The sequence below is a fragment of the Gopherus evgoodei genome, chromosome 2, assembly GCF_007399415.2.
Source record: "Gopherus evgoodei ecotype Sinaloan lineage chromosome 2, rGopEvg1_v1.p, whole genome shotgun sequence".
In the NCBI taxonomy this organism is placed as follows: Eukaryota; Metazoa; Chordata; order Testudines; family Testudinidae; genus Gopherus; species Gopherus evgoodei.
This window is the reverse complement of record NC_044323.1, coordinates 173,381,293-173,453,381: the sequence shown is the minus strand read 5'-3', so window position 1 is coordinate 173,453,381 and position 72,089 is coordinate 173,381,293. Positions and strand designations below refer to the sequence as shown.

The 72,089-nt window shown below is 41.2% G+C and overlaps 1 long non-coding RNA gene across 1 annotated transcript; it reads left to right on the top strand.

Annotated features, from left to right (window-relative positions):
- The first annotated feature begins 36,726 nt into the window (after positions 1–36,726).
- LOC115645141 lies at positions 36,727–46,669 on the top strand. The gene is made up of 4 exons (XR_003998656.1): positions 36,727–36,827; positions 39,719–39,720; positions 39,823–39,831; positions 46,659–46,669. It is a non-coding gene; the product is annotated as an uncharacterized LOC115645141 (long non-coding RNA).
- The last annotated feature ends 25,420 nt before the right edge of the window (positions 46,670–72,089 follow it).

Sequence of the window (72,089 nt, the reverse complement as noted above, 5' to 3'; positions counted from 1 at the left end):
AACACCAGTACATGCTCACAGAACTAATTTGGTACTGGGACTAGTTTGTTGTCCCAGATGCAGTTTCTCCTGGTTGAACTGGGCCACTAATATTCAAATTGCTGAACTTTTCCTTGTTCTTACAGTATTTTAAAACATCTCTGCTTAGTGTGGTCTTGAAATATCAGTTAATTCATATACTGTTGCTTGAACAGTGTACATGCCACCAAATGCGTTATGTACCTCCACTATGTTCAGTCATGAGCCAAATCTGGGATGCTACAGAGTGGGATGCTTGTGAAGCACAGATGTCTGTTGATGCCCTCCAGTCATCATGTTTTAGGTCTTTTGGAGGGTCTTTTCATCTTGTATTCACTGGGTCAAAGTCAAAGGTGATTTTCAGAGGAAAGTTGGTAGGCATTTGGAGCAGATGACCATATCTCCTAGAGAGCACTGGGCAACCATTTGAGAGAACATGACCCATTGAGTTAGAAAAAGGTTCATATCATTTAAGTGTTCGATTTGTGAAATATATTTTTGAGGTGCCTCATTACTGACAATACTTATACAGTGCAGGCTTTAAATTCTCTCAATGTCACCCATGTTGCTGACAGAGCTGAGGGAGGTGAAATTACTGACAGACATACTCAATTGGGTAGCTGATGATAGATGCTAGAGCCCACAGTGTTCAAAATCACCAAAGTTGAAAAAAAAATTCTTTACCCCAATTAATGTTCAAGGCAGTCTTTGCCACTGAGCTGTCCAGGGCTTTAAGTGCTGTATTGACTCAACACCTAGTACAATGTCATCAGCAAAATCGACATCAGTGAGGTTCCTAGGTTGTATGCCTAATATGCATTTGCTTAGTATCTGGCCAAGCATATAGTCAATGATGGCATTGAAGAGTCCTGGGGTGGCAACACATCTTTATGAAACACTTGACCTAACTCGGAAGAAGTTGATTCTTTTCCCACTTACAAGAACATAGTGTGAGGAGGAGTCATCTGCAGAGCTTGTGCAGGAAGCCTGTGAATTTCAAGGTCAGGCAGAGCAATTCTGTGTCAGAGTCAAACACAGTCTTGATATCCAATTGTCATGGTATATTTCCCCAATCTGAACCTTAGAGTCCAAAAGTTGGGGTACCAGCATGAATTCCCCTAAGCTTAATTACCAGTTTAGATCCGATAGCTGCCACCAATCAGGATTTGGAGTGCCTGATACACTCTGGTCCCCTCAAAACCTTCCCTGGGGACCCCCAAGACCCAGACCCCCTGGATCTTAACACAAGGAAAGTAAACCCCTTCCCTCACCGTTGCCTCTCCCAGACATCCCCTCCCTGGGTTACCCTGGAAGATTACCGTGATTCAAACTCCTTGAATCACCACACAGAGAAATCAGGTTTGTTCCCTCCCCCCTTCTCTTCCCTCCCTGGGCTCCTGGAGAGATAGACAGATTCAAGCTCTGTGAATCTAAAACAAGGGGATTCCACCCTTCTCCTTCCCTGTTAAGTACAGACTCAATTCCCTTGGGAAAGGGGAAAAATCAGACAGGTCTTAAAAACAAAACTTTTAATAAAAAAGAAAGAAAAAATAAAAGGTGTCTCTGTAATCTAGATGGTAAAAGTTACAGGGTCTTACAGCTTATAGACACTAGAAAGAAGCCTCCCCCCAGCAATATGCAATTTAAAATACTTCCAGCAAAATACACATTTGCAAATACAGAAAACAATCAAAAGACTATAACCGCCTGTTCTACTTAATACTCACTATTCTGAATATATAAGAGACTGTAGCAGGGAGATTGGCAAGAAACCTGGTTGCACATATAGTCCCTTCCAGGACCCAGAGAGAACAAAGCCAAACCCAAAAAACACAAACAAAGGCTTCCCTTCACCGAGATTTGAAAGTATCTTGTCTCCTGATTGGTCAGGTGTTTTTGGTTCCCTGTTAACCCTTTACAGATAAAAGAGACATTAACCCTTAACTATCTGTTTATGACAAAGAGTCCTGGGGTGGCAACACATCTTTATGAAACACTTGACCTAACTCGGAAGAAGTTGATTCTTTTCCCACTTACAAGAACATAGTGTGAGGAGGAGTCATCTGCAGAGCTTGTGCAGGAAGCCTGTGAATTTCAAGGTCAGGCAGAGCAATTCTGTGTCAGAGTCAAACACAGTCTTGATATCCAATAAAATGAGAACAGGGCACTTCAATTCTCGCACCTTCTCGATAAGCTCACACTGTGAAGATTTGCTCCATCATGAAATGGCCATTTTTTTGTGTGGTCTTATCTTGCTCCTTAAGATTTCAATGGTTCTAGCCAAGAAGATAGAAGACAAAACTTTCCCTGGGATGGATAGAAAGTAATTCCATGATAGTTACAACAGTCTTATTTGTTGCCTTTGTGTGTCCAAATAATGCTTTTTTGCCATTTGGATGGGACTGACTCTGTTCTCCAGATGTTATTGAACAGAATCTGTGGCCACAAAAGAATAGCTGGCCCAGCACTTTAACATGCTGCTTTATTTCTCTTAAGCTTCTTTAAATAGCATCTTGAAATATCCCCATTGAACATTGTCTTGCAACTCACCTCTCTTACATTAAAAGAATCTCATTAAAAGTTTCAGTTGACTCCGAGATTTACTCTGTGCTATTAGTTCTTTGACCATGCTGTACAGCTGGTAAAGAACTGGGATCCTACTGCTTAGCTTTCAAATAGCTACATCCAATCTGCTTTTCTCCATTTCCTCCAAATACTGTGAGATGCTTGGTTTCACCTTTGAAGGGATGTACTGTTATTATACACACATGCTCATGCTCAGTTTTGTGTATTGGCTTAGAGTCCTTGAGTTCTTTCCTGAAATGTGTTACAAAAAATCAAAATAAAAAAAATAGGGGCCATGATCGCCATGATTTCCTGTTTAAAAATCATAATTCTGGGCATTGTCAACAGCTCTGGAGGGTGTTTTAAGCCATTTTCAACAGAACAGGTTTCCAACTGGAGCTCAAGAAGAGAGTCTTCTGCTGCTCTGGCATATCTGCACATAGAAATAGATACTTTACTGTGAGAGTCACACCTTTCACTGGGCAAAGCAACCTGAAATAATGAATTAGTGTTTGGGGTACAGACGGCCAAAAAAGTTGTCCTTAGGCAGCTTTCAAAGCACAGAGTAATAATATCCATATTACTGAATATTCCATGTCACTGAAGTATCATCAGTTTGGGTTACTAAACGGTATAGGAAGCTGCTGGACAAGAAGGTCATTTTCTGGGCTGCTAAGCAAGCTATCATTAATTTATAATATGAATTATCAAATGTTCAAAAACTAAAAGAGCTATGAATCTGATTAGAGCCTTTTTTCCTTACTCTTTGGAAGGCAACATTTGCTTCAGGAAGTGAGACATTCTAGGCTTTGATAACACCACTGTGGACACTCTTTCCTGTTTTACTGGCAGAAGTTCAGGTAGTTGGTTTGAGAGGTGGGATCCAGAGCCCACAGTGATGCTAAATGGCTATAGACTATAGTTTCTTGAGAACTTTGGCTCTTCTCAAGGCCCAGTTCAAATTCTGGGTTTCTAGTTTGTAATGAAATAGAAACTCATGGGAACTGTGCCATTTTGAGTTTTGTAGGAACATTTCACTTCATAGGTCAGATGCAGCCTTGCTGCAGATAGGCACAATTCCACTAAAGTTAAAAGAGTTAATGAGAAGTGATTTAGCCCTCTGTGTAACTTACACAGTAAGATACTCAAGTCATCTTCTACTAATTTCTCACTCAAAAGCTTTCAGTTTTACAAGACAAATACAGTGTTTGTTCTATGTTTGACAAGAAAATGTTCAGTTGAAGAATCATAGCCTTGTAATTACAAATATTTCAAGCCCAATAATCTTTTGTTTACATCAGTCAGTGATCAATTACTACTCACTTTCATCATACTCCTAGATTTCTTTAGACCACTCAGTAGTAATTCTAGCTTGCTTTCATCATTCCTGTGGTGAACATATATCAATAATTAAATCTCTCAGCAGAAGAAATCAACATAATTCGGAGATTTAAGATTGTAAAGCAGCAAGAAATGGGCCTGTATATAATTGTGAGAGCAACAGCAGTGACTAATTGTGAGAATGTCCTTCAGCTTTGGGTGTTTTGTGTCAATGATGAAATACTAGTTGGGTGACCTCAGCCATTTTAACTCTCTGGGTGCCTACTCTTTTTGTTAGAAAAAGGCTCCCTTTCATTTAGTTACTGAGCCAGATAACACAATTAATTATGGAAAGATGGGTCTAGAGTTGCTGAGAACTTCACTGACAATATGGAGAAAAATCTATATAGGTACCTATTATGCAGTATCAGTGAATTTATTCTCAGCTACTTCACAGGTGTATTCTAAGTATCATTATCCTGCAACAGAGATTATATGACTTTCCAGTCACACAGGAAGTCTGTGGCAGAAGTGGGATTTGAATGCTGCTCTCCTGAATCCTAGCCCAGGACTTTAATTGAAAGACCATCCTTCCTCCATATAAGTCACTATGATAAAAGTCTGGCAACTGAATGGTCTGCATCTTGTCATTTATTGTAGACAACATTGCATCAGATGGATGGGGATAGTCAGAGAGAGAGGACAAGTAGTGAGCCTAATGGTGGAAGGGCGAGGGGAGGAACGAACATAGCAAAGGCTGACATCAGGATGATGTTATTCTTACCAAGTCTTTAGTAACTTCCATCATGATGATTTATGAGTACAGCCAAGTGCTGAAAGAAAGAAATGAGGCTTAACATTAGCTTTCTAAAGACAACAATTATGTCTCTATAGAGGAAGGGCATAAATGATGGATAGATGTCTACAGAAAGACGACATTAGCAGAGAGATATTGGAAGTGGTGCTAGCTTTGTATATACACAGTACCTAGAGAGCTGTATTAAGAGAAAGGATGAGAAGAGAAGCTGCAGAAACAGCTCCTTGGAGTCCCAAAGCTTAAAAAGCACTTTGTAAGAGGAAATGTGTATCCAGGGATAATGAAATGAGATTTGACAAGGGTAGTTCAAGCCATGATTGTGTAGGCTGTTCCATCCCTTGTCCCTTTACTGAGCTGTATGTTTCTTATACAGATAACTTTAGTAATGCAAAAAGCACTACAGTATATAAGCCAGTTAACATTAGCCTGAATTAAGTCACCCCTCCCCTCAAAAAGACACAGTTATATCAAAAGTCTATCCTTAGTTTAATCTTCTGTGCCTATTATTGCACAGGTGGCTGGTCCAAAGCCCACTGCCATGGAGTCCTTCCTCTTACTTCATTTGATTTAGCCCATTCAAACCATCCAAACAGTGGATTATTTCAAGGTGAGTTGTGAAAGGAAGATTACTCTTGGCTTTAAATTCACAAAGGCAAGTCAATTTAAAGGTTGGCGGACACATCTGTGCAAACTCTGCGGTTTGGTTCACAAGAGGTTGGCAGCGAATCAACACCTTCATGTTCGCTTGGATTCTGGAGTTCTCTGAACTCCATCCTCCATGGGAATGTTCCCCATCTATCCCCCAGCATTTCCAGAACTGACTAGAAACATTGCACTTCTTCTTCCTTAAAACAAACTCCTCTATGTTGAGATAAGCAATTCTCTTCCTGAGTCTGAGGGGTGGAAAGCCATTTCCCCTTCAGCTGGCTCTGTGGCAGGCCAGCTAGCAGAAAAAAATGGTTTCTAAATAAGTTTCTCAAAAATCCATATCATGTCAGATCCACAAAGTATGTTCCAAAAACATTTAATGTTGAGGGTTTCAGGTATATTATTGTCACAGCCCTACTCATCTCTGTCACAATGCCTACAAAACATTTGAAAACAGCTGTGCAGCTGGGTCTGATCTAAACTCCACTGAAGTCAATGGGAGTCTCTGCTGACTTTAATCATCTTTGGAACTGGCTTCTAGTGTGCTTCCCCCTTTATTGCAATAACCATAAACATCTCATTGTTAACTTGTGCTCCCCCATTTTGTTTCCTGTAGCCACCTGGTGTCTCTAGTTATACATTTGTATTGTAAGCTCTTTGTATGAGCAGCACCTAGCCCCAAGAAGCCCCAAGTAGGCACTATGACAATACACATCATTAATGAATGACTAATAGAACCAGCAATTAAAAAAAAAAGTCAATACAGTTTTTAATTTTTAAAAAGAGAAAAATTAGTGCCATTTTTACAGAAGCTCTCTCCATTTTAGTATTTTTAATTAACCATGGAGCTGGTTGAAATGTTGTTAATTTTAAATTGAAAAGTGGGGGAATACCTATTTTTTTTCTGTTTTGTTCGGGCCAGCTCTGCTAGTTAGATTTCTGCTGCCCTGATGTGTATTTTCAAAATAGCACCTATTAACTTCCCTTTGGGTTATTTTTAACATCAACACTGGTGTACTAACAGCTTATACTACAGATTGGCTTGTAAGGGCATATTTGATTACTTCACGCCACCAATACTTGTTTCACTGATGACTTTGTTCTCATCAAAATACACAGACCTGACAGCTGAGAGTGTTAATTAGGAAAGAGTAGTTGGCTTTGATTTTTCACTTTGCATGTGAGTGTGTAAAAAAAACATTATTCCAAAAATGGGCTGATAGTTAAAAAAAAAAAAAAAAGGCTCTGAAGACATGAAGACAAATAAGGACCATCCCAAGGGACCAAACAAACTCAGAGCTATCAATAATGTAATGCGAAAACACCGAGTTAAAAAAAAAGTCACTACGGCTTCTTAAAAGAAACACACTCTCTTTATTGCCCTCTAAACCTATGAAAGAGCAGACCACTGGCATTTCAACCTCCTTGATTTGGTCAGGGACTGTAAAAATGTTGACATTTCCCCTCAACCTTATAAGAAAATTACTGCGGTGTTAATGGATGTATTTTTTTAAAAAAATGCATTGAACATATTTTATATTTTTAACTGCATCAAACTAAAGAGTTGAAAGAAGCTGAGCTACACAAGGAGGTTTCATCCACAAGACAACCACTCTAGATACTTAGATATAAACCCAGCCTGCTGCTGGCCATAAGTGAATCTGGACCATATTGGGAGTGGTTCTTGTGCTGCAGTGCAGGGAGAAAGGGGCCAGAGCCTCCTTCCTTGCCTCTTCCACAGAAGGGCCACTCTCCTGTGAAGTTCCTGCACTCACACTCATCTTGGGTAGGTGCAGCTCCCTGCTAACCTTAGCAGGGACCCATGGCTAAATGCCACATTTTGGGCCATTGAGTTTCAGTGATCTCATCCTAGTTTCCAATGCTATATTTTTTTCTTATCACAAACCACATTGCAATTCAGCATGAGTGGCAGTCCTCAAAATTTTGTTTTTAAAGAACAGATAAGATTAATTTAGAGTATTTTGTTTGCCTTTGCAGTAGATTGGAGGATGCCACACAGAGTGATGTGTTACTGGCAGTTGCATATTTGTGTAGCACATTATACTATCCTAATGCATACAGTTGTGATGGATGGCAGACTAAAGGATTTTTTTTTTTCCATTTTAGGTCCCAAACCTTTGCTCTCACACACAGCTCTGTTAGAGTCAATGGACTCCACGCAGGTGCAAGCATCCTCCTGCATAGATCTCATTGCAAGATCAGCGCCTGTAGCCCAGAGCCTCAAACGGTATTTAGGTGCCTAACTCCTGTTGTTGAGGATTTGGACCTACATGCTTAATTTGTATTGAAATGTAGCTAGAAGATTTGTTGGGAACTCTGATTTTCAGGTAACTGTTTCCATTTTACTCCCTAAGGCTCTGATCTGGCAAAAAATTACGCATAGGCTTACCTTTACATACTGTGAGCCAATGGGGTTACTTACAGTGTGTAAGATTAAGCACATGGGTAAGTCTTTGCAGGATCAGGGGTCAGAATAGTAAGAACAATGCCCTTGGAAATCCTGCAGATGTCATTCTCCAGGCTAGGTAATTTGCATTCTATGTTAAAAGCAAAATCTTTTTAACACTAATAAGAATCAAACAGAAAGGCTTGTAACATTTTTGGCTCCCTCCACTTTCTAGTATAATTTTCTTGGATTCAACTGCCTTTATGAATTTTACATAAAATAAAGCTTCAGGGCACTGATGCCTGATTCTTGCTCTGTAAGAGTAAATAAATAAATAAAAGCACTAATGAAAGGCTGTTAGTAGGATTAAATGCTACTAGAGTGCATTTATTTCAATTTACAATGGCCCACAGTCTGGAGACCAATTAAGAAACAACGAAGATTTACAGATGAGTTACTTTGTTTCATACACACTTGAAAGTGAGGGGTATAATTTATGAAGAATTCAAGATGCAAATGTTAACTAGATGACTTGCCTTTAAGTGAGCAGAGCTCTGAGCATGATAGAAATGCTGACTGGAAAAAAAGCACATTTTTCAGGCAGGTAGAACTGAACACACAGTTAACATCGCAAACTTCTGAAGACCCGTTTAATATAAATCTTCCTTAATATTCAACCAATCTTTTGCTGTTCTTGCCAAACAGGTACTTTCAGACTTATTTTCTCAAAAAGAAGTTTTAAAGTATAAAAAGAACCCTCCCCCACTCCCAATTAGATCAAAAATATGACCAAGGATTATATGGAATTGGATGGATAAACTCAGAGAATCTCAAGGGAAATCAGGAAGCTGGTTCTAAGGTTAAGCATCTTTTAGAACTGAGGAAGTAGTGTACTGAAAAATCATAAGGCACCTATTTGGAAAAACACAATGCTTAAGCCAAAATTTTGCACAGCTCAGATTCCATGCTTGAATATAAATCAGAGGTTCTCAAACTGGGGGTTGGGACCCCTCAGGGAGTTGCACGGTTATTACATAGGGGGGTCATGAACTGTCAGCCTCCACCCCAAACCCCGCTTTGCCTCCAGCATTTATAATGGTGTTAAATATATAAATAAGTGTTTTTAATTGATAAGGGGGGGTTGCACTCAGAGGCTTGCTATGTGAAAGAGGGTCACCAGTACCAAAGTTTGAGAACCACTGATATAAATGGAGTGTAGGAAGTTGTGGCAGCAATGTATCATCTTTAATCTGTTCCCACACACTTCTAACTGGATTGGTTCACAATAGTTACTCAGGATTGATGGTACTAACAGGTCATTTTCAGAAGCAGAGTCCACACTTTCATCCATAACTGGATAAATATATTGATCAGTGTATCATTAGAGTTGCTAACATGGAGAAGTTTAAAAGAGACCTCCTGAAATATGATCCCTTCTCAGTAGATAGGTTAAGAAACCCTCTGTGTTTGTTCAGTGCCTAGCACAATGGAGTCCTGGTCCATGGCTGGGGCTCCTAGGTGCTACAGCAATATAAATAATTATACTTTTCCAGGAGGCAGAGAGAGTCTTTTTCTAGCTTCATAATGCATGCATTACTACTGATACCCGGATCAATGGATATATATTGTGTGCCACTGTTTACATCAAAAAGAAAAGTTGAAGATCATGTTAATTTCTCACTCAGTGACTGATGGGAAAACATCATCTTGTGCTTTTTGAAGAGATTCCTTAATTTAATTTAAGAGCAGAAGTCAACATTACTGCACTGCAGCAACTGTAACTGCAATGGTTAAGACCTTGTAATCATGCTGAAAAAAAAGGGCAGGAACTTTTTAAGTGGCAGACCACTAGGTAAGACCATTCTCAGAGATGTTAGTCTTTAAAAAGGGAGTAGGGTAGGACCTCTCAGATAAACGTGTTCAAGGAATATGGTCAAGGTGAGAGGCTCTGCCTTAAATAAATGTCATTAATTTGGAGAGCAGAAAGGTGTCCTTGTTTCTGAATTTGCTTTGGAAGTAGACAAACAGTATAATAAGATATAATGTGAAAATATCAGCGGCTGCATCCTTTTGCACTGAAATGGTTCCAGGAGCAGATAGCTAGCTCAAGACACTTGGAAATTACAGTCCTGACAAAAGAAAACATTGATTAGACTTGACAGCAATTATTGTTATTATTATCATATTTAAGTACTGTTGGTGCTCTTGGTCAGCTCCTGGATCAGTTGAGTTCCTCTGGAGGGACTCTTGTCTTTGCATTTTGTTGACATGTGAGTGTTCCAGGAGAAAGTTCACAGAGTCCAAATTTCAAAGTTGCATGTGAAAATATTACAGAAAAACAAATTTTAAATTTGCACTCACAGATATTTCAGCAGAAGCACTCATACACAGAAACATGATTAGCAGTTAATCATAGACTATCAGGGTTAAAAGGGACCTCAGGAGATCATCTAGTTCAACCTCTGGCTCAAAGTAGAACCAATCCCTAGAGAAGATTTTTGCCCCAGATCCCTAAGTGCCCTCCTCAATAATTGAACTTACAACCCTGGGTTTAGCAGGCAAATCTTCAAACCACTGAGCTGTCCCTTCACAATACCATATGACTTACCTGACTAATCAAAACTAACCCATGCAATTTGAATAGTGAATATTCAGAATAGTTAACTAACAATTCAAAGTTAAAAAGCTTTGCAAAAACATTCAAATAATTCCAAATGACAAATATGAGGAAATCACAATCTGCTTGTGGATATTCACTGTGCATAGCAGTGATTGAAATGATCAAAATGAATTATTCCTATAGAATAGTATACTGTTATAAACAGTGGGCCATCCTCCATGACGAGGGTTCCTCTGCACTGCCCTGCTCTCTATTTATTTTCCCTCTTCCTGGCCCTTTTATACAGGCTCCACGCATTTGCTCATCCAATCACCACCCTTATTAGGATCTGGGTTTATTCAGACAAAATAAACTCAAAAGTAAAACTCAAAATCCTGAATCTGTCTGGGGCCTGGTTCTTACCTCAGAACATGGATGAGCAAAATAGTTCCTTCCAAGTCTTTATTTTTTAAATTGGTTCTTAGGAGGTGACCCACTGTGGGGTTCGGTTCAGCTTGGTAATGCCATGCTCCAAGCTGGCATCCTTGTAGACTTCCCAGTCAACCCTTTAAGAGAATTGCTTCAGCTGTCTTACAAGGAACCAGCTGCTTGAGGTTCCCTCTGCATGCCAGCTGTCTCTGGTTGGCTCATTTTGCAACCCTGCTCCAGGCTTCACCTCTCCTGCAGACAGCTCCCTCGCTCCCTCTGCTCTCCCACAACTGTTGATTTGCTGATATATTTAATTTCAGGAAGGATGATATTTTACACATAAGGAAAGCAGTAATTCTGTTACACTTAATAAATTTCTACTCTTTTTAATGTAGCTTCTTTTCTTAGACCACAAGCCGGCAACAGGATACAACCCCAGGGATCCTTTGGAGGATGGGAGTTTTGTCTTCTTTCTTAGTCTAATTTATCGAATGACCTCTAAGGAAATATTCAGCTGGCTGAGAGGTTCTTGATGACTCCTTATTCACATCCTGTATCATCTCCACAAATTTAATTTGTCTCTCTGCCTGCTGATAGGCACTAGACCCACTCTAGACTGGTGCAGGAGATTCACAAAGAACAATTTTACTTAATAACTAGGTGTTATTACTAGAAAAACAATTCCTATTTTTATTATTTAGGTTAGATTCAATCCTGGATTGGCAAGAGTTTTCTATTATGAGACTATAAATAAAACCGTTTGGAAGTAATATTTTTGAACTCTAATAGCTCAAATACCACTTTAATAATAAAAATATTAAATTTTATATAGCTGAGAGCCTGTGTGATAGTTTTCAGTCTGAAGCCCATTTTTGCAATTAAATAAATAAAAAAACTGCAAGAAAAGTAGTTTATAGTGTAAATGCTCATACACCTTTATCTATAGAGCAAAGAATAATACTATTATAATGCCACTTAATGTCTCTTGTTCCTTTAGGAACAAACCCACATGTACATGTTTGAATTAACTCCCAGTGCTTAAATCTGTTGTTAACGGAGGACAGATTGGGAAACAGCAAAGCCTTCTCATTCCATTGCTACTGAAGATATCCTGATGCCACCTTTGCAATTGGGACCACTTGGCCTTCTTATTAGTAACCACAGTAGAAACAGAGGAATTGTAAGGGCCAGATTATGGCCCACATCCTGTAATGAGCTCTCTACAGGCAAATCCCTGTCCCTGTGAAGAGCTTATTGCAGGACTATGTGGTGTAGCTGTTCTGTGGATAAATAGAGGCTCTTAAATATTCTGTACTGAATGTGCGACACTTTTCAGCAGCACTAAAGGCCTGATTTAACTCCCCTATTGAAGTCAATGGACAGCTGCAGCAGCACAGGAGCCAGCAAACAGAGCTGTAAACAGGGGAGTTTCAGTGGGAGTTCTGTTGGAGGAGCAGGTTTGTGTAGTGTGTGTGTGTGTGTGTGTGTGTGTGTGTGTGTGTGTGTGTGTGTGTGTGTGTGTGTGTGTGTGGAGGCTGCTAGGGGCAGTGTGCCGTGAGAGCAGCGGAGCCCTGATTAAGGGGCGGGGTTTACCTGATTATGGGTCCTATATAAGTAGCTAGCCAGTCAGGCAGCAGCACAGATAGCTGCAGCAGCACAGGAGCCAGCAAACAGAGCTGTAAACAGGGGAGTTTCAGTGGGAGTTCTGTTGGAGGAGCAGGGGAAACTAAGACAGAGGAACCGACAAGCAAGTCAAGGGATAGGGGTGTGGTCTGGTGCCGGGTTGACTAGCAGGCGTCAGGTGTGAAGGCCATGACTGATACAGAGGCAGCAGTGAAAGACACAATGAGGATGACTGGATGTGGAAGCTGCGGCATGTACATGATCCTGGAGGGGGTTCCTGAAAAGAGCTTTGTCTGCATGAAGTGCCGCCTGATAGAGCTGATGGAAGAGAAGATCCAAGGACTGGAGATGCAGGTGGAAACTCTGGTTGAGTTCAGAAGGGGGTTTGAGCAGACGATGGAGCACAGACATGAGGAGGCTAAAGGGATAAGCTCAGATGTGCAGATGGAAGCAGGACTAAAGAATTCAGAGGAGAGACTGCTGGGGGAGGAAAGTGGACGGTGGAAGCATGTGACTAAGAACCAGGCACAGGAAAAGACGGGCCAGTGAAGGAGAAATAGAACTCAGGAACAGGTTTGCAGAGTTGGAAAATGAAGAAGGAGCACAGCAGGTGGTCGCTGAAGGAGAGAGGGCAAGGAAAAAGAGAAGAGCTGATAGTCCTGCAAGAGGAGGGGAGGAGTCAATGGAGTCAATGGAGGTAACACCAAGTAAGAGCCCCAGGAGGATTGCAAGGGGGAATAGGAATAGGGTGTGCTGTATGCCGGGTGCTAAGATACAGGATGTGGACCTGAGGCTGAAAAGGATACTAGCAGGAGCGGGGAAGAATCCGTTGATTGTCCTTCATGTGGGAACGAATGATACGGCTAGATACTCTCTGGAATGTATCAAGGGAGACGATGCCAGACTGGGGAAGATGCTTAAGGAAATCGAGGCTCAGGTGATCTTCAGTGGGATTCTGCCAGTTCCTAGAGAAGGGCGACAAAGGTGTGACAAGATTATGGCGATCAACAGATGGCTCAGGCAGTGGTGCTATAAGGAGGGCTTTGGGATGTACGGCCATTGGGAAGCATTTATGGACAGAAGACTGCTCTCTCGGGATGGACTTCACCTGAGCAAGGAGGGAAATAGACTTCTAGGATGGAGGCTCGCCGACCTGATTAAGAGAGCTTTAAACTAGAAATTTGGGGGAGATGTTCAGGAGATGTTCGGGAGATCTCTACGCCGGAATTTAACCTTGAGAGGGAAGTAAAAAAAGTAAGAGGGGATACAGCCATGGACAGAAGAATTGGCATAAGGAGGAAGGGTAGTGTAGATAACAAACTAACAGGTGATGTTGGTGGTAGAATGTCTGTGCCTAACAGGGTACAGAATGTGAGTGAAGCCAAACGGCAAAAATTAAGATGCCTGTACACTAATGCGAGGAGCCTAGGGAACAAAATGGAGGAACTAGGGCTACTGGTGCAGGAAGTGAAACCGGATATTATAGGGATAATGGAAACATGGTGGAATAGTAGTCATGACTGGAGTACAGGTATTGAAGGCTATGTGCTGTTTAGGAAAGATAGAAATAAAGGCAAAGGTGGTGGAGTAGCATTGTACGTCAATGAGGAGGTTAACTGTAAAGAAATAAGAAGTGATGGAATGGACAAGACAGAGTCTGTCTGGGCAAAAATCACACTGGGATAGAAAGCTACCAGAGCCTCCCCTGAGATACTGCTTGGGATGTGCTACAGACCGCCGGGATCTGATTTGGGTATGGATAGAGACCTCTTTAATGTTTTCAAGGAAGTAAACACTAATGGGAAATGTGTGATCATGGGAGACTTTAAATTCCCAGATATAGACTGGAGGACAAGTGCTAGCAAGAATAGTAGGGCTCAGATTTTTCTGGATGCAAGAGCTGATGGATTCCTTCACCAAGTAGTTGAAGAACCGACAAAAGGGGATGCCATTTTAGATTTGGTTTTGGCGAGCAGTGAGGACCTCATAGAAGAAATGGTTGTAGGGGACAACCTTGGTTCGAGTGATCATGAGCTAATTCAGTTCAAACTAGATGGAAGGATAAACAAAAATAGATCTGGGACTAGGGTTTTTGATTTCAAAAGGGCTAACTTTAAAGAATTAAGGAAATTAGTTAGGGAAGTGGATTGGACTGAAGAACTTGTGGATCTAAATGTGGAAGAGGCCTGGAATTACTTTAAGTCGCAGCTGCAGAAACTATCGGAAACCTGCATCCCAAGAAAGGGGAAAAAAACCATAGGCAGGAGTTGTAGACCAAGCTGGATGAGCAAGCATCTCAGGGAGGTGATTAAGAAAAAGCAGAAAGCCTACAAGGAGTGGAAGAAGGGTGGGATTAGCAAGGAAAGCTATCTTAGGCCTGGTCCACACTACGCAGTTAAATTGATTTTAACAGCATTAAATCGATTTAACGCTGTACCCGTCCACACTACAATGCACTTTAAATCGATTTAAAGGGCTCTTTAAATCGATTTCTGTACTCCTAGAAAACGAGAGGAGTAACGCTAAAATCGGTATTAACATATCGATTTAGGATTCGTGTGACCGCAAATCGAAGTTATTGGCCTCCGGGCGGTATCCCACAGTGCACCACTGGCCGCTCTGGACAGGTAACTGAACTCTAATGCACTGGCTAGGTATACAGGAAAAGCCCCGCAAACTTTTGAATTGCATTTCCCGTTTGGCCAGCGTGGAGCTCTCATCAGCACAGGTAACAATGCAGTCTCCTGAGAATAGAAAAAGAGCACTAGCATGGACTGCACGAGAGGTACTGGATCTTATTGCTATAGGGGGAGAGGATTCAGTGCTAACAGAACTGCGATCCAAAAGATGAAATGAAAAAACTTTTGAAAAAATTTCCAGTACCATGAGGGAGAGAGGCCACACCCTGGACTCAGTGCAGTGCAGAGTGAAAGTGAGGGAGCTCAGACAAGCCTACCAGAAAACCAAAGCAGCAAACGGCAGATCCGGATCAGGGCCAAAAACATGCCGCTTCTACGTTGAGCTGCAGCCCTCCCCCCTTGTCCGTGGATTCCAAGGTGGGGGTTATAATCTCACCCATGGATGAGGATTCAGCGGAGGGGGAAGATGAGGAGGAGGAAGAGGAAGAAGAGGTTGCTGAAAGCACACAGCACTCCATTCTCCCCAACAGCCAGGAGCTTTTTGTGACCCAGACGGAATTACCCTCCCAGCCCTCCCAAGCCACTAGCCCAGAGAGTGAAGCCATGGAAGCGACCTCTGGTGAGTGTATCTTTGTAAATATAAAACATAGTTTAAAAGCAAGCGTTTTTTAATGATTGATTTGCCATGAGGGCTTGCATGCATTAGCTGGCATTAAAGTTACTGGAAAAGTCTGTTAACATGTCTGGGGATGGAGCGGAAATCCTCCAGGGACATCTCCATGAAGTGCTCCTGGAGGTACTCCAAAAGCCTTTGCAGAAGGTTTCTGGGCAAGGCAGCCTTGTTCCGTCCACCATGGTAGGACACTTTACCACATCATGTATGTAGCAAGTAATCGGGTATCATTGCATGACAAAACCTAGCTGCGTATGGTCCCGGTGATTGCAGGCATTCAAGAAGCATCCGTTCTTTATCTCGCTGTGTTATCCTCAGGAGAGTGATATCGTTCATGGTAACCTGGTTGAAATTAAGGAATTTTATTAAGGGGACAGAGAGATGGCCATTCCTACTGGGCTGTTTGCCTATTGCTTAAAAGAAATCCTTCCTTGGAGGTAGCCAAGCCGGGGGAGGGGAGGGGAGGGGAGGGGGGTTAATGGCGCTGAGCTTTTTAGCGTTTGGCCAGCAGGAATCTTCCCAGCTACCAGCCACGCGGTGGGGGTGGGGAGGGTGGGAGGAGAAAGGCGGGGGGTGATTAGCAGTGATCTGCCATTATACCAGCCATGCGGTGGGGGGGAAGGGTAAAGTAATTCCAGTGTTAGGGTTAGGGTTTTGCGTCTGCTGCTCCCCGTAAAAGTAGCAGCAGAGGGGGAGAAGCTGTATGCCTTACCATGACTGCATGGAAGCAGAATTGTGATGCCCGGACCTGCGTCTGTGTTGATCTGTTACACCACAGCCACAGGCACTCAATGCTGAAAGAATCCAAATGCGACCTGGTAGTGAAATCACATGTGCTATGTAAGGTGAATAGTGTTGTTCACTGTGAAAGAGTATAGCCATTGTTCTGTGAAATGTATCTTTTATAATCATTCTATCACTATTTTCCCCCACTCATGCAGCTGCAAATTTTTCAAGCCTCCCTACTGCATCCCGAAGTCTAGCTCAGATAAGGCGGAGGAAGAAGAGGACACGAGATGAAATGTTCACAGAAATCATGGCAGTAACCCGCAATGAAAGAGATCATCTGGGGGAGTGGAAGGACGAGTTAGCAAAGTACAGGAAAGATGCCAGTGAACGTGAGGATAGGAGGGACGCTCGAGATGAGAGGTGTAGGCAGGAAGATCTGCGATGGCGGGATGCAACGCTGGAGTTGCTGCGTGATCAAACTGACATCCTCCGACGTCAGGAGGAGCAGCGGGGTCACAGAGTGCCGCTCCAGCCCATGTTTAACCACCCTCAGTATTCACCATGTTCCATATCTTCCACACCCAGACGTGTAAGAACGCGTGGGGGAAGGCTTTCTGCACCCGCCCACTCCACCCCCGTGGACAGTCCAACCAAAAGGCTGTCATTACATTGAAATGTGCTTAATGGCCTTTTCCTTCCCTCCTATCCTCCTCCCAAACCACTCCCGGGATACCTTGTTATTTCTCTTACTCTTTTTATAATTACATGCTTTTTAAACGAAGGGGGAGGGTGGGTTGCTTACAGGGAATGACTTTTAATAAAGAATACATGCTTTTTAAACGATAGTAACTTTATTTCAATAAGCAAGCTGTAATGGAAGGGGGAGGGTGGGTTGCTTGCAGGAGGAGTCAATAAAGGGAGGAGGTTCATGAAGGGGAAACAAACACAGCAGTCACACCGTACCCTGGCCCATGATGAAACTCATTTTCAAGGCTTCTCTGATGCGCACCGCTTCCTGGTGTGCTCTTCTAATGCCCTGGTGTCTGGCTGCGCGTAATCAGTGGCCAGGTGATTTGCCTCAGCCTCCCACCCCACCATAAAGGTCTCCCTCTTACTTTCACAGAGATTGTGGAGCACACAGCAAGCAGCAATAACAAAGGGGACATTGGTTTGGCTGAGGTCTGAGCGAGTGAGTAACGTTCTCCAGCAAGCCTTTAAACGGCCAAATGCACATTCTACCACCATTCTGCACTTGCTCAGCCTGTAATTGAACAGCTCCTGACCACTGTCCAGGCTGCTTGTGTATGGCTTCATAAGCCATGGCATCAAGGGGTAGGCTGGGTCCCCCAGGATAACGACAGGCATTTCAACATCCCCAACTGTTATTTCCTGGTCTGGGAAGTAAGTCCCTTGCTGCAGCCGTTTAAACAGAACAGTGCTTCTGAAGACGTGAGCGTCATGAATCCTTCCTGGCCATCCCACGGGGAGGTTGGTGAAACGTCCCTTGTGATCCACCAGTGCTTGCAGCACCATTGAAAAGTACCCCTTGCGGTTTATGTACTGGGTGCCCTGGTGCTCCGGTGCCAAGATAGGAATATGAGTTCCATCTATGGCCCCCCCACAGTTAGGGAATCCCATTGCAGCAAAGCCATCCACTATGACCTGCACGTTTCCCAGAGTCACAACCTTTCGTAGCAGCAGCTTAATGATTGCTTTGGCTACTTGCAATACAGCAGCCCCCACAGTAGATTTTCCCACTCCAAATTGATTCCCGACTGACCGGTAGCTGTCTGGCGTTGCAAGCTTCCAGAGGGCTATTGCCACTCGCTTCTCCACTGTGAGGGCTGCTCTCATCCTGGTATTATGGTGTTTCAGGGCAGGGGAAAGCAAGTCACAAAGTTCAAAGAAAGTGCTCTTACACATGCGAAAGTTTCTCAGCCACTGCGAATCGTCCCACACCTGCAAAACTATGCAGTCCCACCAGTCTGTGCTTGTTTCCCGGGCCCAAAATTGGCGTTCAATGGGTAGAACCTCCCCCATTACCAGCAGGAGCTCCAAAGCGCGGGGGCCCAGGGTTAGGGAGAAATCAGTGTCCATGTCCTCATCACTCTCGTCGCCGCGCTGCCGTAGCTGCCTCCTCTTCTCCTGCGTTTGCAGTTCATGGTTCACCATAGACAGCACGAGAATGCGTGAGGTGTTTACAACGTGCACGATAGCGCTATTGAGCTGAGCAGGGTCCATGCTTGCTGTGCTATGGCGTTTGCTTAGTTCACCCAGGAAAAAAGGCACGAATTGGCTGTCTGCTGCTTTCAGGAAGGGAGGGGTGAGGCTGTACCTAGAACCACCCGCGACAATGATTTCTTGCCCCATCAGGCACTGGGGTCTTAACCCAGAATTCCAAGGGTCAAGGAAGACTGCGGGAACTATGGGATAGCTACGGGATAGCTACCCACAGTGCAACGCTCTGGAAATCGATGCTAGCCTCGGACCATGGACGCACACCGCCAAATTAATGTGCCTAGTGTGGACGCGTAAAATTGACTTTATAATACCGGTTTAATAAAACTGGTTTATGTTAATTAGAAATTATGCTGTAGTGTATACGTACCCTTAGTGAGATCAGAACATGTAGGGATAAAGTGAGAAAGGCTAAAAGCCAAGTAGAGTTGAACCTTGCAAAGGGAATTAAAACCAATAGTAAAAGGTTCTATAGCCATATAAATAAGAAGAAAACGAAGAAAGAAGAAGTGGGACTGCTACACATTGAGGATGGAAAGGAGGCTAAGGATAACCTAGGCATGGCCCAATATCTAAATAAGTACTTTGCCTCAGTCTTTAATAAGACTAATGGGGAGCTTAGGGGTCATGGAAGGATGACAAACGGGAATGAGGATATGGAGGTGGATATTACCACATCTGAGGTAGAAGCCATACTTGAACAGCTTAATGGGACAAAATCGGAAGGCCTGGACAATCTTCATCCGAGAATATTAAAGGAACTGGCGCATGAAATTGCAAGCCCATTAGCGAGAATTTTTAATGAATCAGTAAACTCAGGGGTTGTACTGTACGACTGGAGAATTGCTAACAGAGTTCCTCTCTTTAAGAAAGGGAGAAAGAGTAATCCGAGTAACTATAGGCCTGTTAGTTTGACATCTGTAGTATGTAAGGTCTTGGAAAAAATTTTGAAGGAGAAAATAGTTAAGGACATTGAGGTCAATGGTAATTGGGACAAAGTACAACATGGTTTTACTAAAGGTAGATTGTGCCAAACCAATCTGATCTCCTTCTTTGAGAAGGTGACAGACTATTTAGACAAAGTAAGGCATTTGACATGCGGAATTATTAGTCAAATGGGAAAAGATGGGGATCAATATGAGAACTGAAAGGTGGATAAGGAACTGGTTAAAGAGGAGACTACAATGGGTCGTACTGAAGGGTGAACTGTCAGGCTGGAAGGAGCTTACTAGTGGAGTTCCTCAAGGATCAGTTCTGGGACCAATCTTATTTAACCTTTTTATTACTGACCTTGGCACAAAAAGTGGAAATGTGCTAATAAAGTTTGCAGATGACACAAAGCTGGGGGGTATTGCTAACACGGAGAAGGACTGGGATATCATACAGGAAGATCTGGACGACCTTGTAAACTGGAGTAATAGTAATAAGATGAAATTTAATAGTGAAAAGTGCAAGGTCATGGACTTAGGGATTAATAATAAAAACTTTAGATATAGATTGGGGACGCATCAGTTGGAAGCAACGGAGGAGGAGAAGGACCTTGGGGTATTGGTAGATCGCAGGATGACTATGAGCCACCAATGTGATATGGCTGTTAAAAAAGCTAAAGCGGTTTTAGGATGCATCAGGCGAGGTATTTCCAGCAAAGATAAGGAGGTGTTAGTACCATTATATAAGGCACTGGTGAGACCCCACCTGGAATACTGTGTGCAGTTCTGGTCTCCCATGTTTAAGAAGGATGAATTCAAACTGGAACAGGTTCAGAGACGGGCTACTAGGATGATCCAAGGAATGGAAAACCTGTCATATGAAAGGAGACTCAAAGAGCTTGGCTTGTTTAGTCTAGCCAAAAGAAGGCTGAGGGGGGATATGCTTACTCTTTATAAATATATCAGAGGGATTAATATTAGGGAGGGAGAGGAATTATTTAAGCCTAGTACCAATGTAGATACAAGAACAAATGGGTATAAACTGGACACTAGGAAGTTTAGACTTGAAATTAGATGAAGGTTTCTAACCATTAGAGGAGTGAAGTTCTGGAACAGCCTTCCAAGGGGAGTAGTGAGGGCAAAAGACATATCTGGCTTTAAAATTAAGCTTGATAAGTTTATGGAAGGGATGGTATGATGGGAGAGCCTAATTTTGGCAATTGATCTTTGATTATCGCCAGATAGGTATGCTCAGTGGTTGGTGATGGGATGTTGGATGGGATGGGATCTGAGTTACTGCAGATAATTCTTTTATGAGTGCTGGCTGGTGAGTCTTGCCCACATACTCAGGGTTTAGCTGATCGCTATATTTGGGGTCGGGAAGGAATTTTCCTCCAGGGCAGATTGGCAGAGGCCCTGGAGGTTTTTCGCCTTCCTCTGCAGCGTGGGGCATGGGTCACTTGCTGGTGGATTCTCTGCAGCTTGAGGTCTTCAAACCACAATTTGAAGACTTCAATAACTCAGGCATAGGTTAGGGGTTTGTTATAGAAGTGGATGGGTAGGGTTCTGTGGCCTGCTTTGTGCAGGAGGTCGGACTAGATGATCACATTGGTCCCTTCTGACCCTAGAATCTATGAATCTATGAATCTATGAAATCTTTCCATTGTCTTAAAGGAGACAGAGTTAGATGAGATTTTATATTTATCACTTTAAAATAAAAACTAAAGTAGTCTGAACTGGCAATACAACTGACAAGTGAGCCTGACTGTCATTCTCATGGAATACTATGAAAATTATAAAAAATTATTGAAAATTATGAATGATTCATTCATTTTTGAAATGGTGATCTATGTTGATGGTATTCTTGTAGATGTTTGGTATCATGGGCAGTGTCCATGTGTGTGAACACAGACATGGGTGCAGTGTTCAGCATCCCCGATAGATTATGTGATTTTAGACTGATTTTACACAGGGGTAAATCCATTGGTTTCAGTGGAGTTACTGATGATTTACACCAGGGTAAATGAGAATCAGGCTGAACAACTACATATATTTTTCAATGCCTAATTTTACTCTGTTGTAGGAGCTAGAGCTAATTCATTTTTTTAACCAAAATAGATTCCTGTTGGAAAATATAGTTTTGTCTAAAGTGACATTTTTCATGGGGGAAATGTAGCTTTCAACTACATTTTATTAAAATTTTCTAATTGGGAGAATCTAAATGAAAAAGATTCATTTGTAAAAGCAGCAAAGAATCCTGTGGCACCTTATAGACTAACAGACGTTTTGGAGCATGAGCTTTTGTGGGTGAATACCCACTTCCTCAGATGCATGTCTGAGGAAGTGGGTATTCACCCACGAAAGCTCATGCTCCAAAACGTCTGTTAGTCTATAAGGTGCCACAGGATTCTTTGCTGCTTTTACAGATCCAGACTAACACGGCTACCCTCTGATACTTGACAAGATTCATTTGATAGGTCAAAGCATTGCATTGTGATTGAATTTTTAAAAAATCGATTTCAACATTTTTTTATTTTCATATTTTTTCATGTCATGAAAAATTTCAGTATTTTATTTTGTCCTGATTTGGATTAGAATATTATTTTTGAAGTGTCAAAATGTCTCATGAAAGGAAAATTCAATTTTACAGATACCTGCATCAGGAGTCATGAATAAAGCATTCCCCGGAATTACAAAGTGTGGGGTAAACACACATATGACCATTTATTAGGCTAATATATAATTTTATTAATAATAATAATTTGAAAGGCTGTTACTAGGACTCTTTTCTTAGCAATGTTCTGCCTCAGCTAGTATTTTCCTCATTCTGGTAGATGTATTATATCATAATAGAGTCTTTGGACATTCTATTTGGATTCCAAAGAAATAAATTTTAAAAGAAAAATAGATCAGATTTAAAATAATTTTAAAGAAGCTGTTTTTATTCTATTTTTATTTTTTTTAAAAGCAAACTAGCCAGAAGAAGGGGGCTTTTCCAAATTTTTAATAGTTAATGTTGGCAAAACTCTATTCGCCTGACTCATATGGACCCTGATTCAATAGGGTACTTCAGCATATGCTTAATTTTAGTCAATGAGATTACTTGTATGCTTCAAGTTAGGCATGTGCTTAAGTACTTCGTTGAATTGAGGGCCATCTGGAGTTGCAATGGCGTCAACGGGACTGCTTGTATGGCGATAAAGCAACCAGGATTCAGCCCCACATATAGGGAAAGAAGCTTTTGGTTTTTGACAACATTCCCAGGCAGAAATTACTTTCTGAACAGTGAGTTACAATTTAAAAAGAGTCAAGTTATAAGTAAAAGATCTTTTAAATGTCACGTATTATAATTGACTGATTCTCTTGATTAAATCTATTTCATGACAGAGAAATCCTATAGAAGAAAGATTGTTTTAAAATCCCAACTAAATGGTACAGTATGATATGCATTCCCTGCTCCAGTCTCCAACACAAATCAAAATCTCTGGGTTATGGATAATGCCCAAGGCTGGAAAGAGAGCCAAATACCTGCCATCCTGTCCTCTTTCATTACCCAATGGGAAAAGGAGAAAAAAAAAAGTGACTTACCGGGGCAGTCAGCCAACAGGCCACACAAATCCACTGTGCCTCTTTACAGCAAATCAACAAAAGGTCTAGGCTAGGGGAGGAAGAGGATATGAAAAACTCTGTACCACAAACAATTGCAAAATGCTTTACAAGCATTGAATGGCAAAAGGAAACTCAATCAATTGCTGGCAGTGATATTAGTTTTGCACTGTTCAGCCACTTCTGTGCTATTAACTAATGCACTTGTGTTGCTAAAAGTGAAATTCCTTTGTGTTATTGTTGCACTCTTTGTAAAAATGGAATTACCGATTTCTTTTAAAACCTGTTTCGTGCTCTCCAAAGATGTTTATTTTTTCTATTTTTAATATAATGATTAATCAACTCTAACAAGCATCCTCCAAGCCAAACAGCTGGGTTATTGCTCAAAAAACAGCTGTTTCATAGTTAAATATATCCTTGCTTCACCAGCTCGCTGAGGATTTGCTGGTGGCTTGTCTTTAAACATTTCACTGATAGTGAGAAGGTCTAGTGCTTAATCATACTTTCTATTACAAAGGCTACATGGTTTAAAAAAAGCACACCTCAAAAAAAAGAAAAAAAATGGGAAGAAAGCTCTTCTCCCACCGAATACCACACATAAGGTTACTACCAGATGTTCACTTTACATCTTGCCTGGCTTAAAAAAAAACCAAAAAACCCTCAACCTTTTTTTTATTCATAAACGTCAATATTGTTTAACAGCAAATGTAATATAATTATAGTATTCAATAAACATTTAACAGGACACAGGCATTTTCAGCAAGAAAATATTACTAGAGAGAACCTTTTAGCAGTTTAGCAGTTAAATTAGTAATTTCTTTTATAACATCTGGTGCACAGTCTCTAATTTCTAAAGTTTTGGAAAGAAAAGCCATTGGGCAGATTTTGAGTTGTGAATAATTTGCCAGTTGTTTACCTTTATGCCAATCTTATTCTTCCCTGCATAGATGCAATTGAATACATTACAAATGTGTTTTCCATAAAAATTCTAAGATTTTGGGAGGGGGTGGTGGAAAATGAATTAAAGCCATTCTGGCCATCTAAACTCATTCTCGTTTCTATCATCATTCTCCCCTAACACCATCATTAGCCTCCCACATGGAGACGAGGGTCTGATCCTCTAGTCCTTAGAGTTACTGTTTTATATGCACAATGATTCTGACCCAAAGCCACTGATCTCAATGAAAGCCTTTCTATAAACTCCTATAGGCTTTGGATCAGACCTAATGCAAGGAAAGTACCTCTGAAAATGGAATTGTAATGGGTGCACATTAGAGCAGTGACGGGCAACTTCAGCCATTGGATAACATAGGTCAAAGAAAAGCTATTCAGTGCTAAGGTGGAAAGTTCCTTCCAGCTGTCGCCCCTCTGCGGGGATAGCCAAAACACAACCTAATACTTTGGCTGGGCATTGTTTCCTTGGAATTGGCCCTCCGAATAGGAGAGGGTCCTATGTGTGTTTCTTAAATAATATCCCAAATATTTCCACCTCTATCATTTTCCTGGTAAAGCTGGGGTTCTCAGACTTTTTCATAGCGTGCACCTTCTTCACAGGATGATGATTTTGCAACTACCTCCACTCCCATACGCAATGGAATCACCCTCCTCCACAGCCAACAGAAGTTGCATTAACACCACTGTGCTAGGTACAGAAATTGCCTACGTGAGAAGTAAGGTTAGGAATGTATCTGTAACTGAAATGAAATTTAGCAGCTGGAAATAAGGCACCAGTGCCCATGGTTTCTTCCTGGCTCTCTGCAGACCAACTGCAAGCCCTCCACAGACAACCAGTTCTCCACAGACCACATTTTGGAAACCTCTGTGGTAACTCATTCTACAATTTGTTGATTTCCTGAATGTAGTTTACTTCTTAACATTTGTCCTGAATATGTGATAATCTGAATGTTAATAATAATATTTAATTGTTAACTGTCAGATCATCCATCTGTGGGCAGTTTTTGGCCACTGCATAGCCCAGGATCAGTTCATTACCCTAGTCTATCTACTACATTGTTTATTATTAAATCCTAAAAATGGCACTTGTATGATTTAACTATATACTTCTACAGGATACGTTCACATAGGGTCAGATTCCTATTTGCTGAGTAAAATGTTACCTGATGTGACTACGGTTGGCAGAATCTGGCCTTTGCTCATTTAAAATACTTGAACAGTATCCTCCCTGTGGGCCTGTCCCTAGGGCTGTGCAAGGCCTGGGATAAATCAGCCTGTATGGGCCTCCCTTAACATTTTTATAGAGGTGAAATCTGGTGTGGAGAGGGGACACCAGTGCTGGGGGGTGGGGAGGGATGATGAAGAGTCACAGGGTGGCACCTGTGCCAGGGGTGAGGGGGCCCCTGGTGCTTGGGGGTCCCAGAAGAGGGTAGGGGTCTGGGGTGGGAGGGCAATGGATAGGGTTAGCCTGGCTCTGGCGTGTTCCAGCAGCACTAGGATGCTGGACGCTGTGTGGTGGCAGGCAATGCTGGGAGCCGGGCAGGGAGGGGCAGAGCAGGGTTGGCTAGGGTCACTGCTGCCACTGTCAGAGACTGAGCACAAGCCCTGCAATGCCGAGCAAGAAAAGGAAATACAATGCTAACCCTCCAGGCTAGCCTGCCCCCGCCCCCGAAACCCTAATCCCGCTCCCTCGGCCCCCAGGCACTCCTAACCCCACCCCCACTGGACTGGCCTAGCGCTTCCTGCATGACACATGCACTCTGAAGTGCGGGGCCCGGAGCTGTTGTCCCAATTTGCCATACTCAAAGGACAGCTCTGCCTCCCTGACGGCCTGATCCAACACCTATAAAAGTCACTCAGAATCTTTCCACTGACTTAACTGAGATTTAGATTAAAATCTAAACTGCGTGTTATATCTGAAGGCAGGACATAATGCTGGATGGAGGGCTATGCAAGGGCGGCTCTAGGTTTTTTGCCACCCCAAGCACGGCAGGCAGGCTGCCTTTGGCGACTTGCCTGTGGAGGGTCCGCTGGTCCTGCGGCTTCAGCGGACCTCCCGCAGATGTGCCTGTGGGAGGTCCAAAGCCCGAAGCCGCAGGACCAGTGGACCCTCCACAGGCATGCCGCCAAAGGCAACCTGCCTGCCACCCTCGCAGCGACTGGCAGAGCGCCACCCGCGGCTTGCCACCTCAAGCATGCACTTGGCGTGCTGGGGCCTGGAGCCGCCCTTGTAGCTATATGACCTGAGACGGCACTTCATGGGATAAAAGAATTGTCTGACAGGAGCATAAAGTTTGGTGGATTAATAAATGATTTCAGAGTTCAGAGTTGTTATGGGCAATAGTCACATGATTTCTCTTTTAAAGAAGTCAGGTTTGTCCACTTTATACTAGCCCTGGCAGTCTGCCTCTTTAGAAAAGTATGGTAGGGAACTATTGTATTTTAGTATTTTACATTTGGAGGATGAGTGCTGAGTTCATTTTGATTATTTCTATGTTTATCTGAAAATTGGTCTCGTATGCTAGAGAATTTTTTTTATTAGCTACTGTGTTTGCCTCTTGGTTTTGTCCCTTGCATGATAGCTGGTTTATACAGGCCCCAGGAACCTTGGGCCAAGCCATATAACATACTGTGCACTAATAAGAAGTGACGAACACCTCAGCTCCCACTAAAACCAAATGAAGTTCAAGGTGCTGTGTGTCTTGCAAATCAGGCCCTCTGCGCTCACATGGCAGCTAGATATATCCCACTCATCTGACTAATCTTTTAAAAAAATAGTAGAAAAGAATTACTGCTGACTGAAGTTTAAGTGGATGATAAATCAGTTTGGTTCAGTTTGTTATAATACTTTGATTTACTGTGGTAAGATGAATCAATCATATAAGACTAGATTCTACCACTCTTATTCAGGCTGAGTACCACATTGATGTCAATGGGACAACTTGTTGACAATGTGAGTAAGGGTAAGTCTACACTACAGCAGTTACAGCAGCACATTGATGGTAGGGGGGTTTCTGCTAATTTAGGTAATCCACCTCTCCAAGAGCTGGCAGCTAGGTTGACAGAAGAATTCTTCTGTCTACCTCACTGCATCTACAGTGGGATAGGTCAACCTATTTGCATCATACAAGTTGTGAAAATTTTCCACAGCCCTAAGAATGTAACTAGGTCGGTTTATGTTTTAGGTGTAGACCAGCCCTCAGAGTGGCAAGATCTGACCCATTTTTTTTTGTTATAAAGAGGCCTTTTCTGATGAATTTGTCACTTAAAATCAACTACAGTGTAATCAGTGTAATCTGAACTGAGAAGCACCTCCAAAGAGCACCATCTCTAATGGAAAGTGTCCTTCAAGGCCTCTAGAAAGTAGAGCCGGCCTACTTCTTGATAAGCTCAATAAAGTTTTGCTGTTTTAATTATTTTAAATTGCCCCATTTTTCAACCAGCTCAGTGAAAAATTTCTTCAACTTTTAGTGAAAGGCCCACCTTCACTAGAAAACTTGCTGTGTTGTATTAGGTACATCACTTACTATCTCTGTGACTCAGTTTCACTATTTGTAAAGTTAGTATAATACTTCCCCAACTCACAGTGATGCTGTAAGTTAAATTAGAGTCTGTAAAATGTTTGAGAACTTTAGAAGGAAGGTGCTGCTTCTCAGAAGGAAGAAGCAAAGTATTAACAAGATACATTTAATTGTTTAGAAGTCATGTATGCACAATATGCATATGATGGGCCAAATTCCAATCCCACTTACTTTATTGTAGCTGCTCTGGATTTACAATAGATTCTGTTCCCCTGTGGATTTTCCATTTGCTAAAATTACTTGGGATCTGGCCCATGGGATCTTTCTTTTTCTATCAACTTATGTTAAAAAGCAAATTAAGAGCAGACGCAGATAAACCATACACCTATTTTTATTTTCTTGGGCTAACAGACAGATAGCAATAAAAGAGGAACAAAAAGAAATGGAGACAGAAGCTTAAGCTACACTTCGCTCTGCTTACACTACAGAGTCCCCCCCATCCTGTGAAGACTCTATAAGCTGGATTATATCTTCTATAGTCTGATACTCTAGTGCCAATTGAATACGAAGATGAAATATCCTAGTGCAGGTCTGCACAACATGTGGCCCGGGGGCCGCATGCCGCCCGCATGGGCTCACTGTGCAGCCCATGGGGGGTGAGTAGGGAAGCAGTGTGTGAGGCAGAGGGGCTGAAGAGGTGGGTGGGCAGTGGCAGGGGGTGAGGAGACGACTGTGGAGGGGGCTGAGGAGGCGAGTGGGCGGGCGGGCAGTGGCAGAAGCAGAGGCTGAGTAGGTGAGGCAGTTCGGTGAGGGGCTGAGCAGGCGAGCGAGGAGTCAGTGGAGGACCTGTTCTACTGATCTGATCTGGCTCCCATCCCCTCTCCAAGGGTTGCAGCTGTCTGGAGGTGCCTGTCTTCCACGCCTTCCTCAGTCACACCTCATTCATTCAACAGGGCAATTGATTACAAAGTTGGGGGAAGATCTTATACTACTTCTAGCAAAAAGACATTTTTCTTTTACCTTAATTATGCTACCTTAGAGGCTCACTGTAACATATTATCAAGGTTCAATACCACTGTTTCGGTGGGGCAGTGCTGGGGAAGGAGAGTTTGTTTCCGCGGGGCGGGCGGTGCTGGGGGGAGGGAGTATTTCAGGGGGTCTGGGAGGCGCTGGGGGGGTTGTGTTTCGGGGTGGCTTGGCAGCGCTGGGGTGGGGGTCCACGGGGCTGTGGGGGTTCGGCCCTCAGCTGTTTTCTTTGGAGTAATATGGCCCTCGCTGCTTTACGAGTTGTGCAGGCCTGTCCTAGTGGGAAACTCCAGATAGGATCAGAGGTTACATGCAGCACAAATCATCTTCTGTCTCATGAGGCTAAATTGTCACAGCCAGGTCATGGGCAGCCAGACCGAGTAGTCAGAACCAGAGTCTGCAGTAATGAGACAGGAGTCATAAATTGGTTGGGTCAGAACATCAGGAGGTCAAAAGCAGATCAGAACGAGTCAGGAAGCAGAGTCAGGCCAGGTCAAGATACCAGTGAGTCAGAGGCAGGAAACAAACTGGAGATCAGACCCATGAATCAGATGTCAGGAGTCACTCCGGGTTGGAATGCCAGCAAATCAAGCCAGGGGTGTGGTAGTGGGAGCAGGATGGAGCCCAGTTATTCAGACAGTTTTCTTCTTCCTGTTGCTGGTTTAATCAATCAGCCACTCTGAGACTTCACCAATCATACCTCAAAGCCTCATACTGGGGCTGGGCTTCCTGGGTAACTGTCAGTGTGGCTGCTCCTGTGGACCTGGGATCGAGACCTCACGGTCATAGCATCATCCCCTTCCCACCCTAGGGGTGTGCTCTGGAAGGCAGAAATCAGGACAGGAGCATGAATGTTTCAGCTGGCTCCCAAGTGCATTCCTCCAGGCTGTAATCTTCCTAGTCACTCAGGTACCACAATTTGCCCTGCTTGAATTTAGAGTCAAGGACTTTGTGAACAAAATATTCCTCCTGACTCTGTATTTTGCCGCTAAGGGGAAATGTGTTCTTGGTGTATGGTATTATAAGTGTGATGTGGAATATGGGGTGGACTCCAAGGGATTGAGGGAGATGGAGCTCAAAAGGTGACCAGGTAGATTTGTCACCAAATCCGACATGGGCCAAGGAACTGGTAATCTAGTTTCCAAGAGGGTCTGTCCTTGCAGAAGTGTGTGTTGAAAGCCATACCTTTCGTTCTATGGAGTACGAGGTCATGCAGTCATTGTTCGTCCATGTGCGTTTTGTAGTCCTTCTTTGTTTTTGTTTTTTTTCTGAAGTGTCCCTTTACATTCTCTTAAATGTGATAGATGTGTTGTACTAGGTCCAAGGCAGATGGGTTAGAGGGAGTACATGGGTAGATGCAGGTGAAATTGGGTGTGGTACCCATAATTGATAAAGAAGGGGCTGTGGATGCAAAGTCTACATTATTGTGTGAGAACTCTGCACAGGGTAATAATGAAGATCAGTCATCCTGGTGATAGCTGATATAGCATTGAGAGTATTGTTCGAGGAGCTGGATGATTTTTTCCATTTGGCTGTTTGACTGAGGATGGTGGACAGATGACAGGTATGTGTGGACTCCTAAGAAAAGTAAGGCCTTATGCCAGAAGCAGGCTGTAATCTGAGGCCCCCAGATCGAAGTCACATGATCAGGGAGGCCATGAAGATAGCCTATGTTGTTTATCCAGAGCCAGGCGGATTCCTCCATGGAGGATAAAGTGAGTCATCTTAGAAAAGCGATCTACCACTGTCAACATGGTCAAACTACTGAATTCTGGTAGTTCCATGAAAATGGCCTCCCAGGGCCAAGATGGGGTGTCCAGGTTCACCTTAATAGAAGCACATGTCAACTTGGTGTGGCTCATCAAAGATGGCTGACCTTGATTGGAGAAAGGCATCCCAGTTCGACAGCACCAGGCTATGGCCCTCCAGCAGTGGGAGACACATTCTAACATGTCTCTCAGCAGCCTGATTACCAAGACCACCTTGGTCCAGTCAGAGGCATAGGTCCAGGGATGCATCAGAAGCAGAAGGCAGCATTGGGTCATGAAATCCCAGAACCGCTTGCAGTTCTCATTGAACCATTTGGGCAAAGGGTAATGCAGGCCCCTGTTTGGGGCAAGTCTTTGTGCACTGTGTTCAGAGTGGTATTCTTGGCATTGAGCTGTCTTGCTTGCTCCTGCAGCTGCTGGTTGTCCAAGGTCAGCTGCTCAACTTGACCTCCACCTGAGGTGGGAAGCCCATTTGGGCAAGTCCCATGCTTCTGTCCGATGGCTGTGGTGGTGCTGCTGCTGAGTCCATCCTTCTCACTCTGGGCTTGGCCCTTCAGGGTTACTGTGGTCCAAACAAGCCGTCATGCCTGGGTCATAGGAAGCCAGACCTAGTAGGAGGAGCCAGGGTCCACAGTCATGCAATAAGATTCAAGAGCTGGGTGGGCCAGGATACCAGGGATCAGAAGCATGACAAATTGGAGAGCAGAATCACAAGTTAGATCCCAGGAGTCATGCCCGGTTGGGATGCCAGGAAATGAAGTTGAGGGAGCAGGAATAGAAGGAACAAGGCACCCAGTCGAGACAAGATGGAATCTACGTGTTCTGACAGCTTCCTGTTCTGCTGCTGGCTTAAGTAGGGCCAGTGGGCCAATCAGCTGCTCTGGGACTCCACCAATCGGATCTCAGGGGCAGATCCTCACACTGGGCCCTGGTTTCATGGGTCTTAGGTAAACAATTGTCAGCAGGCTGCCAGTTGGTGTGTGGGTCCTCCTATGAACCCTGAAGATAGATTTGTGGGTCATGATAAAGTAATTTGGAGAAACAGGGGATTAAACCCTGAATTTGAAAGCTGCCTTGGCCTTATGGAATCATGTCATCTCCTACAATGTCATTGCGAGGGATCAGTTATTTGCCAATGATAACATTGTTTGGTCTGTCCAAAAATCTAGTTTCCTTACCAGATTTTTCCTGTTCTAACTACTCTGAACAGGCTTTCTGCACCCAGAAGTTAGTGGACCTTGTTCTTCTCTCACTTACACCTGTGTAACTCCATTGTCTTCAGTAGAGTTACTCCTATTCTACTTTGGTTTAACTCAGATGAGGATAAGGATCAGTATGTAGGTAGATCAATTAATCTTACCTCCAGTCCTCAGGTCTGCCTGAGCTGTGTTTTGTGCAGGACCAGATGAGGGTATGGGAAGAGCAAAAAGTGTCTAAACACCACCCAGGGGCTGGCTTGACTCCCAGTGTAGGGGTACGTATTTCTACAAGTTCTACAGTGGCACAGCTGCAGTGTAGACACTACAGCATTGGAAGGGAGTTTTTCATCACTGTAGTAAATCCATTCCCTCAGGAAGAGGTAGCTAGGTCAATGGAAGAATTCTTCCAATGATCTAGCGGTGTCTACAATGAGTCCTAGGTTGCTTTACTATGTCTTTCAGGGGAAAGAATTTTTCACTCCCCTGATTAATGTAGCTAGGTTGACTTAAATTTTAGGTGCAGACCAGGCCTAAGTTAGAGGAGCCTCAAAAAGGCTGCTCTAAACTCTGTGACTGGTAATGATCCCTAAGGAGCAACTACGCCAGCTGAAGGGTTGCCAGAGTACAGCAGCTTTGTGACCATGCCTCCAGAAACACCCTGATACAGCCTCTATGCTGGATGAATCCCAAATTGCCTGGTTAGATCAGCTTTATGGCCCATTTGCATTGAGCAACAAGAGGACCTGTACTGGTGGCCAGGAACTAGCCTTGAAGTATAAAATATATAGTGACCTACCTACCTCCAAAAAAGGACTCTTATCTATGTATATCATTTACTCTAGGCTGCTACGTGCTGAATTTTAAGGAAAGAAACCTAACCAACCTAGCTCTGAATAATGAATCCTCATAAGTTCTACAGATTTTACAACAGGAAACACTTATCTTTTTACTAAGATTGGCTTTTGTAGCCAATGCATGAGGAAAGAGAGAGTTTAGGGAAATAATTCTTCAGTTTCACCTTTCTGTGAGAAGGGAGAAATTTTAAATGGAAAGGTCTTTTAATTTTGGCATTCCATGCTGTTTCTCAAAATGGAGCGAATCTGGGATGTGACACACAGTGGTCTAAGTGCTCCATCCAACTGCTATATAAACAGAGCAGTTAGTGCACATTCTAAAGCTGTAACATTAAGTAGAATAATGGACGACGGCTTTTGATATCTATGTAAACCATGAATTTTATTACAGAGAATTACCATGTTAATTTTTGAAAAGTAAACAAAACCTAGTGCAAAACTGATTCAGTGTATAACCTAACTTGCCTGGTGCCTAATGAGGTGACAGTGATGGAATCAAAACAAATATCTTTACATTTCATAAATGTAGGAAAAAATACTTCTGTGTTTAATCACTGTCTGAGTCATTGACAAAGCTGGCACCCCCAACACTGCAGATTCTGAAGTTAATGCGACTACCTTTCCAAAGCCGTTTGGGATATAGGCTAAACTCTAATGGACCACCATGGTTTGCATTGAAACAGTGCAGGCAAACAGCAGATTAATATAAGAGGTGAATAAGAGTTTTTGCATACAATAACAAATCTATCCTGTACATTAGCGGCTTCACGTTGTCCTGAGTTATGATTCTTCTGTTCTTATGCAAACTACTAAGGACAAAAGGCCTTATATTGAATTGCTTCCATGGGCAAAATTTCCATTGATTTCACTGAGAAGTACACCTGAGGAAGGACTTCAGGATTGGACTGTGAAATAATGTTCTGTTACTGCCATCCATTATATATATAATTTCCATTCAGTCAGCTAAATTCTGCTTATACTGGCATAAATTTACACGCAGGTCCCCTGAGGTGGAAAATCCTTCAGGAGGTGACTTAGTCACAATGCACCCTCTGATCAGTAGGGAATGACTGCAGTGCTAAAAGTGGACAGCACTGGCCAGTAAGAGGTGTAGTCAGGGCAAGTGACAATGAGATGATTCAGTACATCTCTGCAGGAGTTTTAACCAGTAGGCTGTGTAGTCATAACCTAAAAGCTCCTATATAGCAGAAGACCGCAAAAGAAGTGAATCTTCCATGGAGAGGCCAGTCTGTAAATCACTCTTCCCTGTGCAAACTTGGATGAACCTGTCCCTCTATGTTAGTAGCAGGAGGTATACATATACTATTCTCTACAGAATGTTGGCTGGAGGTGTATAACAGAGTAATCCATTGTTCACTGTGTAGAGTGTCTCCTTGTCTAGTGATTGGTCAACAGAGGGGATTAGTCCACTACAGCTACCAGCTAGGGGAGGCACTTCTCCTGCTTTCCTTAAGTGGTATAGGCTCATGACGTTAGCTCTGCAGAATCAGATTCAGTCCAAGTGATGATGTTTGAATGTTGTTATTACAATAGGAAAAGCAATACTGTACAATATATAAATTACCAGCATATAAATACAGTTAATCATAGTTTGTGGTGGATGTAATTTGAAACTGTTCTGCCTTTGTTTTCCATGTACTACTTTTTTACATGCTTAAGAGCAGTTTAGCAAAAACCTTTTTCTTCTCAGAGTTGTCTTGTCAAAAGAGCCCCACTGCTGTAGGTGTTTTCCACATGCAAATATGTGGATTTGTCTACACTATAACTAGTCTTGGAAATGGGTCAGTTTAATGAATTTCTCAACTCAAAAATGTTGAAAAAAGTTTTAAAATTGTTGAAACATTTATTAGGACTTTTTAAAATGAAAAAAAAAATGCTTTCCTTGTTCAAAATGACTTCATTGAGAAATTTAGGCTGAGTTAAAGTTTTAACCAAACATTAAAAATGATCCAAAAAACAATGAAACATTTTGCAATGACCAAAACCAAAACATTTCAACATAGTGTTTCAGTTGATCCAAATTGAAATTCTCTTTGATTTCTAGGTTCATGAACATTTTTGAGATTTTTACTTTGTCCTGATTTGGGATGGAAAACTTTTCAAAAAATTGAATATAATCCTGGGATGAGAAAACAATTTCTCACCCAGCTCTGGCTGCTAACTGTTGCAGAGGAGACACATGATGTGATCTGTCTCCTCGAGACTTGGATTTTCTTCCAATTTCCTTCAGATAAAATAGAAGTAATTTAAAGTGAAAGTCTCTCATATGCTTGTTAGGTGTAGAAAGAGGGCAGTAGAGTTTGAGGGACCATTTGTGCAGTCTGCTATAGGAATATTGGAATAGCTATGAGAGGATAAAGGTAAATAGCCTATGGCAAACTAGAGAGACAATGTAGATGAGGTAATATCTTTTATTGGATCAACTTCTATTGGTGAGAGAGACAAGCTTTTATGGGAAACTGACAGAGTTATGACTGTAGAAGGCCAAAATTTATTAGAAATCTGGGGTGTTGGCTTCTTATCATCAAACATCTGAGTATTTGGACTGTATCCCTTTTATGGTTTTGCCAAGACCTAATCATTCTATTTAGAGCTTTTTACAGATGAAGGAAAATTATTAATCTCACTTTTTATTACTGAAGAAGCAAAACACAAAGTAAATTAAGTCCAATTTGCATGAGGTTTTGCACACACCTAGATTTGAGTACAAACTTGGGAACAGACTTTGAACTCTGTAGCCTTTATAGTCAACATTTTATTACATTTTTCCACATAAGTCTTCTCATGTCTTTATTGCATTCATGCAATAAGAGAAGATCTTTCCTGGGGCTAATTTTACTCCTTGAAATTCCCATTCTTGTTAACCCAATTCTTTGTCGTCTAGTGGTTAAAGTATCTGCCATATAGTACAGAAGAGGCAGGTTGAAGTTCCAAGATGAATGCATTTTTTATTAAAATATCTTTTATTTGCTCAGCAATAATTGGTCATTGCATTTACAACATTTAATTACCATTACTATCCCAAAACATTTTACATTGAATGAAAATATTGAAACAAGCCTTTTCGTTGAAGCAGCAAATTGTATTGCACACTATTAAGTTTCATTTTATGAAATGTCAAAGGCACATAGATCTTGGTTGCACTTACCATGCTTTTCAACTTTATAGTCTTGATATTGAATTTTTTAAGTTTTTTCATTGTAGTTTTCAAAATGTTTCTGTTGCATCAGGGAACCGGGAAGCCCCTTTGTGACTAATTTAACACCTGTAAATTGCTATGGCTACTAACCAAACACTTTGTAGACTGTAAAAATGAAATAGATATTTAATTCATCAAAGTAGTGAATTCCATTCCAGTGGTTGTGTCTTAATAAAAATTCTATTAACTTTATTCAATGCCATTCTAGATCAATGTGAATTTACTACTTTTCATAGATTTTTAAGGCTGGATTATGTTAATCTAGTTTGACCTCCAGCATAGCAGAGGCTAAATCTCACCCAACAACAACAAGGCTCTTAAGCAAAATAAGCAGTCATGGGATAAGAGGGAAGTCCTCTCATGGATCAGTTACTGGTTAAAAGATAGGAAACACAGGGTAGGAATAAATTGTCAATTTTCACAGTGGAGAGAGGTAAATAGTGGGGTTCCCAGGGGTCTGTACTGTAACTAGTGCTGTTCAACATATTCATAAATGATCTGGAAAAAAGGGGTAAACAGTGAGGTAGCAAAATTGGCAGACGATACAAAATTACTCAAGATAGCTAAGTCGAAAGCAGACTGCGAAGAGTTAAAGCAGGAGTAGGCAACCTATGGCACGCGTGCCGAAGGTGGCACGCAGGCTGATTTTCAGTGGCACTCACACTGCCCAGGTCCTGGCCACCGGTCCAGGAGGCTCTGCATTTTAATTTAATTTTAAATGAAGCTTCTTAAACATTTTAAAAACCTTATTTACCTTACATACAACAATAGTTTAGTTATATATTATAGACTTATAGAAAGAGACCTGCTAAAAACATTAAAATACATTATTGGCACGCTAAACTTTAAATTAGAGTGAATAAATGAAGACTCGGCACACCACTTCTGAAAGGTTGCCGACCCCTGAGTTAAAGGGATCTCACTAAACAGGGTGAAGGGGAAACAAAATGGCAGATGAAATTCAGTGTTGAGAAATGCAAAGTAATGTACATTGGAAAACATAATCCCAGCTAGACATACAAAATGATTGGGTCTAAAGTAGCTGTATCACTCAAAAAAAGAGATCTTGGAATCATTGTAGATAGTTCTCTGAAAATATCTGCTCAATGTGCAGTGGCAGTCTAAAAAGATAGCAGAATGTTAGAAATCATTAGGAAAGCGATAGATAATAAGACAGAAAATATCATGTTGCCTCTATATAAATCCATGGTGTGCCCATATCTTGAATACTGCGTGCAGATTTGATTTCCTCATATCAAAAGAGATATTAGAATTGGGAAAGGTACGGAAAAGGGCAACAGAAATGATTAAGGGTATGGAACAGTTTCAGTATGAGGAGAGATTAAAAAGACCGGGACTTTTCAGCTTGAGGGGATATGACAGAGGTCTATAAAATCTTGACTGATGTGGAGAAAGTGAATAAGGAAGTTTTACTTACCCCTTCACAAGAAACAGGGGTCACTCAATGAAATTAATAGGCAGCAGGTTTTAGACAAACAAAAGGAAGTACTTCTTCACACATTGCACAGTTAACCTGTGGAACTCATTGCCAGGGGATGTTGTGAAGGTCAAAACTATAATAGAATTCAAAAAAGAACTTGATAAATTCACAGAGGATAGGTCCATCATGAAGGATAGGCTCTTAGTCAAGATGGTCAAAGATGGAATCCCCATGCTCTGAGTGTCCCTAGCCTCTGTTTTGCTAGAAGCTGAGACTGGAAGTCAGGGAATGGATCACTTTATGATTACCTGTTCTGTTCATTCCCTCTGGGGCACCTGACATTAGCCACTGTCAGAAGACAGGATACTAAGCTAGATGAACTACTGGTCTGATCCAGTATGGCCATTCTTATAATTTCAGCATTGGTTTTCAGATTTTTTTAAATTATCCAAAAAACGTGTATTATTTATAAGTAGAGTTGGTCAAGAATTTTTTGTCAAAACCATTTTTTATCAGAAAATACTGATTTGTCAAACCCCAAAAATTTTATGGGACCATATCAGTTTAGAAGAAGCTTTCACTGGACAAAGCATCACAGATGGACTCTCTGGTCACAACTGGAGAGAGAGAAAAACCCACCCATGCACCTTAGAATAATCAAAGCCCATTGATTAAGGCATTCACCTTGGATGTGGGAGACTTAGACAGGTTTTCTGAAATCTCAGAATTTTTCACAGGCTAGGAAATATGTTTCCTGCCCAGCTCTACATACAAGGTCAAGTTAGAACAGCAGTTTCACCATATAAAGATCAGCTCAAATAAGGCACAGTAAGGGCTGATTAATGTCTGATCCAGTGGGTATTCACCCACGAACGCTCATGCTCCAAAACGTCTGTTAGTCTATAAGGTGCCACAGGATTCTTTGCTGCTTTTACAGATCCAGACTAACACGGCTACCCCTCTGATACTTTCCACTGAGTTTAACTGTCTTTGAATCAAGCCTTTAGTCCCTCCCTTCCCCAAAGTAGAGCTTCAACATGTGAGTTTATGAACACCAGTAAGGGTCTGAAGTTTCCCCTAATTGAATGAGGCCAGATTCTCAGGTGCTCAGATACTATGGTAAAGGGGTCCCTAAAAGTACTTAAGCTAAATAAACAGAAGCTCAGCACCTGTACATTTGCATAGCTGCAACACCAATTAAGGGTCCGACTTACGGATTTTTATTTTGTTTAACTTTAAAAAGTCAAATGAAATTATAATAAAAATCAGTGAATATAGTCAGACTTAAAAATCAATAAACAAGCATATGCAAAAAGCAGATTCTTCATCGCCTTGCACCGTCATTTGCACCTGTGCAAAGTGAATGTAAACCACCACCATTACTGAAAGTGAGGCGAGAATGTTGATTTCATAGCAGCTTGCATCCACTTTGCACAGGGATAAGAAAAGGCATAAGACAGGAGAGAATCAGATCGATGGGCCTTATCATCAGCTGGTGGAAATCAGAGATGCTCCACTGATGTCAGAGGTACATGATTTACATCAGTGCGGATCTGGCCCAATATCTCAAACTTAAAATAAATAAAATAAATACATTTATCAGTGAACAGCTATCTCCTTTCTAACATAGCTATTCATAGTCCAGGTCTTGGGACAAATGCTGTTGTGTTTCACCTGGACATCACTGGTTTGGCCCATTTTACTTTAGGAAAGCTTTCAAAAATATTGTTGCAAAAATACTTACAAGTAACTGATGGGAAGGTCAGAGGAGTGATTGAAAGAGAAAGTTCGGAGTGGAAGAACTGTATCTAACAAATTAAGTACTGTTTCACACTACAGTTTCTTCCCCTGAACTGAACCTGAATGCTTTAAAAGAGGGGTGGGCAAACTTTTTGGCCTAAGGACCACATTGGGATTCCAAAACTGTATGGAGGGCTGGATAAGGAAGGCTGTGCTTCCCCAAACAGCCTGGCCCCCACTCTCTATCCTCCTCCTCCCACTTCCCACCCCCTGACTGCCCCCCTCAGACCTCCCGACCCATCCAACCCCTCTGCTCCCTGTCCCCTGACTGCCCTGACCGCTATCCACACTCCTGCCCTCTGACAGGCCCCCTGGGACTCCCACGCCTAACCCCCCCATTCCTCGTCCCCTGATTGCCCCCCCGAATCTCCACCCCATCCAACTGCCTCCTGTTCCCTGTCCTCTGCCCGCCCCCCCGGGACTCCCTGCCCCCTTACCATGCCACTAAGAGCACCAGGACTGGCAGCCACGTCGTCCGGCTGGAGCCAGCCATGCCACCGTACAGTCTAGATCACCGGAGCAGGCTGATGGCTCTTGCAGCCATGCTGCTTGGCTGGAGCTCGCAGCCCCACTGCCCAGAGCGCGGGGGCACAGTGAACTGAGGCTGCAGGGGAGGGGGGACAGCAGGGATGGGGCTGGGGCTAGTCTCCTGCTTGGTAGCTCAAGGGCTGGGAAGGAGGGTCTCGTGGGCCAGATGTGGCCCGCAGGCTGCAGTTTGCCCACCTCTGCTTTAAAATATCCTTCTTACCCACTATTCCCCAGCACACACACACCCAAACCATTTTCAAGACCTGACAGTCCCACTCTGTCTTGGGCCCATCATATTGTTCTATCAAAATATTGTACATATTGGGGCTTTTACCTTAGGAACACACAAAACATTCTAGGGCAACTCTGATTGGAGAATACCCTGAACATGTGAGCTATGAATTGCATCCCATGCAAGGAGAACATGTGCTTGGACTCCTCAAACCTTGTAATGGAATCAGCAAAAGTAGAAGACTTATTAGAGGGTTCTAAAGATAAATGGCAGTGAGGAGGAGGAATTCTGTAGGTGGGGGCAAGGAAAAGGAGCTTGGTTCAGGGAAATAGCACATACTTGGGAGGGAGAAATTGTAATCAAGCATTTTTGGACCCTATGGATTGCCACCAGTTAATGTCAGTTGAAGATTTGGCCCCTGGACTTTTGGATACGTATCTGAACAAACTCTTGTAACCTTTCATATTTTGCCTATGACAGCTAGAGGAGACCAAATATACTGAAAGTGTCATTGCTATTCCTGCAACTACAAACAGGTCTCATGCCCAGCTGGTGTAAATCAGTGTAGCTCCCTTGGCTTCAACAGAGCTAACCTGGTGTACACTAGTTGAGGATCTGTTGATATATCATCAGCTGCCCTGCTATCTTACTAAGAACAGCCTTCTGTGTGTTATCTTATTTGAGGGACATGCCCTACCTCAGTTCCAGAAGCAGATCTCCTATTCAAGTTCAATGGAAATTTTGTGCCAAAACTGAGGGTAAAAATATGACCCTTTGTAAGTACAGCCTTAACCCATTCATCTGCAGAATGGACCATTTTTTTAAAGTAGAAGTAATTATGATGCGTTTCATCTAAAAGCCAAATATCCATAGTGGATGGATATCTGGAAAAAAAGCCAAGAGGATCCAACATGGCTCCTCTTTCATCCTGACGGGATCTTCTTTTTATGCTGCTCTCAGTAATCCACTGCCTGATTTAGAAAGGGCCTAGTAACAACATCTAGAAATATTTGAGTCAGAGATAGGCTTGAACAAAAACATGGGGGCTCAAATCCTGACTCCAGTAAAGTCAATGGCAAAACTCCCTTTGACTGCAGTGGGGTCAGATTTCACCCTGTATCAAATGCTCCCAGACTTTGAGAAAGCTTGGGTTTGAATCAGAATTTGCAGGTTGAGCCCTTCTCTGATTTTACTATATTATACCCAAATATGTACAGTTCCATAGTCACCATGTCAACCAGGTCTTATGACTAAATGTAAAACCAGCAAGGAAAATGGAAATCACTGTCTTTCCCTGGCAAAAACATAATCATATGCGTCACACAAAGGACACAGCCATTTTCCAAATGGCTAGCCAGGAGAGGATTGTAGAATGGCCAGAGATATTCACTTCATTCTTCTAATTTATTGGAAATGGCTCAGGAAAGTCCCTCGAAAAAAAATACACAACACTTTGAGTTAAAAAAAGAGCTTGGAATACATTGAAAGGAGAAATAAGAATGTGGGAATGCAACTGGATTCAGTTCTTTGATCATGAGTCCAGAAGGAATATTAATTATCTTTACATTTGAGACCAGACTGTGGGATCTCCTTTATCGCAATCCTCCTCAAAAGTAGTAGAGAACCTTGGAAATGACGGTGATGTCACAAATGCGGCGATCTCACAGAATGAAACAACTTATGTACACAAACAGGACATATCTTGGCAATCAGCAATTGCCAATGACGGAAATAGACTAATTATGAGAGAGAAAGGGGAGGCTCTGTTCACAATATGGACCATCTGCTGCTGTTGCTTGCAGCCACATAGATTTAGTTATTCCATTGGCTTCAGCTGAGTTACTCTAGACTTACACCTGTGTAAGAAAACAGAATTTGGCCCTATGGGGCCTAATTCTCTTTTTATTTACATCCACTTTATACCACTGTAATTCTGTTGAATTAATTGGAGTTACTTCTGATTTATACCAGCATAAGCAGTGTAGTGAGAATATGCCTAAAGCTGCATATTAATCACAGGTGCTTCATGAGCAATGATTTTGAAGATACCTGCAAGCACAGGTACTATAAAACTTAATAGATCCAAAAATACTAAGTCCTGGAAGAGGGGCAGAGAATTTTAGATGTGATTCTGCTTTTCCTCATTTACCCGTGGCTTGATCCTGGAGTTTACATCAGTCATTCCTGATCTACAGTGGTGTAAGTGAAAGCAGAATCAGTCCTAGCATTCTCTTTAGAATGGTTAAAGAATTCAAATACACAGCATCACATTTTAGCTGGGATTTTCCATTTCTAAACCCTCTTCTTTTATTTCCTTCTCTACACCCAATATTTGTAAACTCCTTTCTTTCTGTAGTTCTTGCTCTCTCTCCTTCCAGGGCACATGGTGTCTCCCTTACTCTAGGAACTTATAATAATTAGAGAGCTGCCTGGAAAAGGATTTTCTTTCCCACAAAAAATTTCAATTATAACAATTATTTTTTAAAAAACTATCCTTTGAAAAACTGACAATTATTTGTCTTTGGCTGTCAAAAATTGTTGACTTTCTGAAACACCAAGACATTCAGGTTTTTTAAAAATATATATTTAAAAGCCTCAAAAAAGTCAGTGAAAATAGGATTTTTCCCACTCCCACAAAAATTTCCATTTCACAGAAAGGCAATTTTCCATACACAAACCAGACTCCCACCCCCCCCTGCGCCACAAGACCTAATAACAATGTTGGGGTGAGGATAGGCTTTACCTACATAGCTTATGCTACAGCTCCAACTGCACAAAGAGAGAGTATGAACAGAGTGATTTCTCTCTCATTGAGAACATCAGTTCTTTTTATGCATTAATATTTTTAAATAGAAAATATTTTATTTTAAACACTTATTCTTTCATCAGAGTAACAACTAGTTGAACACAAACTTGAAATCATGAACACAAAAAAGTTCAAATAAATAGACTACATATTTTATATTGTCATTTCTGCTGGGAACTGTGACATCTTGTATTTTGTATTAAAGAAGAGAGGTCACTTGAACTGAAGTATAAAATACAGATATAGACAATGTAGTAAATCATATAAACAAATACGTGTTTGTACCTTCTCTGATTTTGCTGGGATGAGAGTGAAACTATAACCAACACTCACTTTCAGATACATTTTTTGAAGGCACAGTATTAAATCCAAACAGCAGGGGTCACAAAAGAACACTCAATAATATTAGAGCTTTCCAGATTCTTCACAGGCTCTGTTTCAATGTTTTCCAAATCTGTGTGCGTGACTGTATGTATGTATAAGAATAAACCTATTTTGACTAAGGACTTGATCCTGCAATCATGTGCATATGAGTAATATAGAGGTTGTTTTTTTAATAAGTATTTTAAAGACTCAGATTCCAAAGCCAGAAGGGACCATTATAATGATCTAGTTTGACTTCCTGTGTAACACAGGCCATAGAACTTCCCCAAAATAATTCCTAGATCATAGCTTTAAGAAAAACACCCAATTAAAAAATGTCTAGAGATGTAGAATCCATCATGACCACTGGCAAATTGCTCCAATGGTTAATTAATCTCACTGTAAAAAAAAAAAGTTATGCATTGTATTCAGTCTAAATTTATCTAGCTTTAACTTCCAGCCATTGGATCATGTTGTACCTTCTCTGCTAGACTGAAGGGCCCATTACGAAATATTTGTTCCTCATGTAGGTACTTTGCACTGGACCTTGTGCAATCAGGGGCGGCTCTAGTTTTTTTGCCACTCCAAGCACAGCAGTCGGGCAGCCTTCGGCGGCACACCTGCGGGAGGACCCCGGTCCCGCAGATTCAGTGGCTTGCCTGTGGAAGGTCTGCCGGTCCCATGGCTTCGGCGTACCCATTGCCGAATTGCCACAGAATCCACGGGACTGGCAGACCTCTGGCAGGCATGCCGCTGAAGGCTGCCTGACTGCTGCCCTCGCAGGGACCGGCAGGCCGACCCCTGTGGCTTGCCACCCCAGGAACGCGCTTGGAGCGCTGGTGCCCGGAGCCGCCGCTGTGTGCAATGAAGACCCTAAGTATTACTACAAATAATGTGTTTGTTGGATCAGACTCAAACTGTTCAGAATGAAGTGGTTTCAGTAAATGATCTTAAAAACTTTGCAAATTTGGTAAGCATTTCCATGCAGGTAGTTTTTGAGGCATTCATGTCTGTAGACACACAGACACACTGTAAAATGGGATAAAAAAAAATCTTATGGACATATTGTTGATTACTCAGTTGGAACTTACTCCTTTGTGAGTAAGTATTTCATCTTATGCACAACCTGATCCAGGAGTCCACAGGAAATTTTATCTTCTATTTCAGTGAAGTTTCAAAACAGAGCCAGTCAATTTCACATAATTTCTTCTCTCTAAAGGCCTGGTTCAGTGTCCACTGAAGTGAGAGCAGAAGCAGCACCAAAAACTGGTAACTTCATTGTTTTTGGTTTGTTTTTCTATAGTTCAAAATGTTTGCTCCCAGGCTATATGTTTTATCCTTTTCTATATTGTTTTGTTTTAGATCAAATGGTTCAGTGAACTTCAAAATAAAAAGAAACACAGCCAGCCCAGCTGCTCAGTGCTCAGGAGCACAACTCTACAACAACAACCCTGTATAGTCACACAATGGGAAAGAAACGCATCTATAGAAGTGAGGAAACAGATTTCAGCTTCAAGCTTTGAGGGGGGTTAAAACAACAGTGAGTTAAACATGTAGTCTTACAAATTATGAAAATATCTTGATCTTTATATCCTTTAAATCTGGGTCAGGAATTACAGAATTAGAATACAAAAGTGATGCCTCTTTTGTGGATTTAACAGGGTTTGGCATAGTTAATACTACACTAATAGTGTGTGCACTTACATTAAAAACCAAGTTTTTGTGTTTATTGAGACAGCAGCATTCTGGCACTGATTCAGGAAAGCATCCTTAGTTAGGAAGGGCACTTAAGTGGATGCACTTAACCCTGTTGATACTTGAGCCCATGCTTAAAATATTAAGCATGTGCTTAAGCATTTTCTTGCTTCAGGGCGAGTGTTTGGCTGATAGCAACAACCAGGTAAATTTAACACACATTTAGCTGTTTTCTTTGTCTTAATATTGATTTTTAAAAAGCATTTCTTAATTATTCTTTTATCCAAATTATAATTGTAACATTAAAGTGGTGAAAATTCATTTTTAATCAAAATTTTAAGACTAAAATAGATATTTGAAATTTTCTGACTCAGCTCTAGAATTAGGTGGAAAAATGAGACAAACTGTTACATATTTTTGCCAAAATTCTGAATTTTTCCAACCAGCTCTAACAGTTCTATTCAGGTGATATCATATTGTAAATTTCTGTAATGAGAAATCTTTCTATCTTCAACATATACCCACGTTGTAATACCTACGCAGCTGTGAATATAGTATTGCTCATCATATAGTTTGTATTTGAAGGATCAACCAAACATAATGCTTCAAGTAGATATAATCTATATCTATTAGGAAAGTAGTATATATGCAGATTGGCATAGCTTCATTGACTGCACTGAAGGGGATAAATTGGAAGTTATATTTTCCTTTTGGAAGTCTAGGAGAAGCCAATCTTCAGTTCTGTTGCCTTGTAAAAATGATAGTAATTCAAATATCCAGTCTCTCTCCCTCTGCCTTATTCCTCCCCACACTCAGACACAAATAAATGAATGATTGTGATACAAGCATGACTCAGTAAATCTACTTAGGGCCTGTGTACTTTAGAAAAATTTGAGAAAATTCCCATGGGTGTAATTAGTTGACTATTGTTATACCAGTGCAATTATCTTTTAGATAGACAGGGCCGAAATGGGCCAGACCCTCAGCTGGTGAAAATAAGCACAGCTCCAAAGCTAGTAATATGGTAAGTGTATAAACAATGCAGCTGTGCCAATTTACATCATCTAAGGTTAGATCCCCTTAAATATTTACTGATTCAAACTTATGTCACAACCATTCCTTTTTTTGTGTGTATCTGTGTACTTGTTTGGTTAATTCTAAATTACATAGCAACAGATATAGAGACAAGGACTTCCTCCAGTCTCCCAAAACAAGAAGATGACCTCCAGTGTTCTTGTCCCTTACAAAAAGTGTGCACATCTCATGTCCTGCAAGACTAAACAGTGGAATGTATTTTCAGTTTGTTTCTCCAAGATCTTTTAGAGCATGACTATAGATACCATCTCTTTCTTAGGCCTCCACTCCAATACCACCTCTCTCCCTGTTGTACCTCCCTTCTTGTCCACAGCCTATGTTCAAAATCATTTCTTTCTTCCAGAAATCTTGCTCTCCTCTTATTCCTTCCATTAGAGCTATTCAAAAATGGAAGTGAGGAAGAAGACAAAATTTCATTGGAAACTTGTTTGTCAAAATTTCAGCAAAACTTTTCAGTAAACTTTTCAAAAAAATCAGAAAATGTCAAGGAATTCTACTCTCCAATCTCTCTCTCTTTTTTTTTTTTTTTTGCTAAAGGCTGTGGTATTGTGAAGCATGGGCAAACCCAGACCCTATTCAGGTTAAGCGTGCAGATATCGGACAGAAAATTTAAAAAAAAAGAAAAGTTGCTGACATATTGATTCACTCCCCACCCCACTCCCTGTTGCTGTCAATGCTCCTAGCTGTGATTCCCAGAACAAATGGATTTCCAGACACGACAGGCTGTACACTGACTTCTCCTGGTCTTCAAGTGAGAAAGAAGCCCTTCTCACAACAATTTCCTTCCATGGGCTTGAGGAAAGAAATACACTGCTGCCCAAGCAACCCAGATCCTAGGCAAGGGATGTCTGTCTGAAGAGCCCACCTGTAGGGCTGGGATGGAAAAATGAGAGCCCAATCAGAGAAGGGGCCAAGAGAGATAGATATGGAAATATAAATGTGTGTTGATACACGTGCCTTTGCAGGTATAAACACTATGTAGGGATCTCACCAAGATCTGTCCTAGATCTTCTCAGTCAAGACACGAATAGGATCATGAATTAAAATAGGATGATCAGAGGCTAGAGAGATGAGAATGATGTCCACGTGACCTGGCTGCTCAGGAAAACCAAAAATAGCAAAGCTACATTACTGGAGCATGAAGCAACTCCAAGGAATTGAACAGCTATCAGCACAACTGGCTGGGAGGCTCTGCCAGAGATCCAGATGTTGGTGTTAGGGGAACATACCTACTAAAGTCTGCCATCTGGTTCCCAGGGCTGAAGTGAAAGAAAAACACAAAGTATGGTGAGCAAATGGTTTTCTGGATGCCACGTCCCACCCTTCTTTTTAAATAGTTTAGAAACATTCTTGCAGAGTTAGAGTGCTAAAAAAGCAAGTCTTAAAATGGGACCGAAAAATGCTTTAGAATATTATTTATACATTTACAGAAGACGTGTCTCTTATTACAACTTTTTATCCTTAGTTCTGTTGAGAACGTTGTATGAGAGCTGGGACGCATATACTGAAATTAAACCACTACTATGTGATATTGCTATTATATTTATAGTAAGTATGCATGTGGGAGTTTCTAATATGTAATTTTCATACAGGTGGTTTTATTGTGCTTGAACCTGCTCATCATTAAGTCAGTGGCCAAAATCCCATTGACTTCAATGGAAGCAGGATCTAGCTCATTAAAGCTCTGGCTCAAAGAGCATTGAAGACATTGAAAAGATGCCCTTTGAGTTGAGCAGGCTTTGGATCAGGCTCTAAGAGTATGTGAGTTGAACAAGGCTCATTCAAACCACTTTTTCTACTACCATTAACAAGTGGAGACAAATCACTTAACAAAATGTTCATTGTTTTTAGAATTATTTTTGCATTGCTGAAATCAAAGGGGTTGCATGGATTTAACCGAGGATGTAATTTGATTCTCTGCCTCTTAAGACTTCTTCCTATTTCGGTTTTATGCTTCAAGGTCAACATTTGCAAAAGTGTCCACTAATTTTGGGTACCCAATTTGGTACACAAAGGTCTGTTTTTTAGAAGTGTTGAGCACCTGAAGCTCCTGCTGAATTTAAAGAGCTAAGCAGCTCTGAAAAACAGTCTTTAGCAGTCTCAAAGTGGAAGTCCAAATTAGCAGCCTCTTAAAAATTAGTCTTTAATTTGTAAAAAAGAAAAACTGTGGCCTTGTTCAAACAAAGCTCTCAAACATATCTAAAACCTTAAATAATCCATCTCCATTGATCAAAGTGCTTCAGCATGTGCTTAATGTTAAGCACATGCTGAAGGGCTTTTCTGGAGATTGGATTACTCACATGATTGAAGCTAAGCATGTGCTTTTAATGCTTTGCCTATATTAATACCTCCAAAGAGCTCCTAGGGCTGAAAAAAGAATTCAAAAAGTTTCATTGACAAATTCTAGCCTCAGTTATACCTGCGAAAGCCTTACGAAGCCAAATGAGTTGAAAGGACAAAACTGAAGGCCTGATTCTCCCCCACTTTGCATCATAAGCAGTTATCTATATCTGTAGAAAGTGGATATAAAATGTCACCACCAGCATGAGGGGCAACTCAGATGTGGTAGCATGTCGTACATATTTTGCACAGGTGAGAAATCAGCCACTGAATTCAACAGTTGGTATCAATACCCCACAATAAAATAAACCTCTGCTAGTGCCAGTTTGGGCAGAAAGAGCAGCATTTGGTAATGTCACTGCATGGAGTTCTACAGCTGTCACACAAATACTGGAGAAAATTTTCAGTCCTAACAATTTAATCTCTTTTATTTACTTAGATCAAGTAGACTACTATATAACAAAAGGATACTGTGAAACAAACCAAAATCAGGCTTTTTATTTTTTTAACTTCACCCTGTACAGTGGCTTTTACTGTAGTGGCAGGGAAGTATCTAATCAAAATCAGACTCGGTATAAATCTTAAACATTGTATCAGAGGGTTACAAGTGCACTTTAATGGTGATGTTTAATTACAGCGATCTTAATTATGATAAAGGAAAGCAGTACCCAAAATATTGACATTTAGGTCTTTACCATTAATAGGAAGACATCCAGCAGCGCTTAGCCCTCATAGAGAGAGGAGCCCTTGCTAAATGCTGAAGTGATAGTATTTCATGGAAATTTGTACACTGGAGATTAGAGAAAAGTATGCAATTTTTATTTTTGCAGTGCTTGAAAATTCTTATTGTTGTAGTCCTCAATAGCTAGGTTTTTAATGAAGTGTCCAGTCTTTGTGGGGGTCTAAGCTTCTGAATATCACTAAGAACAAACCATTGGTTTTTCAAGCGTTTAGGATAGAGTTTCACAATAATATTTCTGATAAGAATCCCTGGTTAAAAAGCTATAGTTATGTGACAACACCTGACATGATCTAGGATATAGATTTTATGTAGCACAGCGGTTATCTTTATTGGACCCTCTGTACACTTTGTTAATATTAAACAATGAATATGGTAAAATTATAATAATGGAGCACGATGAAAAGGTTATATTAATTATTTTAGTTCTTGCCTCACACTTGCCCATTGAAATTTGTCTCTCTCTCATATCTTACTTAAACAAGCTGAGGACTTCACTATATATAGCTACGCTTTTAGCTTTGTGATTACATTCCTAGATTTGCCAAACTTTTAGTCTTCTGATGCAAAGTTTTGAGAAAAACGTGAAAGGTAGAAAGAGGGAATTTACAACAATGTCCTTCAGACACACCAAAATAGTACAGAGTTTAAATAGAAAGATGGTGTGAGGCAGTTCAAGATGTGTATCCCCGCCCTGATACATTCCAGTCCCTCAGCTTCTACTCAGTTCAACTATGTTTCAAATGATTAGACTCTGAATTGAAAGCAAATTCAAAGAGTGGGATTAAATAGCCTCTCTAAAGTATTGCAGCCATTTTTAGTCTGCAAGTATCTTGGCCTCCTTAGTTGGTGCCTTGAAAATACCTTAGAAAAAGTTACATTTGTCTTCTTACTGTAGTAATTCAAGGCCACGTACCATACAAGTAGACAGCACAGTCATGAACCAGCCACATACACCAGGAATAGAACTCATAATAACCTTCAACTTTCAAACACCAACTTCTATCCTGTGAGCTAAAAGAGCAGCTCTATTTTTTCAGTCAAATAGAGAGAACCTTACATAAACACTCATGAATAGCTCTGGTACATTCATTTTTGTAGAGGGCAAGGTGCAGACGTAAGAATGCATACTACTCCTATTCAGAATGGAGTCCTGGGTCTGCCTTTTCAGTGCACACAGTGGTTAAAGTGGTCAGAAGCTTTTCTTATCTTAGTTATTGCTAAATGTTCTGGGAAGGTTTGTGCATTTTCAGTTGAGGTCAAAGACACTTTTGATTACATATTTTGTTGTACTTGAAAGGTTCTTGTTTCAATGAAGTAAGGAAGAAAAGGATTAACTGGAATAACACCTGAATACAAGGACCCCAATTCCAAATGTTACATTAATCCAAATATGGTCTTATTTTTCCATGCAGACTCATTCAGAGAGGTGCCTGAGAAGGTTATTTACTCCCATAGGAGGTGGCCTGGGTGTAACTGCTCCTGTTATCACTGCTGCCGAACTTATACTTTTCCTAGAGCTAGCTGAAAATTTTTCTTTAGAACTGTACTGGTATGGAAACTATACTGAAGGAAAATTGGTTTTCTGACAAAACAACTTTTTTCATGAAAAATGTCTGTTTTCCACAGAAAATTTTGATTTTTCATCAAAAAGGGTTCCTGAAAAGTGAAATATTTCAGTTTGGCTAAGCTGCCACAGTGCCTCATGGGAGCTGTAGTTTGGGTGCCTCAGGTCTATATCCTTTTCTAGGGGCTTGGCTCAACAGTTTGACATCTCTCATGAGACATCCTGGTCAAGGACTATCATGATGCATTGTCACCTCTCTCCAACAGGTGAGATAATGATGCATAATGGGAGATGTAGTCTGATCAGGAAGCCTTGCCTATAGAGCAGAATGGGATCAGGAGGCAAGCAGACTACAATTCCCATGAGACATTACAGCAGTATTTCTATATTCAGCCAAAATATTTTGGTGTTCAAATTTTGAAAATTGAGAGGGAATTTTTATTTTATTTTACTCACATATAGAGAACATCTCCCTGCCATAAGAATTTGAATCTTAAAAATGAGGGGGGAGGAGGGAAAAGAGGAAGGAAAGAAGCAAACACAAAAACTCCACCCCTTGGGAGTGTATATTATTTTGTTTTAAGAATGTGTGTCCTGAGAGAACTCTCTGCCATCCCCATCCTTAAATAAAAAGCCCATTGAGGTATGGGCTACAGGGAGACATTTTCCTGCCACACAGGCAACTCTTTTGGAAGTGTCATGACAGCACAAGACCAACAACAGTGTCTAAACCTGGAGTGACACACCGCATCTAATCAAATTATTTCTACTGCAGAAGAAAGTGTTATTGTTCTTGTTTTCAAATATTTGTGAGGAGGTCAGACATTACAGTGAGAGGGCCATGTAATGTCACAATGGATAGATGGTGATAACGTAACACACAGATGGGCAGTACTTCTAGCAACAGCTTTGTTCAAATTGTCAATACTCTTTGGTTCAGAGCTGTTTAAAAACCTGAGTTGACGCTGTGTTTTTTATGTCAAAGTATCTCAAATGCACTCCACAAACTATGTACCTCAGCACCACTGAGAATCAACCACCTCTGAGTGGAGAGGTAGTAACCAGTTTTGTCCAAGGACAAAAAAGGCACGTCCCTGTTTTCACAAAAAGCACTAATGGAATTTTAGGGTAGGATTTTCAAGAATGTTCAGTATTGACTTTACTCTCATTGAAGTCAACGGTAAAACCTTCTTTGATTTCAGTGTAAGCAGAGCTGAGTTAAGCCAATGCTGAGTGCTTTTGAAAATGCCATCTTCAACATCCACATATCACAGAGTTGTTAAACTTTTATTCAAAAGATCCCAACACAGTAATATGCATAGAACTCCATTTATTATCCCTAGGTCAATCCTGCTGAAATGTATTTATAATGGGCCTATCACATAATAGCTCAACATAAACTTAAAAAACAATTATAAATGTCAAGCGCTATGGCTTCAGACAGAGCCCCACTTCAGCCTAATTACTTTCCTGAGCTAAAGAAAAATTCTCTGCTGACAAAAGACCAGATGACATGCTGCACTTTAAACCATACCACAAAGACTGCCCATTTAGGTGTAGCAGACTGCAGGTCAAAGCAAGGTCCGAAGATGAGAGCCTTTCTCAGAGAATGTTCTTGCACTGTCTCTTCAGAGTTCAAGAGCATTCCAGTCAACTGTAACTCTGCGTTGAGACAGAAGCAATCTAAGGCAGGTAGGCTTTTGAGATTTCATATATTTCAAAGACAGATTATGATCCAGTCTGACCTCTTGCATAACAGAGATCATGTCATTTCATCCTGCATGTAGCCCAATAACTTGCAGTTAAACTAGACCATATATTTTAGAAAGGTATCCAGTCTTGATTTATTTCAGAGTAGTAGCTGTGTTAGTCTGCATCCGATGAAGTGGGCTGTAGCCCACGAAAGCTTATGCTTAGATAAATTTGTTAGTCTCTAAGGTGCCAAAAGTACTCCTGTTAGTCTTGATTTAAAGACTCCAAATGGTGGAGAATTTAAGATGCTGCAAAGTTGAAAAATTATGTAAAAAAAAATTGACAACTTCAAATATGGGGCTGCAAACAAATAGAAATTTGCATCTCTGGTTCCAAGGAGTCAAGATATTCCAGACCCTTTCCACTTCCCCTGCTCATTTCCACCAGCGTTGCCATCTACCAGATCTTAACACACACACTTTATTGTACAGAGTTGTGATTTCTTTTGGAATATTTACTTCTTCTTCATCCAGTGTCTCCATTTAAGAGAAAACAAAAAACTTTTGCCATTTCAAAATTGGAATGTTATCAGAAATATTTTGCATCTTCTGAAAATTAGTATAGGGGGCATGGACAGAACAATCTTCCTGACTCATATGCCATGCAAATTCTTTTCTGAGCTTTTGTAAATTTGGGACTCTAATGTGGCGTGTGGTAAAACTATAAACTGGTTTAATCCTTGCATGCCTTAGCCATTCTTGCCCAGTGTATATCTGTTTATATGAAAGACATTAAAGGTAATCTGATTCATAGTATGAATGTACTGCTGTGCTTTGCTGAATTAAAGTTAGTAAATCTCTATAAAAAAAATTAAAGTTTGCAAATTGATTTGGATTAACCAGGTCTGACTGGATGGTAATTGGATTCATATGATTCCAAGCAGCAAAGGCTGATTTCTATGGAATTAGAACTTTTGATGTTAATATCTAAACTTTAATCAATTTAAACAATTTAAAAGAGGGATAAAAAGTTAGAGTATTTTTTTCAGGGCTTCCTAAACTTTTTCATTAGGGGTCCCTTGTTTCCATTAAACATGCTTTATGGTTATGGAAATTCCAAACCTCAAACTTTACTCTAAATCAGCTGTATCAAGCAGCTTTTTAGCATTTCTTTGGACTCCTGTCTACGGCCTCTGAAGCATTTGTCTGTCGCTCCCTCAGGATTCATTAACCACATGTTGGGGGGTATTAAAGTATTGAACATACAGCTAAAACTTAATGCATTATTATTCTTGTTACATCTCTGATGCAGGAAGCAGGTTTTAACAAAATGATTATGGTATGGTAGATGCATGTTTCAGGCAGCTCTAAGGGTATTTCTGAAGTAAGGATGAAGATGAACTCTACAGTACCTGTATACTTTACAAAATCTAGTTTGCCCTTTAGTTATGAAGTTTTTTGGCTTCCAAGAACTGGCCCACCAAGGAGATTATTGACTCTCTCTTCAGATGTACGTGAATGACTCATTGGTTTCACTGGGTACAATGAATGTGCTTCTGAGAGCAAAATTTGTTCCTTCCTGTATATCCATCTCCAATGATTAAGTTCTGCCGGATATAGATTGAGAGGAAGGGAAGAGTCCCGGTCAGAAGCCTGGCTGGTGGACACTATGAGAAGGAGTTCAAATGCTGCTCAACCAGGGTTTAAAAAAAAATAAAATAAAGCAAACTTGCTGTGAAGGAAGAGGAATACACCAGATTTTCAGTAGGTTTCTGCATAGAGTCATCAGAGATCCTTTGGAAATGCCAGAGAAGCTAGAAAAGGCTTTGAATATTTAACCATTCCAGTTCAAATGATATGAAATCCACCTCTTCTTGTTTACTTAAGTTTTAGCAAACTATTAATAAGCATATTTAAAACTGAGTAAAATAGTATAGGCACGTAATGAAAATCTGGTACACATCATACTGACTCAGTGGAAAGAAAATTAAGTAATTATTTTCTTACATTAACTATGTTACATCTCCACCCAGATTATTACAAAAGCCATACCAATGTGGTATAGAGACATTTTAAATTTTTTTTCACCCGGTCCACTCCGGGTCTTCAGCGGCATTTCAGTGGTGGGGGGTCCTTCGGTGCCGCAGAAGACCCAGAGTGGACCCGCTCTGCTGCCGAAGCGCTGCTGAAGCCCCGGACCGCCACCGGGTATTCAGCCCTGCTAGTGACTAGAACAACCCAAGTAAACCTAGAAGACCTGCCAGTATCTTATGTACAATAGTAACTTGTTTTTTTGCTGCAAATGATTTTATTTCTGAATGCATCTAAGAAAAATACATTACTGGAGTACTGTAAGCAGTTCAATATGAACAAGACATTCTGACCAGTGGGTAGGGCCTAGGTTCTATTCCCAGCTCTGCAACCATGGGCAAGTCACTTCACCACCTGATACCTCAGTTTCTCCACCTGTAAAATGGTGATGCGTGTTCTGAAATCTAAGCACAGTATAAGAGTTGGTTATTATTACTGGTCTCAAGTAAAAATATTTGAAACAAAATATTTCTCCATTTTCCACCCAAGTTTTTCTAATCATTTGCTTTTTGGAGGAGACATGGCTGAGGGGGTACACTTGTGCTTCAGCAATCACCAGCCAGAAGAATGGCCCCTTTCAGATGATTAATGCTCTAGATTATGCTGGGGTTGAACCAGCCATAGGACTAGGGGACCAGAAAGGTGACCTCTGCCTGCTTCATGGAGTAGAGCTCAGCTGGACCTGAGGAGCTGGCCCTTAAAGGATATGTAACTAAAAAGGAAAAGGTGATTAAAATGTTATGCTGCTTTATTCACCAGTGCTGACTAACAATGTAATTCCTAAAGAAGCATTAGATACAGTCAAGGGGAGCTGTACTCTCCACTGGATGGTGCCTACTTCTGGCAATTCTGGGGATTAGATCCACCCTGTTCAGCACCCCCTTTCCAGTCTTCCAATGTGTAGCTCTCCGTCCACTCTCAGAGCCTAAGTATCAGCACATTGTGACTCTGTCCTCCAGCCAGGTCACACTGTGTTTTCTCCTTCAGGGAGAGTCTTTAAAAGTCTCTTTGTATCAGCAGTGTCAGGTAGTTCTCACACCTGCTGCCCTATGTCACTCCTGCAGTGACACAAGCAGTCTTCCTCTTCACTGTCCTTAGCAATACCATTCTGCAGTGGATCGTAGGGGAACCCAGGCCCACCCTCTGCACTAGGTTCCAGTCCAGAGCACTACAGCAATCAGTTAAGGTCTGGGTCTTCACCAACTTTCCTGAGCTACTTTCCACCATGCTTCTCCAAGCTTTCCATTCTCCACCCTTCCTAGTTACCCCTCTCTTACTAGTCTACTAGCTAAACATTTTCTCAGGGGGTTCCTGTCCCGCACCCTCCCTTCAGACAAAGAGACTGCAGGCTTCCTCTCTGCAGCCTCCCACCCTGCTGGCTTTATAGAAGCCCTTGCTGTTCCCTCAGGGTACATCCAGACTACCCGCCGTATCGGAGGGTAGCGATTGATTTATCGGGGATCGATATATCTTGTCTCCCCGAACACGCCTCCCTTCGACTCCGGAACTCCACCAGAGCGAGCGGTGGTAGTGGTCGATGGGGAAGCCGCAGCCGTCGATCCCATGCCATGAGGATGGGAGGTAAGTCGAAATAAGATACTTCAGCTACGGTATTCCCGTAGCTGAAGTTGTGTATCTTACATCGACCCCCACCACAGTGTAGACCAGGCCTCAGAGGTGAGATTCCTCCTAATTAGCATCTTCTACTCAGCCTAAATCTCCCCTATTTGCAGCTTATTTGGCTGATTGGACCAAACTGGACCATTTCAACTATTTCAGGCCCAGTGTTGGGAGTACATCCCATCACTATCTATCAGGCTGATGACATACAGACAATCTCAACCATGATGAGAAGAATTGTATAAATGACTAAACAGATCAATGTCTCTTAGGTATTTCTAAGACATCAATCACTGCCATATGTGAACACCAACCACACCAAATACTAAGCGAATACAATCAACTTGAAGCTCTCATGGACCTGCAATACCCTGGAGGCTCTTGGTACTGCTTGATGGCAGAATGATGGGCAAAACCCATGAGAAAAAACACTGACTGCATGCAAGGATACTTGACTCAGAATCTAATTTTTCTTCCAGATACAGTCTTTTAACTATATTGACTATGCATTGAATATGACAATGTTGTTGTAATGAATAGGGGTGAAGGCAGAGATGAAGTTAACTCTTTGATCTTTGGGTCCCTTTTTACTCACATCATTACCTTCAAGGTTTGGGAAGCAGGAAAATTATCACATCCATCTCTGGAGTAAACCCTTTAAAGTCATCGGGTGAATTTTTGCCTGGACAACAAAGAGCCATTTCTCAAATGCAAGAGCCTTTTAAATCCTCACATCAATGTGAAACAAGTCAGTCAAATTCCATTCACCGCAGATTCTGCCGTGAGGAAGCCAGAATCAAAAGATAGTGTTGGGAAAGCTCACAGGTCTGTCCATACACCTCAGAGTTAGGGAGTCTCTGTTGCCAGCCCTGCCTCTCAGTATCTCATTTTCATCCACATAAGCCTGAGAATAGTCATTTAGGAGAAGGAGGAGAGGGCTGAAGGGAGGAGGCTCACATGTTCAGCTCTCTTAAAGGGCCATATCTACAACAGCAGGATCATTCAATACATTTTGACACAACCTGAGCCCTAAAGGAGATGAGGCAACTGTAAATCAAATATAAATATGAAAAATGGAAAAAGCAGTTTACATGACTTCAGTTAACTTGAAGAGGCGTAAAATGGGCTAAGAACTCAGTGCATTAGGAGCACTTTACGGCTCCTGAGCCATGCCGCAGAGAGGGAGCAGCAGTGCCCGCAGGCATTGGGCCTGATTCTTCACTCTCTTCTGTAATCAATTACACCTGTGAAAAGTGATGTGCTCATTCTGATCAAGCAGCAGTTTACACTCACTCTGCAAAGGTGTAAATGACTACACCAGATACTACGCATCTGACCCATAGTGTCCTTCAAAGGCCTACGGTTGACTTAGGTCTAATGATGGTGCAGGGAATGAAACTGAAAATTAGCTGCAGTTAAGGCATACATTGGGTTGGGGTTTAACGTACTGAGTGGCCTTTCATCTCTTAAGTGGAAAGAGAAAGAAGATGTACTTCCTTATCATTATTTCTTTTAAATACCTCTTTTGTTCAGCTTTTGACTCATGGTGAGTGTGCCTCACAGCCATTACTGTGTCACCTAGAAAGCCCTAGTTCACTTTTCACTATATGCCTTCAATATGAAAATGTTTCTTTAATTAGCTATTAAAAGAGGTGGCCAAAATTCAAGCGCTAATGCCTAAATGCAGTTCAGAGTTGTCTAGCAGCTAGCACAGGGGACTGAGTCAAGACTGAGTTCTACAGCCAAGTTGGCCACTGTCTCACTGTCTGACTTTAGTTGGCACTTAGGCCAACATTTTAAAACTTGGCCACTTAAACTTAGGTATCTAAATCCAGATTTAGATACAAAATAAGTGTCTTGACTTTTACCCACATCTCCTATTGAGGACGGTATGAATTATGCTATTTTAAATGAGAACACAATTTGACCCTAAGAGAGGTAGGTTCAATTGGTAATTATTACTTGGCATTATGAGTGATTGCCTAAAATGAAAATATTCACAGGGAAATAGGAAGACAGCAGTTCCTTAAAGGAAGCTAGTTACTTACAGCACAAAAGAAAAATTATGATTTCCTTATTCAGTTGGTAATAGCTTGTCAAACTTAAAAATATGAATAATGAAAAAGAACGGTTGCCGCATTGAAACGTCCCTAAAGCTAAACAGTAGAAAATTTGTAGCTGAGTTTTAAAGGTGACCTGTGAAGAAAATTGTGGTAAAGTCCATTTTTGACCTTTTCTGTGTCTTTATGTTTTATAAAGAAAGTATGAAAGAATTTTTATTTCAACTTAATTTTCACCTGAAAAATATTAGGAATGTCTGGTTTTCCTGGAGGTCTTGTTGAATGTCTCAGAAGGGGATCAAGAATAGAACTGGCTGGAAATTTTTCATCTACAATAAATGGTTTTCCAAAATGTCATTTTTGTCAAAATCAAAACATTCTGACCAATGTGTTGATTTTTTATTTTAATAAAAGAAACAAATAATGTAGATATAGTTGAAATGTCCTGTTATGACATTTTGGGAATAGAGTGTTTTGTTTCAAAACAAAACTTTTGAATTTTTTTTTAATATAAAAACATGTGTACAAGTTTTAAAAAGGACAAAAACAGAACAAGAGGTTTTGACTTTATCAGAATGAATTCTTTTAATTGATCCCAAATGAAAAATATTTTGGAAGTTAGTTTCATGGAAAATTTCAGGTGTTTTCTTTTCTTTCCAGTTTAGATCAGAATTTCCCACCAAATGGAAAATCCAATTCCAGCCCAGCTTTAATTAGGAATTATTTCGCTTGTCGATTGAAGGGATCTGGAAGAGTGAATTTAACAAAACATTCTCTCTCATCAGCATTTATTAGGCAACAGCTCTATACGTCCCTCAATGTGGGTCCATGTTTATGGGTATGCCAACACAGCAGCTGGGACTGTGCTTAGTGTAGACAGACATATGTTAGCTCTGCTTGAGCTAGCATTCTAAAAATAGCAGTGTAGGTGGGGGCAGCAAAAGAGGCAGCTTGGGCTAGCCACTTGGGTGCATACCCAGGGGGTCAGTACTCTGGCAGCTAACCCAAGTTGCTGCCTTTTGCTAGTCCTGGCTATGCTGCTATTTTTAGCACTCTATCTCAAGCAGAGCTAACACGTCTATCTACCCCAGCTGGGAAGCAGCCTCCCAAGTGCAGCATTGAGGTACCTATGATGGTACCATTAGACTCACAGTGTTCAAGGACTCCAAATGCCAGATTACCTCTGCTGTGGTAAAATCTCAGGAAAGCTCCAGGGAGGCACGTAAATGGTGTAAAGTTCATCTCATATTCCCTGCTTGAGAAGATGGAGTTGGGGGCCTCCTAAACCTCTGGAATCTGAGGATAGAGGGGAATGGCACCCTAAGATCTGCAGAGTCAAAACCATCTGCATGGACAGCTGGCACTACCATGCGGAGTAACAGTTCCTAAGGGCAAGTTACTGTGGCTGCTCAGAAGCAGCCACATAGGAGCTCCACAGGGAATTAGTAAAAGAGACGCTATTTGTATTAACTCCGTCTCAGATTTCTGCATGGAAATCTAGGGGAAGAGTGGGCATGTGATGTGGAAAGTAGCTGGTCTCCTTGTCCTCTGCCAACCTCACAGAGTCATGGACTGTGAATCAGGAAACCTAGGCTCCAATCCACAATTTTAGTGCTGTTGGACTGTGGCACCCACAAAGAACCCCACTGAATCCATTTGGCTCTGAACAGGTGCAACAGTCCACTTGTATGCAACAAGTTGCAGAAGTGGGGCGCTAGGTTGTATTCCTGACATTGCAACTGATCTGCTGTGTGACTTTGGGGAAGTTACTGAACTTTTGCAAGCCAAATTCAGATCTGGTGCAAGTCCACTGAAGCTAATGGAGTTACACCAAGAATAGATTTGACCTTCTGTGCTAAGGTTATTCATAAAATAAGAATAATAACTACAGCCACTTGCATTATACATTGCTAATAATTTATCCAGTGAAGCTAGGGTTTTTCTTCAAATAAATTATTTATTAATATATTTTTTCATCATTTAGACAGCTCAATAGATAATATTTGGTGAATAATTTAGTCAACAAATTATTCCACCAATCACTAAATAAAGAGTTTAATTAGTTTGTAAATGATCTCACCAGTTTTACTACTTACTGACATTACTTATTTAACAGTAATACTACTTACCTATCTCACAGTGGTCCTGTGAAACTTAATTCATTAAAGCAATGAGTTTGACACATTAATTTTGCATTTTGTAAAAAAGAAACAGCAAAACTTTTTTTTTCAGTTTTGAATTTGCTGCCTTTCAATTTAGTGAAATAGTTCATTGTTCTTATGTTACAAGAGGTTACACAGGACACTTGACTGCCTTTCTTTGTACCAGTCATTATTTTAAAGACCTCTTGCATTTCTCATCTTTTTGTCTTCTATTGAAAACACTGTGCCTCTTTATTTTAAAGTTTTTTATTTTATTTTTTCATAAGGAAGACAAAACCTACCTGAGCGTTCTCTAAACCTACCTGAGCGTTCTCTAAGGGGCAATTAACTGCTATATTCTGCAAAAGATGTTCAGGAATAGCTCCCCATGCAGGTTTTTATTCCAGCATAAGAGTTGCCCTTTCCTTAATTAGCTTAATCTGCAAGTGAAATAAGAGTGTGCACTATTATTCCAGAATAACTTCCCTGTTTAGATAAGCTCTATTTCTGCTACATCCTTTACGTGCTAGGATGACTAGCATTGGAAAGGGTATTCCAGCGGATGGCATACCACTGATTTATATGATGGAATTTTATAGTTGACAATATCCCTTTTATGTGTAGTAAAGCCCTTCTGAATTCTCCAATGACAAATGGTATTTAAAGATACAGCAAGCTGTTATTAAATTATCCATGCATTGGTGGGACAATATTGCCATTAGGATTTACACAGAATTCAGGACCATCATTCTTGTCTATTATTCTGCCTCTTTGTGCACCCGAGCTGTAAAACACTGAAGTCATTACAGAAAACTGTTTACCAATTGTGTGTCTGGAGGTGTGAATAAAACATCTATCAAAAGAGCAAAACTTTTATTGCTGATAGTTACTAACATGTATTGGTAGCCCAGGAATTATTTTAGGGACAGTTTCTTTTTGAAAGACTTGGAGGAAGGAGGAAGAATTATGCACGTGAAGAATGTGCTGCTGCCGAATCTTGGTTAATTCCAAGGTTTTGCCATTGCTTCTGGTTGTGCATGTTACTGAATTTACAAAAAAAAATCAGGGCCAGCCTGCATTTTGGCACCTGAAGCGGGGAACTCATATGACGCCCCATGCTCCCTTGCTTGGGCCAAAGCTTTGAAAGGTCTCAATTCTGCCTTTTTCCTGTTCTACTCCTCTCATAATACTGCTCTGCTACCTACCCCAATAAAGGAGAACTAACAATTTAAAATGCCTTGTTCAAAAATTTTAAGAAACACTTAACTTTCAAACGCCTGAACAGCAAATGTAACTTTTCTTGTCTGCATGGTAAACACTGGCATTTTTATCTGTTTGAATAATCAAAATGGTGCTTTCCGTGCCTTCTTGGTTGCAAAGATTTGAACTGCTTCCTGAAGGTCCATAGTCTGGGCCAGCTCATGCTCTGTTGAGATGATTGCAAGACCAACCAGCCTCTCCTGTGTCATTGTGGAGCTTAGATTTTTTTTTATTAACTTTAGCTTGGAGAAGCTGCGTTCTCCACTGGCAACTGTTACAGGAAGTGTTAGAAATATTCGCAGAACAACAAAAGCATTTGGAAGGAGGGTGGTCATCTTATTTGTGCATATATATTCCAGAACAGCCTTTGGAGTTGACCCTGTTGAAATGTATCTTGAAAGGGCTTTCAGTTCATCACCTAAATCACTCACTTCAATATCGCGCATGTCATCATGTGTCAACACTGTCTCTAGTGCCCTGCATTGCTGGGGTAGGTCTTCTTCAGGTATAGTGAGGAGTTTTGGAATATCATACAACATCCCAATATAGTGCTGTGATCCTTGAGCTGCATGAAATGTTCTTCAGCTGACTATTGCACAATCTAGCACTTGGTTAAATAATTCAACTTTGAATTGTTGTTTGGGGTCTCTTATGGGATTATCCTGTGTCTCGTAATCAAAATGTCTTCTTTTTCAGTAATACTTGTATTCTTGAATGGGTGGGAAAATAGCTTTAGTGTGAGGTTCCTCTGCCAACTTCTTTGCACCCTTCAGAACATTTTGAAATCCCTCATCTGACTGGTAAGACCTTAGGTGTGACTCTGCTTTGTCCAGTTGTTCTATTGCTCCAGATATATCAAGGTCAACACCTTGCAGTCTCTTGCTTACAACATTTATTTCAACAGTATGTCATGCCACAACACTAAGCCACACAGAAATTTGAAGTTATGTATGTTTCTGGTGATTCCATTTCCCTTTGCCACTGTTCTCCCATGAACAGTTCCTGTCATAGCGTTATCCTCCATAATGGCAAATATGGCATCATCTATCTGCCCAATTTGGAGTTTGATAGGCTTTATTGCCTCCACTCAACTTCCCCATCGTGTGGCACTCAGTGATTTCAATATCAGAGAGGATGTTCCCTGATGGTGCTTCAAAATTTGCCATTGATGAGTTGATGCAGAGAAAAATACATAGATGCTTTGAATTACATTAAAAAATTCAGCAGTCTCACTAGAAGCTGATGCTGCATCACCGATCACCAAGTTCAATGAATGAGAACTGCACGGGACAAAAAAAGCTAGAGGGTTTAATACTCAGATCCATGCTGCACACCTCTGTTCTTTCCTCTCATGTTGGCACCATTATGGTAGCCTTGACCTCTCATGTCAGCTATCACAATTCCCGTAACTTCCAGTTTTTTTAAGAAGCACATTTGTCTTACCAGCTCCTGTAGTATCATCAATGTCAATAAATTCTAGAAAATGCTCTCTGACAGTCACCATTGCAGGGACATTTTCACTAGGTTCTGTTGTTGTTACAAAACGCACCATTAAAGTCATTTGTTCCATATGGCTGACGTCAGGTGTGCAGTCCAGAATAATGGAGTAATATCTTGCTGACTTCATATCTGCCACAATTTTCTGTTTGACTTTTGTTGCCAGTAAATATATGATCTCATTTTGAATCGTTTTCCCAAGGTAGTGGTGTCTGTACATTTCTTGGGTAGTGACTCTTCTTAGTGCTCCTGGAGTACAGCATCAAACTCAGCCATCAGCTCCACAATTTTAAGGAAGTTTCCATTGTTTGGCACATCCAGCTGATCTGAAGTGCCACGCAGTGCTAGGTTTTGGGTAGCAAGCATTCTCACAATAGCAATGAGCCTTTTCAGAACATTTTGCCAGTAAAGAGACTCTGACGCAATCTTCTCTTGACATTGATCATCTATAGTGGCCTTTAACCTTAGTCTCATCTCAAGCTCTTTCCATCTGTGGAGTGCTCTCTGGTGATTTGCTATCTTCTCATGGCATGCCAGATTGCTAGCCAGATTTTTCCAGTCCTTTGTTCTTGTAGAACCCAGTGTGACTGGAACATTAGACTGGAAGAGTTTGCTACAAAAACAGTATGCAGCATTCTGGGTTTTGAGTACATAAGCTATGGCATCTCCACTTTGTCACCATTGGGGATTTCACATCAATAATGTGTTGGATGGAAACTTATATTTTCATTGTCTTTGGGGAACATGAAGTTTTTCACTTGCTGTGGCCCATGCAGTACAAGAAAGTCCCTCAGACTACTTCTCAAGTGGGCCCACAGTCCTGGATCTAAACTCCAGGAACTAAACTTAAGGAACTAAACTCAGCCAGCAGCTGTTTCTTGTGTCTCCACCACACTCTTCTCTGATCTGCACTTTTCTTCAGGAATGTGCATGGTTACATCCATTTGAGATGGAGATATGGATGCTGCAGTAGCTGCCAGGTCACTTGCTCTCTGACTAACTGGAAGATCAGGCATCTCCTCACCACTCACATCCTCCCTGGGGCCAGAAGGCTCGCCATGAACATTTGTGTCTATGCATCTCAGGAGAGCTCCTTAATGCTTAGATAGAACAGTTGTCATTGCTTTATTTCTTTTTCTGAATTCTGCCCCAGAGGGGCATTTTCTTCCTTCACTCATGACTGCTGTTCTGTGCCAGCTACAGCAGCTCTCAATACTTGATTGAAGGGGACAAATAAGCAGGCTGGTAGCAGAGCTTGAGTGAGGGAAGATATCAGCATCGTAAGGGCCTAACTGGCTCCTACTACTTCTGTTGACTGCCTGTTCTCCTCAAGTGGGTTCAGGGAAGCAGCAGGAAACAGGAATCTCCCTGAGAAGCTAGTGTTAGTCAGTCCAGGTTCCTGGGGCTGCTAGAGAGGTAGATAAGAGGCTTCTCTTCCTCTCTCTCCCTGCAGCTCCTGCTGCTTTCTGTTATTCCCTCTCACCTTTTCTCCTGCCTGCCTGTTATGTCTCTTGTGCCCTCCTTCCTCCAGCACAGCACTCCACCATCTCTGTGCATCTAGAGCAGAAAGAATACATATGCACCAGCAGCAGACACAAATTTTCTACACTCTGGGTCCTAATGGCCCCCACCCAATCTGGCACTTGAGGTGACCGCCTCAGTTTGCCTCATGGTAAGGCCAGTCCTGAAAAAAATCTTTCATCCATTGAAAATTCCCTAGATGATTCTCACAGAGAGGAAACTTTTTTTAACAGGTAAACATCTGAAAATGAGCCACTTTTGAGACAAGACTTCAAAGGATGTGCATTTGTTATAGTTGGCTTTGGTCAACCAGCTCAGAATGAAGAAAATTATCCACTTTCTGGAAAAACCACTTAGCCAGAATCAGCTGATTTTTTTTCTTAAGCTCCAGTGTTCAATGTACCCCATGATCTGTATTTGTTTTGATTGGTGGTAAATACATAAAGGGTCAGAATTCATTTCAAAGTAAACCTATGAGCACAAGCATATCAGAAAGCTTTGGGCGATTGTCAAAAAGAGATTCTAAAAAGCATGGAGATACTGTTCCTTGTAACACTACACTGAACAAGATATGTTTATATGCTTTAAGTACTAACCAGGAAGTAGTGCAAGTAAAAATGTTCATTACTATATAGAAAGCTGCAGGATGAAGAATAGCAAAATGTAGGTAAGAGGGTAGCTATAAACTGTATTACTGCAGAGAACAACAGTAGAAAGGTAGATTTATTGTTAGACTCCACAGATTTATGTAAGAAGGTTAAATTAAAGGTTGTATGCTGGCAAAAATAAATGAAGCAGCATGTTTAATGCATTCACTAATACCTTTTAAAAATTCAGTAAAAAAGGACTCTCTTTAGGCTCTTATATTAGTCCCACTTCCAAAAAACCTAATAGTAACTTCAGATTTAGTATTATTCATGTAATTTCCTGGGTTTGGTTGTAATATAGGCAATCAAGGATAGCTCAATGACAAAATCTTACATGTTGAAATTCATTGTATGTCTGTTTTTAAACATCGGACAAGCCCTACTGGTATAGTAATGAGAACATTGCAAAAGTCATAGATGACAGGCAGATAAGTAGATAAAAGTATAGCAGCTTTGATCATGCAATTCATTATGTAGCAGAACATGGAAGATCTTTACACTGCAAGTATGAGGGTGGGCAGCAGAATACTGTGGCATAAGCTGTTATGTAAAGCCTCTGCTCAAATGCAATTGTAAGATCCCTAACTTGTATCATTAAGTTCTGCAACCTTTTTTACAGACTTTGTAACTTCAGTGATTGTTAACATAGCCTTTGAAGTTTTGTAACCTTTGCAAGCTCTGTAACCTTTTCAGTTACCACTTGTATGAACTTCCAAGCTTTATAATATCCCATCACTCAATCAAAGAGAGTGTGAACGAGGGAGTGTGTGGGGAAGATAAGGGAGTGTGAACAAGGGAGTGTATGTGGGATTGGGCAGAGAGGAACTGCAAGGAGAAGAGAGCTGGAAGACAGGAGACAGGTGCGCCTGATGTAATCTGCCCTGAGAAGGCAATTATGGAGTGCTGTAAAGAAAAGACGCATGAAAGGAACAGGGACTGGGAATGCTTCTTGGTGATGGACACAGAAGAAAAATTCAGTGTACGTGACAGGAGCGCCCAGTTCTAAAATAAAAGGAAGCAGCAACGCACACAAGCAGCTACTCCTTGACCTGCTCAGCAGCCTGGATTCATGACCGCAGGTGGACACACCAGATCTACCTCGCTTCGGCTTCTTAGCCTCCATGCTGTCTCCATGCTGTTTCCAGTAACTCTCCGGCTGTGTAAGTGTGTGGGTGCATGAGGGTATGAATGCAGTGAATGTGTGCATGTATGAATAAGCTCCATCTCTTTTCTAGCTGAACTAACAGCGGCGTTGTAATAAAACTAATACAAGTGTGACCCTGGGTTGGTTCTTAGGGGAACAGAGGTAACATAAGCAAGGCCTTATCTGCATTCAGAGTTACATCTGTATAACTTTAAATGAATTTAAAACCTGAGTTAGTTAAACTGGTGCAAATCTCTTTGTGTTGTGTGCATGATCTTAGTTGGATATAATCCTGGCTTATATTGTTATAAACCAAGTTTAAATCAAATTAAGAATTCACACAGGGCTTTGCATCTGCTTAATTAAATTGGTTTTAAATCACACCTCTAGTAAAATCCTTTGCTGGAGACTGCACCTTGATGCAGCAGAAGGCTTGGTGTTTCAATGATCCTGAGAGCTTTTACAGTAGGAGTTTTAACACTCAGTTAAAGAGCGACTAGATGAAAAGCAGTCCATGAGGACTCCAGGTTAGGGGTTCAGCAATGGGCTAACAACTAATCATTTTAAATAATAGAAATATAACAAGGTAGCCATTCCAGCAACCAGCATGCCAAAGGAAAGAACTCTGCCTGGAGAAAAATGGCAAGTTTGGTGAAAGCCATCAGGAAGACAAGACTGAGAAGTAAAGCGAACTATGAACACAGATTTCCGCAACATTAGAACAATGGCTACAATCACAAAAGCCACATAGGTAATGAAAATAATGGGTGAATATAATTTTGAAATCCTTGGAGTACTTGCATGTCAATGTTCAGGAGCTGATAAAAAATAATTCAAAAATGAAAATAAAGTCTTAATGTATTCAGGGAGGCAAAATGGTTAACACTCACAGAGAGTAGCATTAATTATGGCTTCCAAAAGAAGAAAAATCGTTAAAGAGTTGGAGCCAATTAACAGCCAATTGCTCTGAGCTAGGTTTAGAACACAATACCTGAAAATGACAATTATACAATGTTAAGTACCAATCGTCAGTGACAGCGATGAGAACAAAGTTCAATTCTACAATTGCCTACCAACTCTGATGGACAATATTCCCAAGTATGATATCTGCTTAGTAAAGGGGACTTCCAGGCCATGGTTGGGGATGACAACATTGGAGTGGAACAAGAAATGGGCAAGCATGGCCTTTGGCCCCACAATCACAGTGGTGAAAAAGTGGTAGAACTGTGCCTGGTATCAGGGCTTATAATTAATGGAATACTATTCTCTCACAGAAATATCCAAAAAGTTACTTGGATTTCCCCAGGTAGAATCACCAGGAACCAGATTGACAATGTGTGTATTGGAGAGCTAATCTAAATTCTCTTCTAAGACATCAGAGCATACAGAGTAGCTGACATTAGACGTGAGCACAATGTATATGTGGCAAGACTGAAGATCACACTTAAGAAAAGCAAAACCCCCAAAAGCACAAAGAAAATGCAGAACAAATGCTCAAGAGACAAAACATTACAGCAGCAATTTCAAATTGAACGGAAAAATAGATTTTAGGTGCTATAAGACATAGGCTATGCCTACACTGCAATTAAAAAACCCATGTCTGGCCTGTGCCAGCTCACTTAGGCTTGTGGGGCTCTGGCAAAGGGCTGTTTAATTGCGGTGTAGACATCTGGGCTCTGGCTGCACCCTGAGCTCTGATACCGTCCCACCTTTTAGGGGCCTAGAGCTGAGGCTGCAACCTAAACCCAAATGTCTACACCACAAGTAAATAACCTATTAGCCTGAAACCCATGACCCTGAATTGGCTGGCATGGGACAACCACGGGTTTTTAACTGCAGTGTAGACATATCCTAAGATCCATCACAAAAAGTCTACATTGACATGTCAGGATTCTTTCTGTGCAAAAATATCACAGATGACACAATTACAAAGTTGGTTTCCAGCAACCCTAAATTCTGGATAAGGGAGGATACTGGAACTGTGTGCAAAAAAGGAAACAAGCCAAACAAACATTAACTCCGTGCAAACACCTCCAGAAAAAGCAGCAGCAAAAGAATTGCATAAAACAAAAAGGCAAAACCATAAGAAGCAATGTGAGAAGAGGAAATATGTGGGTAACATCGCCAAAAATGCTGAAGTGGCAACTGAAAGAGGTAATAATAAAACACTATCAACTCAACAAGATTCCAGATGGCAAGTTGTCATAAACAGATAGTTAAGGGTTAATAGAACATAAGTACTTCATGTCTCTTTTAACTGTCACCTGACCAGAGGACCAATCACAGGACAGGATACTTTCAAATCTTGAGGGAGGGAAGTTTTTGTATGTGCTGTTAGTGTTTGGTTATTGTTCACTCTGGGGGCTCAGAGGGACCAGACGTGCAACCAGGTTTCTCTCCAATCTCTTTGATACAGTCTCTTATATGTCCAGAATAGTGAGTACTAGGTAGATAAGGCAAGTTAGGCTTATGTTTGTTTTCTTTATTTGCAAATGTGTATTTGGCTGGAAGGAGTTCAAATTTATATTTTGCTGAAAAGATTTTAATTTGTACTTGTATACTTAGGCTGGGAGGGTATTCCCAGTGTCTATAGCTGAAAGTCCCTGTAACATATTCCATCTTAAATTTACAAAGAAAATTTTTACTGTTTTTTTTCTTTAATTAAAAGCTTTTCTTGTTTAAGAACCTGATTGTTTTTTTATTCTGGTGAGACCCCAGGGGACTGGGTCTGGATCCACCAGGGAATTGGTGGGGAGAAAGGAGGGAAAGGGGAGAGAAAGGTTAATTTTCTCTCTGTGTTAGAGTTACTTTCTCTCTCAGGGAGAGTCTGGGAGGGGGAGAGAGAAGGAGGGGGGAAGGTGGCTTTTCCTCTCAGTTTTAAGATTCAAGGAGTTTGAATCACAGTAATCTTCCAGGGTAACCCAGGGAGAGGAAGCCTGGGAGAGGCAATGGTGAGGGAAAGGGTTTACTTTCCTTGTGGTAAGATCCAGAGGGTCTGGGTCTTGGGGGTCCCTGGGCAAGGTTTTGGGGGGACCAGAGTGTTCCAGGCACTGGAATTCCTGGTTGGTGGCAGCGCTACAAGTACTAAGCTGGTAATTGAGCTTAGAGGAATTCATGCTGGTACCCCATCTTTTGGATGCTAAGGTTCAGAGTGGGGAATTATACCATGACACAAGTTTACACCAGTTGGAGAGCCTGTTAATGATAAACAGGAAAAGACCTTAATAGAAAAAGAGCAGAGAGAGTGGCGGGTGTGCTGAGCACTTTAAGGAGGTGATAAGTAGATCTGCACCACAAGAAGCTATATAAAAGAGTTAAAACCAAGGAAAGCTGCAATCAAAGACAAAATCACCAGGAAAACATGGACCATTTCTGATGTGGAAAGTTTTAATAAAAATGACCAAACTTTTACACAAAATATGGGACCAGGAAAAGCTTCCAGAAAAATGGCATTATAGTCAAATACCCAAGAAAGATGGCCTAAGCTACTGCAGTAACTGGTGATGAGTTACACTCTTTTCAGTAAAAACAACAAGGAGTCTGGTGGTACCTTAAAGACTAACAGATTTATTTGGGCTTTCATGGGTAAAAAACCTCACTTCTTCTTGCATCTGAAGGAGTGAGATTTTTTTACCCAGGAAAGCTTATGCCCAAATAAATCTGTTAGTCTTTAAGGTGCCACCGGACTCCTTGTTGTTTTTGTGGATACAGACTAACACAGCTACCCCCTGATACTCTACTCCTTTCAGTGATTTGTAAAGTCTTCTGCAGTATCATTTTAGGTTGACTAAAGGAAGTGGTTGAAGCAATGCTAATAGAAGAACAGGCTGGATTTTGACTTGCAAGATCATGTGGCAACTAGATTTTCATCAGAAGAATAATCATTAAAGAGTGCATCACATGGCAAAATCTAAACATAAACTGCATCAATTTTCAGAAAATATTTAACAATTGTGATTCATTCTGGAATATCTTGATGTATCAAGGTGCAGTTTGCATAGTTAAACAAAACACCATCTTGAGCAAATGGTTCAATCTGAAACAGGTGTCAAGCAGGGATACATTCTCTCACCTGTCTTGTTTGGTACTGCCATTGACTCCAGTCTGGGAAAAGGTGTAAATGGATGTGACACTGGTATTGCATGCCTCAACAACAGTACAGTAGAAGATCTCAATTTTGCTGGCAACAGCACTTCCCAGTGACAGTTCAAGCAACATGCAAGCAAAGACCAAAAGGCCATCCAGCATCACAAAAAAAGATTAGATTAATAATCAGCTATGGAAAAAAAACCCTAATGAGAGTCCCAACAATTCCCAACTCACACACTACATTAGAAGTCAATGGAACATAAGGGGCAAGTCAGTTCACTTATCTTGGCAGTAACACGCAAGTCAGCAGAGATATCCAGAAAGATATTATGTCACAAAGACAGCAGCTACATTCACTGGCCTCAACAAAATTCGGTCATTGAAAATCTACACTTTCAGAAACCAAACCATGAATCTTCAACTCAAAAATATTCTTTCCATCTTAACATATGGATGTGAATGCTGGAAGTCAGCCAAGGGCACAGATAGATGTCTAAGTGCCATAGAAGGCAAATGCCTCAGGAAAATGCAATGAATTTATAACAAATGCTGAGTGAGTCATGCTAGTAAATAAACACAACTATGCCATAGCTGGCATCACAGACACCTGTTGGGATAATACATATGACTGGAATATTGGTATAGTAGGGTACAGCTTGCTCAGGGAGGACTGGCAGGGGAAAAAGGGAGGAGGTGTTGCCTTATATATTAAAAATGTACACATTTGGACTGAGATTGAGATGGAAATAGGAGACAGAATTGTTGAAAGTCTCTGGGTAAGGAAAAAAGGGATAAAAAACAAAGGTCATGGTAGGGATCTACTACAGACCAGGAAGAAAAAGCAGATGAGGCTTTTTTTAAACAGCTAACAAAATCATCCAAAACCCAGGACTTGGTGGTGATGGAGGACTTCAATACTCAGACATCTGTTGGGAAAATAAAACAGCAGGGCACAGATTATCCAATAAGGTCTTGGAATGAATTGGAGACAATTTTTTATTTCAGAAGATGGAGATAACTACCAGGGGAGAGGCTGTTCTAGCTTTGATTTTAACAAATAGGAAGGAACTGGTTGAGAATTTGAAAGTGGAAGGCAACTTGGGTGAAAGTGGTCATAAAATGGTAGAGTTCTTGATTCTAAGGAATGGTAGGAGGGAGAGCAGCACAATAAAGACAATGAATTTCAAGAAGGCAGACTTTAGCAAACTCAGGGAGTTGGTAAGATCCCATGGGAAGCAAGTCTAAGGGGAAAAACAATAGAAGACAGTTGGCAGTTTTTCAAATTTTTTGGGGCGCAAAAGGAAACTATCCCACTGTGTAGGAAAGATAGGAAGTATGGTAAGAGACCACCCTGGCTTAACTAGGAGATCTTCAATGACCTAAAAATCAAAAAAGAGTCCTACAAAAAGTGGAAACTAGGTCAAATTACAAGGATGACTATAAAAAGATAACACAAGTATGTGGGGACAAAATTAGAACAAACTAGAGACAAAAAGGGCAACAAGAAAACATTCTATAAATACATTAGAAGCAAGAGGAAGACCACGGTAGGCCTGTTACTCAATATGCGGGGTGGGGGGGGGGGAATAATAACAGAAAACGTGGAAATGACAGAGGTGCTTAATGTCTTCTTTACTTTGGTTTTCATCAAGGAGGTTGGTGGTGATTGGCTGTCTAATGTAGTGAATGACAGTGAAAATGAACAGGATCAGAATAGGCTAATATAGGGAAGGAACAAGTTAAAAATTACTTGGACAAATTAGATGTCTTCAAGTCACCAGAGCCTGATGAAATGCATCCTAGAATGCTCAAGGAGCTGACTGAGGAGATATCTGAGCAATTAGCTATTATCTTTAAGATAGCATTCCCTCTCAGATCTGAACCTTACCAGCTTAGATCTGATAGCACTGCCACCACCCAAAAATATAGTGTTTTGGGG